A 64,120-nucleotide genomic window follows, 5' to 3' on the forward strand; every position below is an offset into this window, starting at 1 on the left:
CTGCCAAGCGTCAGGTTTACTCCCTCCTCTCTCTCTCTCTCTCTCTCTCTCTCTCTCTCTCTCTCTCTCTCTCTCTCTCTCTCTCTCTCTCTCTCCTTAGAGTGCTACGGCAACTCACTCCCTGACACAAAACTATGGCCTCCTGGCTAATAACACCCTGGGAGCATAGCGCTCCCTGAGGAACCACATGCTCCCTATACTGACACAAACCGGAGGGAGTGTCCCAGTCTGCCACATACCGTCATGTCAATCATTTATGTCGGTGGTTCACGCCTCGACTCGACGAAGGTTTACCCCAATACGAAACTTACACGTTAAGGAGGTACCACCCTCCTTGAGGCAAGATGCTTGAGTGCTCTCATAGATGTAGCAAATAAAGTGACGAACGGATCTCCTCCCTCATGTTGGCTCAGTCATTTGTCCCTCTGAAACATTATGATTTTAACGTTAATCTTATTGGTTCTGTAGGATTTATATCATTTATGGTGTATGAAAAGTACATCATTAACCTTTGGTTATCCACATGAATTTCTTGTTACCATAACTATGACGTTCTAAGTCTTTGAACAGCAACGTATCACTAACCTCTTACCTGGTACAGTTTCTCCTCCAGCAGTGAACCTTGCCATGATAGCTCGATACACACATCTCCTACGTAAACACTGCTTCAGACCAGAATCTACGTTTCACTCGGAATGTGTGCTCTTTCCTATCAGGAGTTCTGTGGTGAGTTCCTTTGTCGTGTAAAATTCGCCTGCCGCTCAACGGGGAGACGTCTTATGCCCATCTCGTTCGCTGGAGGGAATTGCCTCTGCCAGCAGTAAAACACAACCATGTTCACAAGGAATGGACACACTCTGTTACCTAATTTCATAATTCTTTTCCATAATCTACATTTTTCTGATATGAAAATGTGGTTACATTAATATTTCCAGATATATTGCATATTTCATTGTTATCAAAACTTAGCTATACCCATATATACTTACCCGCGAACAGAGACGTTGGATTTGGCTGCTAATAAACTCAGATGCAGATATTTCATTCTCTATGCATCATTCATCGTTGCTGCCATGTTCCACTCCTTTTCACACACACTTATACCTTGCATTACGTCGTTAGGGTTACCGGTCTCCACCATCTTCTATTCCACTTCATGGTGCTGGAGGACAAGACAACTTCATGTCCGATGCCCAGTATGGAGAACACATTATCAACGATTGATCATGCGACCTCTCATCTCTCCTATTCACCCTAGCCTACCTAACCGCGATCCAGTAGACGAACTACCGTTCCCCGGCCAGCTGACCCTAGCCTTCCCCACCATAACTCAGTACAGAACTTACCACTCACCTACCATTTCTGAGCCACCGTTTCGAGGATGACAGAACCTAACCCATGTTGTTTGAATATTTCCAATGGTTAGGTATGCACACTGATAACTACCTCGGGCTAATAACAATAATAATGACCAAAATAAAAAACTCATCGTGTAGATAGGGAAACAAGATTGTCTTCGGAAATGTGTATGAGGACAAGAGGATGATGATAGGTCAGAAAGGTGATAGCGTTGGTATAAGGAAGGTTGAGTTGATCAGATGGTTCGAGGACATCAATCTCATTTTCCTCGCATACCTGTGGCAGTCACCGACGACTCTACCATCCGCTGAGGTCTGTTGGAGAGGGGCAGCTACAACAGGACACCCACGGTCCCGACAAGCAAAACGCAGCCAACCGTCACCCACAAGCACACAGAGGGGTATGTGCATTCGCCAGCCCAAGGACCGACACCAGATGGACACGGCGGGCTGCTGATCTTAGCCTGTGCACATCCTGTAAAGGGTATGGGTCCAGGTTAGGGCTTTTACGGAAAGCACTCGCACTTTGACACCAACCATGCTCCACGCCAGTTGAGAGTGGCAAATGTTACTTGCACGGTTAAATCCCGTACGCCCCTAAGGACTTCCGGGGTGCCGTAATACCTGCACTTGTCTTCATGTGCAGCTGACACCAAAGACCTGTGTACCGATGACGAAGGTCTCTGACCCTCTGGAAGCCACAATACATGACTAACTCCCTACTACACAAGGCTGGCTTCCCGCCTCACACTACTACTACAGTAGCCACAGCACAAAACCGCTGCTCACACTGACAGATGCTCTGGCTCTGTCTCTAGCACATGTTGGCATCTCACTCTAGGACACACTAGTCCCACTAACTCCGTGGCACACAAGGGCGGCTTCCTGTCTGCCGGGAAAGGAAAGCTACTCACTCTCTGACAGAGGTCAGTAGCTTCGATTCGACCACACGTCGGGGGCTTATGCCCCCAATGTACGACAGTTTACCACGGCGGTCTGTTGTTCTCTGGCACACGACGAGAGGTTCTCCCTCCCACCCTTCCCCCTCAACAATGACAAATAAAAACGCCCGACTCGTCCCTTAACATCAAAGCCGTTCACTTTCAAACGACCATCTCACCAGCTGACATGCGTTTGCACCTCATATCCTGGCGCATTGGCACGTCCCTTCCTGATACACGGCAGCAGATCGCTCCAAGTCAGACGAAGACGCCTGACACGTCATTCCCTGACACACAACAGTGTCTTCCTCACTGCCAAGCGTCGGGTTTACTCCCCCCCCCCATCTCTCTCTCTCTCTCTCTCTCTCTCTCTCTCTCTCTCTCTCTCTCTCTCTCTATCTCTCTCTCTCTCTCTCTCTCTCTCTCCCTAGAGTTCTACGGTAACTCACTCCCTGACACAAAACTATGGCCTCCCGGCTAATAACACCCTGGGAGCATAGCGCTCCCTGAGGAACCAAATGCTCCCTATACTGACACAAACCGGAGGGAGGGTCCCAGTCTGCCACATACCGTCATGTCAGTCATTTATGTCGGTGGTTCATGCCTCGACTCGACGAAGGTTTACCCCAATACGAAACTTACACGTTAAGGAGGTACCACCCTCCGTGAGGCAAGACGCTTGAATGCTCTCATGACGGCTTCCTGAGACCATGTAATGTCACTTTTCATTAGATGTAGCAGGTAAAGTGGCGAACGGATCTCCTCCCTCATGTTGGCTCAGTCATTTGTCCCTCTGAAACATTATGATTTTAACGTTAATTATAGTGGTTCGGTAGGAATTATATCATTTATGGTGTATGAAAAGTACATCATTAACCTTTGGTTATCCACATGAATTTCTTGTTACCATAACTATGACGTTCTAGGTCTTTGAACAGCAACGTATCACTAACCTCTTACCTGGTATAGTTTCTCCTCCAGCAGTGAACCTTGCCATGAGAGTTCGATACACACATCTCCTCCGTGAACACTGCTTCAGACCAGAATCTAAGTTTCACTCGGAATGTGTGCTGTTTCCTCTCGGGAGTTCTGTGGTTAGTTCCTTTGTCGTGCAAAATTCGCCTGCCGCTCAACGGGGAGACGTCTTATGCCCATCACGTTCGCTGGAGGGAATTGCCTCTGCCAGCAGTAAAACACAACCATGTTCACAAGGAATGGACACACTCTGTTACCTAATTTCATAATTCTTTTACATAATCTACATATTTTCAATATGAAAATGTGGTTACATTAATATTTCCAGATATATTGCATATTTCATTATTATCAAAACTTAGCTATACCCATATATACTTACCCGCGAACAGAGACGTTGGATTTGGCTGCTAATAAACTCTGATGCAGATATTTCATTCTCTATGCATCATTCATCGTTGCTGCCATGTTCCACTCCTTTTCACACACACCGCTCTCCACCATCTTCTATTCCACTTCATGGTGCTGGAGGACAGGACAACTTCATGTGCGATGCCCAGTATGGAGAACACATTATCAACGAGTGATCATGCGACCTCTCATCTCTCCTATTCACCCTAGCCTACCTCACCGCGATCCAGTAGACGAGCTACCGTTCCCCGGCCAGCTGACCCTAGCCTTCCTCACCATAACTCAGTACAGAACTTACCACTCACCTGCCATTTCTGAGCCACCGCTTCGAGGCTGACCGAAACTACTCAATGTTGTTTCAATATTTCCAATCGTTAGGTATGCGCACTGATAACTACCTCGGGCTAATAATAATAATAATGACCAAAATAAAAAGCTCATCGTGTAGATAGGAGAACAAGATTGTCTTCGGAAATGTGTATGAGGACAAGAGGATGATGATAGGTCAGAAAGGTGATAGCACTGTTATAAGGAAGTTTGAGTTGATCAGATAGAACATGGTTCGAGGACATGAGTCTCATCTTCCTCGCATACCTGTGGCAGTCACCGACTCCTCCACCATCCGCTGAGGTCTGGTGGACAGGGGCAGCTACACCAGGACACCCACGGCCCCGACAAGCAAACCGCAGCCAACCGTCACCCACAAGCGCAGAGGGGTATGTGCACTCGCCAGCCCAAGGACCGACACCAGATGGACACGCCGGGCTGCTGATCTGAGCCTGTGCACATCCTGTAAAGGGTATGGGTCCAGGTTAGGGCTTTTACAGAGAGCACTCACACTTTGACACCAACCATGTTCAATGCCAGTTGAGAGTGGCAGATGTTACTTGCACGGTTAGATCCCGTACGCCCCTAAGGACTTCCGGGGTGCCGTAATAGCTGCACTTGTCTTCATGTGCAGCTGAAAGCGCGAAGCTGACACCAGAGACCTGTGTACCTATGACGAAGGTCTCTGACCCTCTGAAAGCCGCAATACATGACTAGATCCCTGATACACAACGCTGGCTTCCTGCCTCATACTACTACAGTAGCGACAGCACAAAACCGCTGCTCACGCTGACAGATTCTCTGGCTCTGTCTCTAGCACATATTGACACCTCACTCTAGGAGACACTAGTCCCACTAACTGCCTGGCACACAAGGGCGGCTTTCTGTCTTACTGGGGAGGAACGCTACTCACTCCCTGACAGGCGTCAGTAGCTTCGATTCGACCACACGTCGGGGGCTTATGCCCCGATGTACGACAGTTTACCACGGCGGACTGTTGTTCTCTGGCACACGACGAGAGGTTCTCCCCCCCCCCCCTCAACAATGACAAACAACAACGCCCGACTCGTCCCTTAACATCAAAGCCGTTCACTTTCAAACGACCATCTCACCAGCTGACATGCGTCTACACCTCATATCCTGGCGCATTGGCACGTCCCTTCCTGATACACGGCGGCAGATCGCTCCAAGACAGACGAAGACGCCTGACACGTCATTCTCTGACACACAACAGTGTCTTCCTCACTGCCAAGCGTCAGGTTTACTCCCTCCTCTCTCTCCCTCCTTAGAGTGCTACGGCAAATCACTCCCTGACGAAAAAACTATGGCATCCCGGCTAATAACACCCTGCGAGCATAGCGCTCCCTGAGGAACCAGATTCTCCCTATACTGACACAAACCGGAGGGAGGGTCCCAGTCTGCCACATACCGTCATGTCAGTCATTTATGTCGGTGGTTCACGCCTCGACTCGACGAAGGTTTACCCCAATACGAAACTTACACGTTAAGGAGGTACCACCCTCCTTGAGGCAAGACGCTTGAGTGCTCTCATGACGGCTTCCTGAGACCATGTAATGTCACTTTCCATTAGATGTAGCAAATAAAGTGACGAACGGATCTCCTCCCTCATGTTGGCTCAGTCATTTGTCCCTCTGAAGCATTATGATTTTAACGTTAATTATAGTGGTTCGGTAGGATTTATATCATTTATAGTGTATGAAAAGTACATCATTAACCTTTGGTTATCCACATGAATTCTTGTTACCATAACTATGACGTTCTAAGTCTTTGAACAGCAACGTATCACTAACTTCTTACCTGGTACAGTTCTCCTCCAGCAGTGAACCTTGCCATGAGAGTTCGATACACACATCTCCTCCGTGAACACTGCTTCAGACCAGATCTATCTAAGTTTCACTCGGAATGTGTGCTGTTTCCTCTCGGGAGTTCTGTGGTGAGTTCCTTTGTCGTGAAAAATTCGCCTGCCGCTATACGGGGAGACGTCTTATGCCCATCACGTTCGCTGGAGGGAATTGCCTCTGCCAGCAGTAAAACACAACCATGTTCACAAGGAATGGACACACTCTGTTACCTAATTTCATAATTCTTTTACATAATCTACATATTTTCAATATGAAAATGTGGTTACATTATTTCCAGATATATTTCATATTTCATTATTATCAAAACTTAACTATACCCATATATACTTACCCGCGAACAGAGATGTTGGATTTGGCTGCTAATAATCTCTGATGCAGATATTTCATTCTCTATGCATCATTCATTGTTGCTACCATGTTCCACTCCTCTTCACACACACTTGTAACTTCCATTAAGTGGTTAGGGTTACCGCTCTCCACCATCTTCTATTCCACTTCATGGTGCTGGAGGACAGGACAACTTCATGTGCGATGCCCAGTATGTAAAACACATTATCAACGAGTGATCATGCGACCTCTCATCTCTCCTATTCACCCTAGCCTACCTCACCGCGATCCAGTACACGAGCTACCGTTCCCCGGCCAGCTGACCCTAGCCTTCCTCACCATAACTCAGTACAGAACTTACCACTCACCTGCCATTTCTGAGCCACCCCTTCGAGGCTGACCGAACCTACCCCATGTTTGAATATTTCCAATCGTTAGGTATGTGCACTGATAACTACCTTGGGCTAATAATAATAATAATAATGACCAAAATGAAAAGCTCATCGTGTAGATAGGGAAACAAGATTGTCTTCGGTAATGTGTATGAGGACAAGAGGATGATAATAGGTCAGAAAGGTGATAGCACTGGTATAAAGAAGGTTGAGTTGATCAGATAGAACATGGTTTGAGGACATCAGTCTCATCTTCCTCGCATACCTGTGGCAGTGACCGACGCCTCTACCATCCGCTGAGGTCTGGTGGACGGGGGCAGCTACATCAGGACACCCACGGCCCCGACAAGCAAACCGCAGCCAACCGTCACCCACAAGCACACAGAGGGGTATGTGCACTCGCCAGCTCAAGGACCGACACCAGATGGACACGGCGGGCTGCTGATCTTAGCCTGTGCACATCCTGTAAAGGGTATGGGTCCAGGTTAGGGCTTTGACAGAGAGCACTCGCACTTTGACACCAACCATGCTCCACGCCAGTTGAGAGTGGCAGATGTTACTTGCACGGTTAGATCCCGTACGCCCCTAAGGACTTCCGGGGTGCCGTAATAGCTGCACTTGTCTTCATGTGCAGCTGAAAGCGCGAAGCTGACACCAGAGACCTGTGTACCGATGACGAAGGTCTCTGACCCTCTGGAAGCCACAATACATGATTAATTCCCTGATACACAACGCTGGCTTCCTGCCTCACACTACTACAGTAGCGACAGCACAAAACCGCTGCTCACGCTGACAGATTCTCTGGCTCTGTCTCTAGCACATGTTGGCACCTCACTCTAGGACACACTAGTCCCACTAACTCCCTGGCACACAAGGGCGTCTTCCTGTCTGACGGGGGAGGAACGCTATAGTAGCTTCGATTGGACCACACGTCGGGGGCTTATGCCCCGATGTGTTTACCACGGCGGTCTGTTGTTCTCTGGCACACCACGAAAGGCTCTCTCCCTCCCCCCTCAACAACGACATACAACAACGCCCGACTCGTCCCTTAACATCAAAGCTGTTCACTTTCAAACGACCATCTCACCAGCTGATATGCGTCTGCACCTCAAATCCTGGCGCATTGGCACGTCCCTTCCTGATACACGGCGGCAGGTCGCTCCAAGACAGACGAAGACGCCTGACACGTCATTCCCTGACACACAACAGTGTCTTCCTCACTGCCAAGCGTCGGGTTTACTGCCTCCTCGCTCTCTCTCTCTCCCTCTCCCTCCCTAGAGTGCTACGGCAACTCACTCCCTGACACAAAACTATGGCCTCCCGGCTAATAACACCCTGGGAGCTTAGCGCTCCCTGAGGAACCAGATTCTCACTATACTGACACAAACCGGAGGGAGGGTCCCAGTCTGCCACATACCGTCATGTCAGTCATTTTTGTCTGTGGTTTACGCCTTGACTCGACGAGGGTTTACCCCAATACGAAACTTACACGTTAAGGAGGTACCACCCTCCTTGAGGCAAGACACTTAAGTGCTCTCATGACGGCTTCCTGAGACCATGTATTTTCACTTTCCATTAGATGTAGCAAATAAAGTGACGAACGGATCTCCTCCCTCATGTTGGCTCAGTCATTTGTCCCTCTGAAAAATTATGATTTTAACGTTAATTATAGTGGTTCGGTAGGATTTATATCATTTATGGTGTATGAAAAGTACATCATTAACCTTTGGTTATCCACATGAATTTCTTGTTACCATAACTATGACGTTCTAGGTCTTTGAACAGCAACGCATCACTAACCTCTTACCTGGTATAGTTTTTCCTCCAGTAGTGAACCTTGCCTTGAGAGTTCGATACACACATCTCCTCCGTGAACACTGCTTCACACCAGAATCTATCTAAGTTTCACTCGGAATGTGTGCTGTTTCCTATCAGGAGTTCTGTGGTGAGTTCTATTGTCGGGCAAAATTCGCCTGCCGCTCAAAGGGGAGACGTCTTATGCCCATTACGTTCGCTGGAGGGAATTGCCTATGTCAGCAGTAAAACACAACCATGTTCACAAGGAATGGACACACTCTGTTACCTAATTTCATAATTCTTTTACATAATCTACATATTTATATGAAAATGTGGTTACATTAATATTTCCAGATATATTGCATATTTCATTATTATCAAAACTTAGCTGTACCCATATATACTTACCCGCGAACAGAGACGTTTGATTTGGCTGCTAATAAATTCTGATGCAGATATTTCATTATCTATGCATCATTCATCGTTGCTACCATGTTCCACTCCTTTCACACACACTTGTAACTTTCATTAAGTCGTTAGGGTTACCGCTCTCCAACATCTTCTATTCCACTTCATGGTGTTGGAGGACAGGACAACTTCATGTGCGATGCCCAGTATGGAGAACACATTATCAACGAGAGATCATGCGACCTCTCATCTCTCCTATTCACCCTAGCCTACCTCACCGCGATCCAGTAGACGAGCTACCGTTCCCCGGCCAGCTGACCCTAGCCTTCCTCACCATAACTCAGTACAGAACTTACCACTCACCTGCCATTTCTGAGCCACCGCGTCGAGGCTGACCGAATCTACCCCATGTTGTTTGAGTATTTCCAATCGTTAGGTATACGCACTGATAACTACCTCGGGCTAATAATAATAATAATAATAATAATAATAATAATAATAATAATAATAATGACCAAAATAAAAACCTCATCGCGTAGATAGGGAAACAAGATTGTCTTCGGAAATGTGTATGAGGACAAGAGGATGATGATAGGTCAGAAAGATGATAGCACTGGTATAAGGAAGGTTGAGTTGATCAGATAGAACATGGTTCGAGGACATCAGTCTCATCTTCCTCGCATACCTGTGGCAGTCACCGACGCCTCTACCATCCGCTGAGGTCTGTTGGACGGGGGCAGCTACACCCGGACACCCACGGCCCCGACAAGCAAACCGCAGCCATTCGTCACCAACAAGCACACAGAGGGGTATGTGCACTCGCCAGCTCAAGGACCGACACCAGATGGACACGCCGGGCTGCTCATCTGAGCCTGTGCACATCCTGTAAAGGGTATGGGTCCAGGTTAGGGCTTTTACGGAGAGCACTCGCACATTGACACCAACCATGCTCCACGCCAGTTGAGAGTGGCAGATGTTACATGCACGGTTAGATCCCGTACGCCCCTAAGGACTTCCGGGGTGTCGTAATAGCTGCACTTGTCTTCATGTGCAGCTGAAAGCGCGAAGCTGACACCAGAGACCAGTGTACCGATGACGTAGGTCTCTGACCCTCTGGAAGCCACAATACATGACTAACTCCCTCATACACAAGGCTGGCTCCCTGCCTCACACTACTACATTAGCGACAGCACAAAATCGCTGCTCACGCTGACAGATTCTCTGGCTCTGTCTCTAGCACATGTTGGCACCTCACTCTAGGGCACACTAGTCCCACTAACTCACTGGCACACAAGGGCAGCTTCCTGTCTGACGGGGGAGGAACGCTAGTCACTCCCTGACAGGCGTCAGTAGCTTCCTTTCGACCACACGTCGGGGGCTTATGCCCCGATGTACGACAGTTTACCACGGCGATCTGTTGTTCTCTGGCACACGACGAGAGGTTCTCCCCCCCCCCCCTCAACAATGACAAACAACAACGCTCGACTCGTCCCCTAACATCAAAGCCGTTCAATTTCAAACGACCATCTCACCACCTGACATGCGTCTGCATCTCATATCCTGGCGCATTGGCACGTCCCTTCCTGATACACAGAATCAGATCGCTCCAAGACAGACGAAGACGCCTGACACGTCATTCCCTGACACACAACAGTGTCTTCCTCACTGCCAAGCGTCGGGTTTACTCCCTCCTCTCTCTCTCTCTCTCCCTCTCCTCCCTAGAGTGCTACGGCATCTCACTCCCTGACACAAAACTATGGCCTCCCGGCTAATAACAACCCTGGGAGCATAGCGCTCCCTGAGGAACCACATGCTCCCTATACTGACACAAACCGGAGGGAGGGTCCCAGTCTGCCACATACCGTCATGTCAATCATTTATGTCGGTGGTTCACTCCTCGGCTCGACGAAGGTTTACCCCAATACGAAACTTACACGTTAAGGAGGTACCACCCTCCGTGAGGCAAGACCCTTGAGTGCTCTCATGACGGCTTCCTGAGACCATGTAATGTCACTTTCCATTAGATGTAGCAAATAAAGTGACGAACAGATCTCCTCCCTCATGTTGGCTCAGTTATTTGTCCCTCTGAAACATTATGATTTTAACGTTAATTATAGTGGTTCGGTAGGATTTATATCATTTATGGTGCATGAAAAGTACATCATTAACCTTTGGTTATCCACATGAATTTCTTGTTACCATAACTATGACGTTCTAAGTCTTTGAACAGCAACGCATCACTAACTTCTTACCTGGTACAGTTTCTCCTCCAGCAGTGAACCTTGCCATGAGAATTCGATACACACATCTCCGTGAACACTGCTTCAGACCAGAATCTATCTAAGTTTCACTCGGAATGTGTGCTCTTTCCTATCAGGAGTTCTGTGGTGAGTTCCTTTGTCGTGCAAAATTCGCCTGCCGCTCAACGGGGAGACGTCTTATGCCCATCACGTTCGCTGGAGGGAATTGCCTCTGTCAGCAGTAAAACACAACCATGTTCACAAAGAATGGACACACTCTGTTACCTAATTTCATAATTCTTTTACATAATCTACATATTCATAATATGAAAATGTGGTTACATTAATATTTCCAGATATATTGCATATTTCATTATTATCAAAACTTAGCTGTACCCATATATACTTAACCGCGAACAGAGACGTTTGATTTGGCTGCTAATAAATTCTGATGCAGATATTTCATTATCTATGCATCATTCATCGTTGCTACCATGTTCCACTCCTTTTCACACACACTTGTAACTTTCATTAAGTCGTTAGGGTTACCGCTCTCCACCATCTTCTATTCCACTTCATGGTGTTGGAGGACAGGACAACTTCATGGGCGATGCCCAGTATGGAGAACACATTATCAACGAGAGATCATGCGACCTCTCATCTCTCCTATTCACCCTAGCCTACCTCACCGCGATCCAGTAGACGAGCTACCGTTCCCCGGCCAGCTGACCCTAGCCTTCCTCACCATAACTCAGTACAGAACTTACCACTCACCTGCCATTTCTGAGCCACCGCGTCGAGGCTGACCGAATCTACCCCATGTTGTTTGAGTATTTCCAATCGTTAGGTATACGCACTGATAACTACCTCGGGCTAATAATAATAATAATAATAATAATAATAATAATAATAATAATAATAATAATGACCAAAATAAAAACCTCATCGTGTAGATAGGGAAACAAGATTGTCTTCGGAAATGTGTATGAGGACAAGAGGATGATGATAGGTCAGAAAGATGATAGCACTGGTATAAGGAAGGTTGAGTTGATCAGATAGAACATGGTTCGAGGACATCAGTCTCATCTTCCTCGCATACCTGTGGCAGTCACCGACGCCTCTACCATCCGCTGAGGTCTGTTGGACGGGGGCAGCTACACCCGGACACCCACGGCCCCGACAAGCAAACCGCAGCCAATCGTCACCCACAAGCACACAGAGGGGTATGTGCACTCGCCAGCCCAAGGACCGACACCAGATGGACACGCCGGGCTGCTCATCTGAGCCTGTGCACATCCTGTAAAGGGTATGGGTCCAGGTTAGGGCTTTCACGGAGAGCACTCGCACTTTGACACCAACCATGCTCCACGCCAGTTGAGAGTGGCAGATGTTACATGCACGGTTAGATCCCGTACGCCCCTAAGGACTTCCGGGGTGCCGTAATAGCTGCACTTGTCTTCATGTGCAGCTGAAAGCGCGAAGCTGACACCAGAGACCAGTGTACCGATGACGTAGGTCTCTGACCCTCTGGAAGCCACAATACATGACTAACTCCCTCATACACAAGGCTGGCTCCCTGCCTCACACTACTACATTAGCGACAGCACAAAATCGCTGCTCACGCTGACAGATTCTCTGGCTCTGTCTCTAGCACATGTTGGCACCTCACTCTAGGACACACTATTCCCACTAACTCACTGGCACACAAGGGCAGCTTCCTGTCTGACGGGGGAGGAACGCTAGTCACTCCCTGACAGGCGTCAGTAGCTTCCATTCGACCACACGTCGGGGGCTTATGCCCCGATGTACGACAGTTTACCACGGCGATCTGTTGTTCTCTGGCACACGACGAGAGGTTCTCCCCCCCCCCCCTCAACAATGACAAACAACAACGCTCGACTCGTCCCTTAACATCAAAGCCGTTCAATTTCAAACGACCATCTCACCAGCTGACATGCGTCTGCATCTCATATCCTGGCGCATTGGCACGTCTCTTCCTGATACACAGAATCAGATCGCTCCAAGACAGACGAAGACGCCTGACACGTCATTCCCTGACACACAACAGTGTCTTCCTCACTGCCAAGCGTCGGGTTTACTCCCTCCTCTCTCTCTCTCTCTCCCTCTCCTCCCTAGAGTGCTACGGCATCTCACTCCCTGACACAAAACTATGGCCTCCCGGCTAATAACAACCCTGGGAGCATAGCGCTCCCTGAGGAACCACATGCTCCCTATACTGACACAAACCGGAGGGAGGGTCCCAGTCTGCCACATACCGTCATGTCAATCATTTATGTCGGTGGTTCACTCCTCGGCTCGACGAAGGTTTACCCCAATACGAAACTTACACGTTAAGGAGGTACCACCCTCCGTGAGGCAAGACCCTTGAGTGCTCTCATGACGGCTTCCTGAGACCATGTAATGTCACTTTCCATTAGATGTAGCAAATACAGTGACGAACAGATCTCCTCCCTCATGTTGGCTCAGTCATTTGTCCCTCTGAAACATTATGATTTTAACGTTAATTATAGTGGTTCGGTAGGATTTATATCATTTATGGTGTATGAAAAGTACATCATTAACCTTTGGTTATCCACATGAATTTCTTGTTACCATAACTATGACGTTCTAAGTCTTTGAACAGCAACGTATCACTAACTTCTTACCTGGTACAGTTTCTCCTCCAGCAGTGAACCTTGCCATGAGAGTTCGATACACACATCTCCTCCGTGAACACTGCTTCAGACCAGAATCTATCTAAGTTTCACTCGGAATGTGTGCTGTTTCCTCTCGGGAGTTCTGTGGTGAGTTCCTTTGTCGTGCAAAATTCGCCTGCCGCTCAACGGGGAGACGTCTTATGCCCATCACGTTCGCTGGAGGGAATTGCCTCTGCCAGCAGTAAAACACAACCATGTTCACAAGGAATGGACACACTCTGTTACCTAATTTCATAATTCTTTTACATAATCTACATATTTCTAATATGAAAATGTGGTTACATTAATATTTCCAGATATATTGCATATTTCATTATTATCAAAACTTAGCTATACCCATATATACTTACCCGCGAACAGAGACGTTGGATTTGGCTGCTAATAAACTCTGATGCAGATATTTCATTCTCTATGCATCATTCATCGTTGCTGCCATGTTCCACTCCTTTTCACACACACTTATAACTTCCATTAAGTCGTTAGGGTTACCGCTCTCCACCATCTTCTATTCCACTTCATGGTGCTGGAGGACAGGACAACTTCATGTGCGATGCCCAGTATGGAGAACACATTATCAACGAGTGATCATGCGACCTCTCATCTCTCCTATTCACCCTAGCCTACCTCACCGCGATCCAGTAGACGAGCTACCGTTCCCCGGCCAGCTGACCCTAGCCTTCCTCACCATAACTCAGTACAGAACTTACCACTCACCTGCCATTTCTGAGCCACCGCTTCGAGGCTGACCGAACCTACCCCATGTTGTTTGAATATTTCCAATCGTTAGGTATGCACACTGTTAACTACCTTGGGCTAATAATAATAATAATGACCAAAATAAAAAGCTCATCGTGTAGATAGGGAAACAAGATTGTCTTCGGAAATGTGTATGAGGACAAGAGGATGATGATAGGTCAGAAAGGTGATAGCACTGGTATAAGGAAGGTTGAGTTGATCAGATAGAACACGGTTCGAGGACATCAATCTCATCTTCCTCGCATACCTGTGGCAGTCACCGACGCCTCTACCATCCGCTGAGGTCTGTTGGACGGGGGCAGCTACACCAGGACACCCACGGCCCCGACAAGCAAACCGCAGCCAACCGTCACCCACAAGCACACAGAGGGGTATGTGCACTCGCCAGCCCAAGGACCGACACCAGATGGACACGGCGGGCTGCTGATCTGAGCCTGTGCACATCCTGTAAAGGGTATGGGTCCAGGTTAGGGCTTTTACGGAGAGCACTCGCACTTTGACACCAACCATGCTCCACGCCAGTTGAGAGTGGCAGATGTTACTTGCACGGTTAGATCCCGTACGCCCCTAAGGACTTCCGAGGTGCCGTAATAGCTGCACTTGTCTTCATGTGCAGCTGAAAGCGCGAAGCTGACACCAGAGACCTGTGTACCGATGACGAAGGTCTCTGACCCTCTGGAAGCCACAATACATGACTAACTCCCTGATACACAACGCTGGCTTCCTGCCTCACACTACTACAGTAGCGACAGCACAAAACCGCTGCTCACGCTGACAGATTCTCTGGCTCTGTCTCTAGCACATGTTGGCACCTCACTCTAGGACACACTAGTCCCATTAACTCCCTGGCACACAAGGGCGGCTTCCTGTCTGACGGGGGAGGAACGCTACTCACTCCCTGACAGGCGTCAGTAGCTTCGATTCGACCACACGTCGGGGGCTTATGCCCCGATGTACGACAGTTTACCACGGCGGTCTGTTGTTCTCTGGCACACGACGAGAGGTTCTCCCCCCCCCCCCTCAACAATGACAAACAACAACGCCCGACTCGTCCCTTAACATCAAAGCCGTTCACTTTCAAACGACCATCTCACCAGCTGACATGCGTCTGCACCTCATATCCTGGCGCATTGGCACGTCCCTTCCTGATACACGGACAGATCGCTCCAAGACAGACGAAGACGCCTGACACGTCATTCCCTGACACACAACAGTGTCTTCCTCAACTGCCAAGCGTCGGGTTTACTCCCTCCTCTCTCTCTCTCTCTCTCTCTCTCAGAAACCCGGAGAGCAAAAAAACCTAAGGTGCAGAGAAGACAACCTTTAGGACGCGGGGGAAAACCTGGAGTCAGAAAAACAACCCTGGAAAGGTACAGCAGAATCAACCTGGAGGTCAGCAAAACAACTGGAGGTGAGAGAAGGGCAACCTGGAGGTTAGCAGAAGAAACTGAGGTACAGCAGATTGCAACCTGAAAGTGCAGCAGAAGACAACCTGAATGTGGAGCAGAGGAAAACCTGGAGGTACAGAAGAAGACAACCTGGAGTTCCAGCAGAAACAGCCCGGAGGTACAGCAAAAAACAACCTAGAGGTATAGCAAAATACAACCTGTAAGTGCAGCAGAAGACAGCCTGGAGGTGTAGCAGAGGACATTTTGGAAGTACAACAGATGGCAACCTGAAAGTACAGCAGAGGACAACCTGGAGGTACAGTACAAAAATTTGGAGGCACAGCGGAATACAACCTGGAGGTGCAGCAGAAAACAACCTCGAGGTACATCGGAGGACAACCTGGAGGTACAACAAAATACATCCTAGAACTACAGCAGATGACAACCTGGAGGTACAGATGAGAACAACTTGAAGGTTCATTAGACGAAAACCTGGAGGTAGAGCAGAATACAGCCTGGACGTGACGCAGAAGACAACCTGTAGGTACAGCGGAGGACAACCTTGAGGTACAGAAGAATAAAACGTGGAGATACAGCAGAATACAACATGTAGGTACAGCAAAAGACTGGCTGAAGGTAGAGCAGAGGGCAATCTGGAGGGATAGCAAAAGACAAATTGGAGGTGCAGGAGAAGACAACCTGGAGGTACAGCAGAAGACAACATGGAGGTACAACAAAATACAATCAGGAGGTGCCGAAGAAGACAACCTGGAGGTGCAGTAGAAGACAACCTGAAAAGTGCAGCAGAAGACAACCTGAAAAGTGCAGCAGAAGACAACCTGAAGGTGGAGCAGAGGACAACATGGACCTACAGAAGAGGACAACCTGGAGCTGCAGCAGAGGACAACCTGGAGGTACAGCAGAAGATGACCTGGAGGTACAGCAGAATACAACCTGAAAGTGCATTAGAAGACAACCTGGAGGTATAGCAGAGGACAACTTGGAAGTACAGCTGATGATAACCTGAAGGTACAGCAGAGGACAACTTGAAGGTCCAGTAAAAGAAAAAAAACACGTGGAGGCACATTAGAATACAGCCTGAAGGTGCAGAAGACAACCTTGAAGTACAGCGGAGGAAAACCTGGAGGTACAGCAAAATACAACGTGAAGATACAGCAGAATACAACCTGGAGGTGCAGCAGAAGACAGCCTGAAGGTGGAGCAGAGGACAACCTGGAGGTATAGCAGAAGACAACCTGGACGTGCAGCAGAAGACAACCTGAAGATGGAGCAGAAGACACCCTAACGATACACCAGAAGACAACCTGAAGGTACAGCAGAAGACAACCTGGAGGTAAAGCAGACAACCTGGAGGTACAGCACAAGGCAACGTGAATGTGCAGCAGAAGACAACCTGCAGGTGACAGCATAAGAATACCTGAAGGTACAGCAGAATACAACCTGAAAGTGCAGCAGAAGACAACCTGAAGGTGGAGCAGAGGACAACCAAGAGGTACAAAAGAAGACAACCTAAAGGTAAAGCAGATGACAACCTTCAGGTACAGCAGAAAACAACCTGAAGGTACAGCAGAATGCAACCTCTAAGTAGAGCAGAAGACAACTTGAAGGTACATCATAGGATAACTTGGAAGTACAGCAAATGACAATTAGGAGGTACAGCAGAGGACAACCTGGAGGTCCAGTAGAAAACCTGGAGGTACAGCAGAATACAACCTGGAGGTGCAGCAGAAGAAAACCTGCTAGTGCAGTAAAATACAAAGTGGAGGTATAGCAGAAGACAACCTGAAGGTGGAGCAAAGGACAACCTGGAGGTATAGCAGAAGACAACCTGGTGGAGCAGGAGAAAACAACCTGAAGACGGAGCAGAAGACAACCTAAAGGTATAGCAGAAGACAACCTGAAGGTATAGCAGAAGACAACCTGAAGTTACAGCAAACAACAACCTGGAGGTAAAGCAGAAGAGAACCTAAAGGTACAGCAGTAGGAAACCTGGAGGAGGAAGAAACAGCTTGGAGATGCAGCAGAAGACAACCTGAAGGAGGAGGAAACAGCTTGGAGGAGCAGCAGAAGACAACCTGGAGCAGAAAGAAACAGCTTGGACGTGCAAGAAAAGACAACCTGGAGGAGCTGCAAACAACCTACAGGTGCAGCAGAAGGCAACCTAAAGATATAGCACATGATAATCTGAAGGGACAGCAGAGGACAACCTGAAGGTACATCAGCAAAAAAACCTGGAGGAGGAGGACACAGCTTGGAGGTGTAGCAGAGGACAACCTGGAGGTGCAGCAAAAGACAACCTGGAGTTGCAGCAAAAGACCAACTGGAGGTATAGCAGAACAACCTGCAAATCCAGTGGAAGACAACCTGGCGGTGCAGCAGAAGGTAACCTGAAGATGGAGCAGAAGAAAACCTGGAAGTACAGCAAAAGACAAACTGGAGGTGCCGCAGAAGACAAACCGGAGGTGCAGCAAAAGAAAACATGGAGGTTCGGCAGAAGACAACCTGGAGGTACAGCAGAGGACAACCTGGAGTTCTAGTATAAGACAACCTGCAGGTACTGCAAAATACAATCTGGAGGTGCAGTAGAAGACAACCTGGAGGTGCAGCAGAAGCAAACCTGGAAGTGCAGCAGAAGACAACCTGAAGGTGCAGCAGAAGAAAACCTGAAGGTGGAGCACGGGACAACATGAAGGTACAGAAGAAGACAACCTGGAGGTAAAGCAGAAGACAACCTGGAGGTGCAACAGAAGAGAACCTGGAGGTATACCAGAATACAACCTGCAAGTGCAGCAGAACACAACCTGGAAATGCAGCAGAGGCAAACTTGGAGGTACAGCAGAAGACAACCTGGAGGTACAGCAGAGGTCAAATTTGAGGTACAGCAGATGACAACCTGGAGGTACAGTAGAAGACAACCTGGAGGTACAGCAGACGAAAAATGGAGGTGAAGGACAAAAAAAACCTAAAGGTGAAGCAAATAGCTTGAAAGTATAGCAGAAGACAATTTGGAGGTACAGCAGAAGACAACCTGGAGTGAAGCAAACAGCTTCAAGTGACAGCAGAAGACAACATGCAGTTACAGCAGAAGAGAACCTAGGAGTGAAGCAAACAGCTTAAAGGTGCAGCAGAAGACAACATGGAGGTACAGAAGAAGACAACCTGGAGGTAGAGCAGAAGAAAAGCTGGAGGTACAGCAGCAAAAACCTGGAGGATGAGGAAACAGCTTGGAGGTGCAGCAGAAGACAACCTGGAGGTGCAGCAAACAACCTACATGTGGTGCAGAGGGCAACCTAAAGGTATAGCAGAAGTCAATCTGAAGTTACAGCAGAGGAAAACCAGAAGGTACATCAGCAGAAAACCTGGAGGAGAAGGAAGAAATAGCTTGGAGGTGCAGCAAAAGCCAACCTGCAGATACAGCAGAAGACAACCTGAGGAGAAACAAGGAGCTTGAAGTTACAGCTGAAGACAACCTGGAGGTATAGCACAAGACAATTTGAAGGTATAGCACAAGACAACTTGGAGGTGCAGCAGAAGACAACCTGAAGATGGAGCAGAAGTCAACGTAAACATATGCAGAAGACAAAGTGGAGGTGCAGCAAAAGAAAACCTGGAGGTACAGCAGAATACAATACGTAAATGCAGGAGAAGACAACCTGAAGGTGGAGCAGAGGACAACTTGAAGGTACAGAAAAAGACAACCTGGAGGTAAAGCAGAAGACAACCTGGAGGTAGAGCAGAAGAAAACCTGGAGGTTCAGCAGAGGGCAACCTGGAGGTACAACAGAGGACAACCTGGAGGTCCAGTATAAGACAACCTGGAGGTCCAGTATCAGACAACCTGGAGGTACAGCAGAAGACAGCAAGGAAGTACAGCAAAATACAATCAGGAGGTGCAGAAGAAGACAACCTGGAGGTGCTGCAGAAGAAAACCTGGAGGTGCAGCAGAATACAACCTGTAAGTGCAGCAGAAGACAACCTGAAGGTGGAGCAAAGAATAACCTGGACTTACAGAAGAAGACAACCTGGAGCTGCAGCAGAAGACAACCTGGAGGTACAGCAGAAGATAACCTGGAGGTACAGCAGAATACAGCCTGGAAGTGCAGCAGAAGACAACCTCGAGGTATAGTAGAGGACAACTTGGAAGTACAGCTGATGATAACCTGAAGGTACAGCAAAGGACAACCTGAAGTTCCAGTAAAAGCAAGAAAAATGTGTAGGTACATCAGAATACAACCTGGAGGAGCAGCAGAAGACACACTTGAGGTACAGCGGAGGACAACCTGGAGGTACAGCAGAATACAACGTCGAGATACAGCAGAATACAACCTGGAGGTGCAGCAGAAGACAGCCTGAAGGTGGAGCAGAAGACAACCTTGAGGTATAGCAGAAGACATGCTGGAGGTGCAGGAGAAGACAACCTGAAGGAGGTGCAGCAGAAGACAACCTGAAGATGGAGCAGAAGGCAACCTAAAGATATAGCAAAAGACAACCTGAAGGTACAGCAGAAGACAACCTGGAGGTACAGCACAAGGCAACCTGAATGTGCAGCAGAAGACAACCTGGAGGTGCAGCAGAAGATAACCTGCAAACATAGCAGAATACAAGGTGGAGGTATAGCAGAAGATAACCTGAAGGTAGAGCAAAGGACAACATGGAGGTATAGCAGAAGACAACCTGGAGATGCAGGAGAAGACAACCTGAAGACGGAGCAGAAGACAACTTAAAGTTATACCAAAAGACAACCTGAAGGTACAGCAAACGACAACCTGGAGGTAAAGCAGAAGGCAACCAAGGTACAGCAGTAGAAAACCTGGAGGAGGAGGAAACAGCTTGGAGGTGCAGCAGAAGTCAACCTGAAGGAGGAGGAAACAGCTTGGAGGTGCAGCAGAAGACAACCTGGAGGAGAAGGAAACAGCTTGGGCGTGCAACAGAAGACAACTTGGAGGTACTGCAAACAACCTACAGGTGTGGCAGAAGGCAGCCTAAAGGTATAGCAGATGATAATCTGAAGGTAGAGCAGAGGACAACCTGAAGGTACACCAGCAGAATACCTGGAGGAGGAGAAAACAGCTTGGAGGTGCAGCAGAAGACAACCTGGAGGTCCAGTAGAAGACAACCTGGCGGTGCAGCAGAAGATAACCTGAAGATGGAGCAGAAGAAAATCTGGATGTATAACACAAGACAACCTAGAAGTACAGCAGAAGACAAACTGGAGGTGCAGCAGAAGAAAACATAGAGTTCAGCAGAGGACAACCTGGAGGACCAGTATAAAACAACCTGGAGGTGCAGTAGAAGACAACCCGGAGGTGTAGCAGAAGAAAACATGGAGGTTCAGAAGAAGACAACCAGAAGGTGCAGGAGAAGACAGCCTGGAGGTGCAGCAGAAGAAAACCTGGAGGTAAAGCAGAATACCTGTAAGTGCAGCAGAATACAATTTGAAGGTGGAGGAGAAGAATCCTAGGGGTACAGCAGAATACAACCTGTAAGTGCAGTGGAAGAAAACCTGAAGGTGGAGCAGGGGACAACTTGAAGGTACAGAAGAAGACAACCAGGAGGTAAAGCAGAAGACAACCTGGAGGTACAGCAGAAGACAACCTGGAGGTACAGCAGAATACAACCTGTAAGTGCAGCAGTACACAACTTGGAGGTACAGCAGAGGCCAAGTTGGAGGTACAGCAGAAGACAACCTGGAGGTACAGCAGAGGTCAAATTTGAGGTACAGCAGATGACAATCTGGAGGTACAGCAGACGAAAACTGAACGTGATGCAAAAGAATACCTCGAGGTGAAGCAAATAGCTTGAAAGTATAGCAGAAGATAATTTGGAGGTACAGCAGAAGACAACCTGGGGGTGAAGCAAACAGCTTGATGTTAGAGCAGAAGAAAACATGCAGTTACAGCAGAAGACAACCTAGGAGTGAAGCAAACAGCTTGAAGTTGCAGCAGAAGACAACCTTGAGGTATAACAGAAGACAACCTGGAGGTACAGCAATAGTAAATCTGGAGGAGGAGGAAACAGCTTGGAAGTGCGGCAGAAGACAACCTGGAGGTGCAGAAAAACACCTACAGGTGCGGCAGAAGGCAAGCTAAAGGTATAGCAGGAGACAATCTGAAGGTACAGCAGAGGACAACCTGAAGGTACTGCAGCAGAAAACCTAGAGGAGGAGGAAACAGCTTGGAGGTACAGTAAAAGACAACCTGGAGATACAGCAGAAGACGACCTGGGGGTGAAGCAAACAGCATGAAGTTACAGCAGAAGCAACCTGGAGGTATAGCAGAAACAACCTGAGGTATAGCAGAGACAACCTGGAGGTATAGCAACATGACAACTTGGAGGTGCAGCAGAAGACAACCTGAAGATGGAGCAGAAGACAACCTGAAGGTATAGCACAAGACAACCTGGAGGTGCAGCAGAAGAAACCTGGAGGTACAGCAGAATGCACTGTAAGTGAGCAGAGATAACGAAGTGGAGCAGAGACAACTTGAAGGTACAGAAGAAGAAAACCCGGACGTAAAGCAGAAGACAACTGGAGATACAGCAGAAGATAACCTGGAGGTACAGCAGAAGACAACCTGAAGGTGGAGCAGAGGAAAACTTGGAAGTAGAGCAGATGACAACCTGGAGGTACAGCAGAGGACACCTGGAGGTACAGTAGAAGAAACCCTGGAGGTACAGCAGAATACAACCAGGAGGTGCAGCAGAAGACAACCTGGAGGTACAGCTGAGGACAACCTTGAGGTACAGCAGAATACAACCAGGAGGTGCAGGTTAAGAAAACCTGAAAGTGCAGCAGAAGACAACCTGAAGAGGAGCAGAAAACAACCTACAGGTGCGGCAGAAGGCAACTTAAAGGTATAACAGACAACCTGGAGGTAAATCATAGGACAACCTGAAGGTACAGCAGCAGAATACCTGGAGGAGGAGGAAACAGGTTTGAGGTGCACCAAACAACAACCTGGAGGTACAGCAGAAGACAACCTGAAGGTGAAACAAACAGCTTGAAGTTACAGCAGAAGACAAGCTGGAAATATAGCAGAAGACTACCTGGAGGTGCAGCAGAAGACAACCTGAAGATGGAGAAGAAGACAACCATGGAGGTATAGCAGAACAACCTGGAGGGCCAGTAGAAGGCAACCTGGCGGTGTAGCAGAAGATAAACCTGAAAATGAAGCAGAAGGAAACCTGGAGGTGTAACAGAAGACAAGCTGGAGGTGCAGCAGAAGACAAACTGGAGATACAGCAGAAGAAACCTAAAGGTGCAGCAGAAGACAACCTGGAGGAACAGCAGAGAACAACCTGGAGATCAAGTATAAGACAACCTGGAGGTACAGCAGAAGTCAACCTGGAGGTACAGCAAAATACAATCTGGAGTTGAAGAAGAAGACAATCTGGAGGTGCAGCAGAATACATTGAGGTACAGCAGATTGCAACCTGAAAGTGCAGCAGAAGACAACCTGAATGTGGAGCAGAGAAAACCTGGAAGTAAGAAGAAGACAACCTGGAGTTCCAGCAGAAGACAGCCTGGAGGTACAGCAAAAAACAACCTGGAGGTATAGCAAAATACAACCTGTAAGTGTAGCAGAAGACAACCTGGAGGTGTAGCAGAGGACATTTTGGAAGTACACAGATGGCAACCTGAAAGTACAGCAGAGGACAACCTGGAGGTACAGTCAAAAATTTGGAGCACAGCGGAATACAACCTGGAGGTGCAGCAGAAAACAACCTCGAGGTACATCGGAGGACAACCTGGAGGTACAACAAAATACATCCTAGAACTACAGCAGATGACAACCTGGAGGTACAGATGAGAACAACTTGAAGGTTCATTAGACGAAAACCTGGAGGTAGAGCAGAATACAGCCTGGACGTGACGCAGAAGACAACCTGTAGGTACAGCGGAGGACAACCTTGAGGTACAGAAGAATAAAACGTGGAGATACAGCAGAATACAACATGTAGGTACAGCAAAGACTGCTGAAGGTAGAGCAGAGGGCAATCTGGAGGGATAGCAAAAGACAAATTGGAGGTGCAGGAGAAGACAACCTGGAGGTACAGCAGAAGACAACATGGAGGTACAACAAAATACAATCAGGAGGTGCCGAAGAAGACAACCTGGAGGTGCAGTAGAAGACAACCTGAAAAGTGCAGCAGAAGACAACCTGAAAAGTGCAGCAGAAGACAACCTGAAGGTGGAGCAGAGGACAACATGGACTACAGAAGAGACAACCTGGAAGGACTGAGCAGAGAGACAACCTGGAGGTACAGCAGAAGATGACCTGGAGGTACAGCAGAATACAACCTGAAAGTGCATCAGAAGACAACCTGGAGGTATAGCAGAGGACAACTTGGAAGTACAGCTGATGATAACCTGAAGGTACAGCAGAGGACAACTTGAAGGTCCAGTAAAAGAAAAAAAACACGTGGAGGCACATTAGAATACAGCTGAAGGTGCAGAAGACAACCTTGAAGTACAGCGGAGGAAAACCTGGAGGTACAGCAAAATACAACGTGAAGATACAGCAGAATACAACCTGGAGGTGCAGCAGAAGACAGCCTGAAGGTGGAGCAGAGGACAACCTGGAGGTATAGCAGAAGACAACCTGGACGTGCAGCAGAAGACAACCTGAAGATGGAGCAGAAGACACCCTAACGATACACCAGAAGACAACCTGAAGGTACAGCAGAAGACAACCTGGAGGTAAAGCAGACAACCTGGAGGTACAGCACAAGGCAACGTGAATGTGCAGCAGAAGACAACCTGCAGGTGACAGCATAAGAATACCTGAAGGTACAGCAGAATACAACCTGAAAGTGCAGCAGAAGACAACCTGAAGGTGGAGCAGAGGACAACCAAGAGGTACAAAAGAAGACAACCTAAAGGTAAAGCAGATGACAACCTTCAGGTACAGCAGAAAACAACCTGAAGGTACAGCAGAATGCAACCTCTAAGTAGAGCAGAAGACAACTTGAAGGTACATCATAGGATAACTTGGAAGTACAGCAAATGACAATTAGGAGGTACAGCAGAGGACAACCTGGAGGTCCAGTAGAAAACCTGGAGGTACAGCAGAATACAACCTGGAGGTGCAGCAGAAGAAAACCTGCTAGTGCAGTAAAATACAAAGTGGAGGTATAGCAGAAGACAACCTGAAGGTGGAGCAAAGGACAACCTGGAGGTATAGCAGAAGACAACTGGTGGAGCAGGAGAAAACAACCTGAAGACGGAGCAGAAGACAACCTAAAGGTATAGCAGAAGACAACCTGAAGGTATAGCAGAAGACAACCTGAAGTTACAGCAAACAACAACCTGGAGGTAAAGCAGAAGAGAACCTAAAGGTACAGCAGTAGGAAACCTGGAGGAGGAAGAAACAGCTTGGAGATGCAGCAGAAGACAACCTGAAGGAGGAGGAAACAGCTTGGAGGAGCAGCAGAAGACAACTGGAGCAGAAAGAAACAGCTTGGACGTGCAAGAAAGACAACCTGGAGGAGCTGCAAACAACCTACAGGTGCAGCAGAAGGCAACCTAAAGATATAGCACATGATAATCTGAAGGGACAGCAGAGGACAACCTGAAGGTACATCAGCAAAAAACCTGGAGGAGGAGGACACAGCTTGGAGGTGTAGCAGAGGACAACCTGGAGGTGCAGCAAAAGACAACCTGGAGTTGCAGCAAAAGACCAACTGGAGGTCAGATACAACCTGTAAGTGCAGCAGTACACAACTTGGAGGTACAGCAGAGGCCAAGTTGGAGGTACAGCAGAAGACAACCTGGAGGTACAGCAGAGGTCAAATTTGAGGTACAGCAGATGACAATCTGGAGGTACAGCAGACGAAAACTGAACGTGATGCAAAAGAATACCTCGAGGTGAAGCAAATAGCTTGAAAGTATAGCAGAAGATAATTTAGAGGTACAGCAGAAGACAACCTGGGGGTGAAGCAAACAGCTTGATGTTAGAGCAGAAGAAAACATGCAGTTACAGCAGAAGACAACCTAGGAGTGAAGCAAACAGCTTGAAGTTGCAGCAGAAGACAACCTTGAGGTATAACAGAAGACAACCTGGAGGTACAGCAATAGTAAATCTGGAGGAGGAGGAAACAGCTTGGAAGTGCGGCAGAAGACAACCTGGAGGTGCAGAAAAACACCTGCAGGTGCGGCAGAAGGCAAGGTAAAGGTATAGCAGGAGACAATCTGAAGGTACAGCAGAGGACAACCTGAAGGTACTGCAGCAGAAAACCTAGAGGAGGAGGAAACAGCTTGGAGGTACAGTAAAAGCCAACCTGGAGATACAGTAGAAGACGACCTGGGGGTGAAGCAAACAGCATGAAGTTACAGCAGAAGACAACCTGAAGGTATAGCAAAAGACAACCTGGAGGTATAGCACAAGACAACTTGGAGGTGCAGCAGAAGACAACCTGAAGATGGAGCAGAAGACAAAGTGGATTTGCAGCAGAAGAAAAACTGGAGGTATTGCAGGATACAACCTGTAAATGCAGCAGGAGACAACCTGAAGGTGGAGTAGAGGACAACCTGGACCTACAGAAGAAGACAACCTGGACGTAAAGCAGAAGATAACCTGGAGGTACAGCAGAAGATAACCTGGAGATACAGCAAAATACAACCTGTAAGTGTAGTAGAAGGGAACCTGGAGGTACAGCAAAAGACAACCTTGAGGTCTAGCACAACAACATGGAGGTCCATTAGAAGACAACCTGAAGATGGAGCAGGGTACAACCTGGAGGTATAGCAGAAGACATACTTGAGGTACAGCGGGGGACAACCTGGACATACAGCAGCATACAACGTGGAGATATAGCAGAATACAACCTAGAGGTGCAGCAGAAGACAGCCTGAAGGTGGAGCAGGGTACAACCTGGAGGTATAGCAGAAGACAACCTGGAGGTGCAGGAAAAGACAACCTGGACGTGCAGCAGAAGACAACCTGTAGATGGAGAAGAAGACAACCTAAAGGTATAGCAGAAGACAACCTGAAGGTACAGCAGAAGACAACCTGGAGGTAAGGAAGACAACCTGGAGGTACAGCACAAGGCAACATGAATGTGCAGCAGAAGACAACCTGGAGGTGCCAGCAGAAGAATACCTGGAGGTACAGCAGAATACAACCTGTTAGTGCAGCAGAAGACAACTTGAAGGTACAGCAGAGGACAACTTAGAAGTACAGCAAATGACAACTTGGAGGTACAGCAGAGTACAACCTGGAGGTCCAGTAGAAGACAACCTTGAGGTACAGTACAATACAACCTGGAGGTGCAGCAGAAGATAACCTGCAAGTACAGCATAATACAAAGTGGAGGTATAGGAGAAGATAACCTGAAAGTGGAGTAGAGGACAACCTGGAGGTATTGCAGAAGACATCCTAGAGGTGCAGGAGAAGACAACCTGAAGATGGAGCAGAAGTCAACCTAAAGGTATGGCAGAAGACAACCTGAAGGTACAGCAAACGACAACCTGGGCGTAAAGCAGAAAACAACCTGAAGGTACAGTAGCAAAAAACCTGGAGGAGGAGAAAACAGCTTGGAGGTGCAGCAGAAGACAACCAGGAGGAGGAGGAAACAGCTTGGAGGTGCAGCAGAAGACAACCTTGAGGAGAAGGAAACAGCTCGGACGTGCAATAGAAGACAACCTGGAGGTGCTGCAGAAGAAGGCCTAAAGGTGCAGCAAAAGACAACCTGGAGGTACAGCAGATGAGAACCTGGAAGTTCAGCAGAAGACAACCTGGAGGTACATCAGAGGACAACCTGGAGGTACAGCAGAAGACAACATGGAGGTACAGCAAAATACAACCAGGAGGTGCAGAAAAAGACAACCTGGAGGTGCAGCAGAAGAAAACCTGGAGGTGCAGCAGAATACAACCTGTAAGTGCAACAGAGGACAAACTGAAGGTGGAGGTACAGAAGAAGACAACCTGGAGGTGTAGCAGAAGAAAACCTGGAGATGCAGCAGAATACAACCTGTAAGTGCAACAGAAAACAAACTGAAGGTGGAGGTACAGAAGAAGACAACCTGGAGGTGTAGCAGAATACAACCTGGATGTGCAGCAGAAGATAACCTGCAAGTACAGCAGAATACAAAGTGGAGGTATAGCAGAAGACAACCTGAAGGTGGAGAAGAGGACAACCTGGAGGTATAGCAGAAGACAACCTGGAGGTGCAGGAGAAGACAACCTGAAGATGGAGAAGACAACCAAAAGGTATAGCAGAAGACAACCTGAAGGTACAGCAAACGACAACATGGAGGTAAAGCAAAAGACAACTTGAAGGTACAGCAGCTGAAAACCTGGAGGAGGAGGACACAGCTTGCAAGTGCAACAGAAGACAACCTGGAGGTGCAGCAAAAGACAACCTGAAGGTATAGTAAAACAACCTGGAAGTCCAGTCGAAGATAACCTGAAGATGGAGCAGAAGAAAAGCTAGAGGTTTAACAGGAGACAACCTAGAGTTGCAGCAGAAGACAAACTGGAGGTGCTGCAGAAGAAAGCCTGAAGGTGCAGCAGAAGACAACCTGGAGGTACAGCAGAGAACCTGGATGTTCAGCAGAAGACAACCTGGAGGTACAGCGGAGGACAACCTGGAGGTACAGCAGAAGACAACTTCGAGTTACAGCAAAATACAGTCAAGAGGTGCAGAAGACAACCTGGAGGTGCAGCAGAAGAAAACCGGGAGATGCAGCAGAATACAACCTGTAAGTGCAGCAGAAGACAACCCGAAGGTGGATCAGAGGACAACCCGGAGGTACAGAAGAAGACAACCTGGAGGTGCAGCAGAAGACAACCTGGAGGTACAGCAGAGGATAACCTGGAGGTACAGCAGAATACAACCTGGAGGTGCAGCCGAAGACAACCTAGAGGTATAGCAGAGGACAGCCTGAGGGTACGGCAGAGGACAACCTCAAGGTCCAGTAAAAAAAAAAAGAAAGAAAAAAAAGAAAGTGAAGGAAACATCAAAATACACCCTGGAGGTGAACCAGAAGACAACCTTAAGGTACACCGGAGGAGAACCTGGAGGTACAGCAGAATACAACGTGGAGATACAGCAAAATACAACCTGGAGGTGCAGCGGAATACAGCCTGAAGGTGGAGCAGAAGACAACCTGGGGACAACCTGGAGGTGTAGCAGAAGACAACCTGGAGGTGCAGGAGAAGACAACATGAAGGTGCAGCAGAAGACAACCTGAAGATGGGGCAGAAGGCAACCTAAAGATATAGCAAAAGACAACCTGAAGGTACAGCAGAAGACAACCTGGAGGTAAAGCAGACAACCTGGAGGTACAGCACAAGGCAACCTGAATGTGCAGCAGAAGACAACCTGCAGGTGACAGCAGAAGAATACCTGTAGGTACAGCAGAATACAACCTGTAAGTGCAGCAGAAGACAACCTGAAAGTGGAGCAGAGGACAACTTAGAGGTACAGAAGAAGATAACCTGGAGCTAAAGCAGAAGAAAACCTTGAGGTACAGCAGAAAACAACCTGGAGGTACAGCAGAATACAACCTGTAAGTGCAACACAAGACAACTTGAGGGTAAAGCAGAGGACAACTTGGAAGTACAGCAAATGACAACTTGGAGGTACAGCAGAGGACAACCTGGAGGTCAAGTAGAAGAAAACCTGGAGGTACAGCAGAACACAACCTGGAGGTACAGCAGAGGACAACCTGGAGGTCAAGTAGAAGAAAACCTGGAGGTACAGCAGAACACAACCTGGAGGTGCAGCAGATAACCTGCAAGTACAGCAGAATACAAAGTGGAGGTATAGCAGAAGACAACCTGAAGGTGAAGCAGAGGACAACCTGGAGGTATAGTAGAAGACAACTTGGAGGTACAGGAGAAGACAACCTGAAGATGGAGCAAAAGACAACCTAAAGGTATAGCAAAAGACAACCTGAAGGTATAGCAAATAACAACCTGGAGGTAAAACAGAAGATAACCTGAAGGTATAGCAGCAGAAAACCTGGAGGAGGAGGACACAGCTTGGAGGTGCAGCAGAAGACAACCTGGAGGAGCAGCAAAAAACAACCTGGAGATATAGCAGAACCTGGTAGTCCAGTAGAAGTCAACCTGGCGGTGCAGCAGAAGATAACCTGAAGATGGAGCAGAAGAAAACCTGAAGGTATAACAGAAGACACCCTGGAGGTGCAGAAGAAGACGAACTGGAGTTGCAGCAAAAGAAAACATAGGGGTTAAGCAGAAGACAGTAACTGTAGATACAGCAGAGGACAACCTGGAGGTGCAGTAGAAGACAACCTGGAGGTGTAGCAAAAGAAAATCTGGAGGTTCAGCAGAAGAAAACCTAAAGGTGCAGCAAAAGAAAAACTGGAGGTGCAGCAGAAGAAAACTTATAGGTACAACAGAATACAACCGGTAAATGCAGCAGAAAACAACCTGAAGGTGGAGCAGAGGACAACCTGTAGGTACAGAAGAAGACAATCTGGAGGTAAAGTAGAAGACAACCTGGAGGTACAGCAGAAGACAACCTGGAGGTACAGCAGAATACAACCTGTACGTGCAGCAGAAAACAACCTGGAGGTACATCAGAGGCCAAGTTGGAAGTACAGCAGATGACAACCTGGAGGTACAGTAGAAGACAGCCAGTAAGTGTAGCAGAGGGCAACCTAGAGGTACAGCAGAGGCCGAGTTCGAGGTACAGCAGAAGACAACCTGGAGGTACAGCAGAATATAACCAGTAAGTGTAGCAGAAGGCAACCTGGAGGTACAGCAGAGGCCAAGTTCGAGGTACAGCAGAAAACAACCTGGAGGTACAGCAGAAGACAACCTGGAGGTACAGCAGATGACAACCTGGAGCCACAGTAGAAGACAACCTGGAGGTACAGCAGACGAAAACATGGAGGTACAGCAGAAGAAAACCTCGAGGTGAAGCAAACAGCTTGAAGGTATAGCAGAAGACAATTTGGAGGTACAGCAAAAGACAACCTGGGGGTCAAGCAAACAGCTTCAACTTACAGCAGACGACAACATGGAGTTACAGCAGAAGACAACTTGGGAGTGAAACAAACAGCTTGAAGTTACAGCAGAAGGCAACATGGAGGTACAGCAGAAGGTGCAGGAAACAACCTACAGGTGCGGCAGAAGGCAACATCAGGGTATAGAAGAAGACAATCTCAAGGAACAGCAGAGGAATACCTGAAGGTGCAGCAGCAGAAAACCTGGAGGAGGAGGAGGAAACAGCTTGGAGATGCAGCAAAAGATAACCTAGAAGTACAGCAGAAGACAAGCTGGAGATATAGCAGAAGACTACCTGGAGGTGCAGCAGAAGACAACCTGAAGATGGAGCAGATGACAACCTGGAGGTATAGCAGAACAACCTGGAGCTCCAGTAGAAGGCAACCTGGTGGTGTAGAAGAGGATAACCTGAAAATGGAGCAGAAAAAATCCTGGAGGTGTAACAAAAGACAACCTGGAGGTGCAGCAGAAGACAAACTGGAGATACAGCAGAAGAAAACCTGAAGGTGCAACAGATAACAACCTGGAAGTATAGCAGAAGAGAACCTGGAGGTTCAGCAGAAGACAACCTGGAGGTTCAGCAGAAGATAACCTGGAGGAACAGCAGAGGACAACTTGGAGGTTCAGTATAAGACAACCTGGAGGTACAGCAGAAGACAACCTAGAGGTACAGCAAAATACAATCTGGAGGTGAAGAAGACAACCTGGAGGTGCAGCAGAAGATGGCCTGGAGGTAAAGCTGAATGCAGCCTGAAAATGCAGCAGAAGACAACCTGAAGGTGGAGCAGGGGAAAACCTGGAGGTACAGAAGACAACCTGGAGGTGCAGCAGAAGACAACCTGGAGGTACAGCAGAAAACAACCTGGAGGTATAGCAAAATGCAACTTGTAAGTGCAGCAGATGCCAACCTGGAGGTATAGCAGAGGACAACTTGAAAGTACAGCAGATGGTAACCTGTAGGTACAGCAGAGGTCAACCTGAGGGTACAGTAGAAAAAAACTTGGAGGCACAGCAGAATACAACCTGGAGGTGCAGCAGAAGACAACCTTGAGGTAAAGCGGAGGACAACCTGGAGGTACAGCAGAATACATCCTAGAAGTACAGCAAAAGACAACCTGGAGGTTCAGCTGAGGACAACCTGGAGGTTCATTAGAAGAAAACCTGGAGGCAGAGCAGAATACAGCCTAGAGGTGCAGCAAAAGACAACCTGTAGGTACAGCGAAGGACAACCTAGAGGTACAGAAGAATACAACGTGGAGATATAGCAGAATACAACATGGAGGTACAGCAGAAGACAGCCTGAAGGTAGAGTAGAGGGCAACCTGGAGGTATAGCAGAAAACAACCTGAAGGTGCAGAAGACAGCCTGGAGGTACAGCAGAAGACAACCTGATGATGGATCAAAAGACAACCTAAAGTTATAGCAGAAGGCAACCTGAAGGTACAGCAGAAGACAACGTACGGGGTAAAGCAGTAGACAGCCTGAAGGTACAACAGCAGAAGATCTGAAGGTACAACAGCAGAAGACCTGGTGGAGGAAGAAACAGCTTGGAGGTGCAGCAGAAGACAACCTGGAGGAGGAGAAAACAGCTTGGAAGTGCAGTAGAAGACAACATGGAGGGACAGCAGAACAACCTGGAGGTCCAGTAGAAGACAACCTGGCGGAGCAGCAGAAGCTAACCTGAAGATAGAGCAGAAGAAAACCTGGAGGTATAACAGAAGACAACCTGGAGGTGCAGCAAAAGAGAAACTGGAGGTGCAGCAGGAGAAAACCTGGAGGTACAGCAGAGGACAACGTGGAGGTCCAGTATAAGACAACCTGGAGGTACAGCAAAATACAATCTGGAGGTGCAGTAGAAGACAACCTGGAGGTGTAGTAGAAGGAAACCTGGAGGTTCAGCAGAAGACAACCTGAAGGTGCAGAAGACAACCATGAGGTACAGCAGAAGAAAACTTGGAGGTACAGCAGAATACAACCTGTAAGTGCAGCAGAAGATAACCTAAAGGTGGAGAAGAGGAAAAACTGGAGGTACAGAAGACGACAACCTGGAGGTACAGCAGAAGACGACCTGGAGGTACATTAGAGTACATCCTGTAAGTGCAGAAGAAAACAACCTGGAGGTACAGCACAGGCCAAGTTGGAGGTAATGCAGATGACAATCTGGAGGTACAGTAGAGGACAACCTGGAGGTCCAGTAGAAGAAAACCTGGAGGTGCAACAGAATACAACCTGGAGGTGCAGAAGAAGACAACCATGAGGTACAGCAGAGGACAACCTGAAGGTACAGCAGAATACAACCGGGAAGTACAGCAGATGACAACCTGAATGTGGAGCAGAGGACAACCTGGAGGTATAGCAGAAGACAACCAGGAGGTGCAGAAGAAGACAACCTGAAGGTGCAGCAGAAGACAACCTGAAGATGAAGAAGAACACAACCTAGAGGTGTAGTAGAAGACCTAAACCTAAAGGTACAGCAGAAAACAACCTGGAGGTACAGTAGAAGACAACCTGGAGGTAGAGGAGAAGACAACCTGGAGGTAAAGCAGATGACAACCTGGAGGTACAGTCGAAGACAACCTGGACGCAAAGCAGAAGACAGCCCGGAGGTACAGCAGAAGACAACCTGGAGGTACAGCAGAAGACAACCTGGAGGTACAGAAGATGAGAACCTGGAGGTATAGTAGAAGACAACCTGTAGGTACTGCAGACGAAAACCTGGAGGTGAAGCAAACAGCTTGAAAGTGCAGCAGAAGACAACTTGGAGATATAGCAGAAAACAACCTGGGGGTGGAGCAAACAGCTTGAAGTTACAGCAGAAGACAACCTGGGAGAGAAGCAAACAGCATAAAGTTACAGAAGACTACTTGCAGGTACAGCAGAAGACAACCTGGAGATACAGCAGAAGATAACCTGGAGGTACAGCAGAAGACAACCTGGAGGTTCGGCAGCAGAAAACCTGGATAATGAGGAAACAGCTTTGAGGTGCAGCAGAAGACAGCGTGGAGGTTCAACAGAAGGTGATCTGAAAGTGCAGCAGACAAACTGGAGGTTCAGCAGAAAACAACATGGAGGTACAGCAGAAGACAACCTGGAAACACAGCAGAAAACAACCTGGAGGTACAACAGAGGACAACCTGGAGGTACAGCAGAATACAACCTCTAAGCGCAGCAGAAGACAACATGGAGGTACAGCAGAGGCCAAGTTGGAGGTACAACAGATGAAAACCTGGAGGTACAGCACATGACAAACTGGAGGTACAGTAGAAGTTAACCTGGAGGTACAGTAGACGAAAACCTGTAGGTGAAGCAGAAGTAAACCTGGAGGTGAAGCAAACCGCTTGAAGGTATAGCAGAAGACAATTTGGTGGTACAGCAGAAGACAACCTGGGGATGAAGATAGCTTGAAGTTACGGCAGAAGACAACATGGAGTTACAGCAGGAGACAACGTGGGAGTGAAGCAAACAGCTTGAAGTTACAGCACAAGACAACATGGAGGTACAGCAGAAGACAACCTGGAGGTACAGCAGAAGACAACCTGGAGGTACAGCAGAAGAAAACCAGGAGGTACAGCAGCAGAAAATCTTGAGGAGGAGGAAACAGCTTGGAGGTGCAGCAAAAGACGACCTGGAGGAGGAGCAAACAACCTATAGGTGCAGCAAACAACCTATAGGTGCAGCAGAAGGCAACCTAAAGGTAAATTAGAAGACAATCTGAAGGTACAGCAGAAGACAATCTGATGGTACAAGGCAGAAAACCTGGAGCAGGAGGAGGAAACAGCTTGGAGGTGCAGCAAAAGACAACCTGGAGTTACAGCCTGGAGGTGAAACAAACAGCTTGAAGGTACAGCAGAAGACAACCTGGAGGTATAGCAGAAGGCAACCTGTAGGTGAAGCAGAAAACGATCTGAAGATGAAGCAGAAGACAACCTGGAGGTATAGCAAAACAACCTGGAGGTCCAGTAGAAGGCAACCTGGCGGTGCAGCAAAAGATAACCTGAAAATGGAGCGGAAGAAAACCTGGAGGTGTAACAGAAGTCAATATTAAGGTGTAGCGGAAGACAAATAGAGGTGCAGCAGAAGAAAACCTGAAGGTGCAGCAGAAGACAGCCTGGAGGTACAGAAGAAGACAACCTGGAGGTACAGCAGAAGAAAACCAGGAGGTACAGCAGCAGAAAACCTTGAGGAGGAGGAAACTGCTTGGAGGTACAGCAGAAGACAACATGGAGGTGGAGGAGAAGACAACCTGGAGGTACAGCAGAAGACAACCTGGAGGTACAGCAAAATGCAATCTAGAGGTGCAGAAGAAGACATCCTGGAGGTGCAGCAGAAGATAGCCTGGATGTACAGCAGAATACAACCTGTAAGTGCAGCAGGAGACAACCTGAAGGTGGAACAGAGGAGAGCCTGGAGGTACAGAAGAAGACAACCTGGAACTACAGCAGAAAACATCCAGGAGGTACAGAAGAAAACAAGTGTAGCAGAAGACAACCTGGAGGTATAGCAGAGGACAACTTGGAAGTACAGCAGATGATAACCTGAAGGTACAGCAGAGGACAACCTGGAGGTCCATTAGAAAAAAAAAAAAACCGGAGGTACATCAGAATACAACCTGAAAGTGCAGCAGAAGACAACCTCAAGGTACAGCGGAGGACAACCTGGAGGTACAGCAGAATACAATATGAAGATACAGCAGAATGCAACCTGGAGGTAGAGCAGAAGACTACCTGAAGGTGGAGAAAAGGACGACCTGGAGGTATAGCAGAAGACAACCTGGAGGTGCAGTAGAAGCCAACCTGAAGGTGCAGCAGAAGACAACTTGAAGGTGGAGTAGAAGACAACCTAAAGGTATAGCAGAAGACAACCTGAAGGTACAGCAGAGGACAACCTGGAGGCACAGCACAGGACAACCTGAAGGTGCGGCAGAAGACAACCTGGAGGTGCCAGCAGAAGAAATCCTGGAGGTGCCAGCAAAAGAGAACCTGAAAGGTACAGCAGAATACAACCTGTAAGTGCAGCAGAAGACAACCTGAAGGTGGAGCAGAGGACAACCTGGAGGTAAAGAAGAAGACAACCTGGAGGTGCAGTAGAAGACAACCTGGAGGTACAGCAGAAGATAACCTGGAGGTATAGCAGAAGACAACTTGGAAGCACAGCAGATGATAACCTGAAGGTACAGCAGAATTACAACCTGGAGGTCCAGTAAAAAAAAAAAAAAAAACTGGAGGTACATCATAATACAACCTGAAAGTGCAGCAGAAGACAACCTCAAGGTACAGCGGTGGACAACCTGGAGGTACAGCAGAATACAACATGGAGATACAGCAGAATACAACCTGGAGGTAGAGCAGAGGACAACCTGAAGATGGAAAAGGGGACAACCTGGACTTATAGCAGAAGACATCCGGGAGGTGCAGGAGAAGACAACCTGAAGGTGCAGCAGAAGACAACATGAAGATGGAGTAGAAGACAACCTAAAGGTATAGCAGAAGACAACCTGAAGGTACAGCAAAAGACAGCCTGGAGGTAAAGCAGACAACCTGGAGGTGCCAGCAGAAAACCTGGAGGTGCCAGCAGAAGAAAACCTGAAAAGTACAGCAGAATACAACCTGTAAGTGCAGCAGAAGACAACCTGGAGGTGCATCAGAATGTAACATGTAAGTGCAGCAGAAGACAACTTGGAGGTACTGCAGAGGACAAATTTAGAAGTACAGCAGATGACAACTTGGAGGTACAGCAGAAGATAACCTGGAGGTACAGCAGAATACAACGTGGGGGTACAGCAGAAGATAACCTGGAGGTGGAGCAGAGGACAACCTGAAGGTATAGAAGACAACCTGGAGGTGCAGCAGAAGACAACCTGGAGGTGGAGCAGAGGACAACCTGGAGGTGGAGCAGAGGACAACCTGGAGGTACAGAAGACAACATGAAGATGGAGAATAAGACAAAGTTATAGCAGAAGTCAACCTGAAGGTACAGCAGACGACAACCTGGAGGTAAAGCAGAAGACAACCTGAAGGTACAGCAGAAGAAAACCTGGAGGAGGAGGAGGAAACAGCTCAGGGGTGCAGCAGAAGACAACCTGGAGGAGGAGGAAACATCTTAGAGGTGCAGCAGAAGACATCCTGGAGGTGCAGCAGAAGACAACCTGGGGGTGCAGCAAGACAACCTGGAGGTATAGCGGAACAACCTGGAGGTCCAGTAGAAAACAACCTGGTGGTGCAGCAGAAGATAACATGAAGATGGAGCAGAGAAAAACCTGGATATATAACAAAAGACAACCTGGAGGTCCAGCAGAAGACAACAAACTGGAGGTGCAGCAGAAGATAACCTGGAGGTTCAGCAGAAGACAACCTGGAGGTACAGCAGAGGACAACGTGAAGGTCCAGTATAAGTCAACCTGGAGGTACAGCAAAATACAATCTGGAGGTGCAGCAGAAGACAACCTGGAGGTGCAGAAGAACACCTGGAGGTTCAGAAGAATACAACCTGATGGTGTAGGAGAAGACAGCCTGGAGGTGCAGTAGATGACAACCTAGGGGTACAGCAGAATACAAACTGTAAGTGCAGCAGAAGGCAACCTGAAGGTGGAGAAGAAGTAAACCTGGAGGTATAGCAGAATACAACCTGTAACTGCAGCAGAAGACAACCTGAAGGTGGAGTAGAGGACAACCTGGAGGTACAAAAGAAGACAACCTGAAGGTACAGCAGAGGACAACCTGGAGGTACAGAAGAAGACAACCTGGAGGTAAAGCAGAAGGCAACCTGCAAGTACAGCAGAAGTCAACCTGGAGTTACAGCAGAATACAACTTGTAAGTGCAGCAGAAGACAACCTGCAGGTGGAGCAGAAAACAACTTGGAAGTACAGCAGAATGCAACCTGTAAGTACAGAAGAAGACAACCTGAAGGTACAGCAGCAGAAAACCTGGAGGTACAGAAGAAGACAACCTGGAAGTAAAGCAGAAGACAACCTGGAAGTACAGTAGATGACAACCTGGAGGTACAGCAGAGGACAACCTGGAGGTCCAGTAGAAGAAAACCTGGAGGTGCAAGAGAATACAACCTGGAGGTAAAGCAGAAGGCAATCTGCAAGTACAGCAGAAGTCAACCTGGAGTTACAGCAGAATACAACCTGTAAGTGCAGCAGAAGACAACCTGCAGGTGGAGCAGAAGATAACCTGGAAGTGCGGCAGAATACAACCTGTAAGTACAGCAGAAGACAACCTGAAGGTACAGCAGCAGAAAACCTGGAGGTACAGAAGAAGACAACCTGGAAGTAAAGCAGAAGACAACCTGGAAGTACAGTAGATGACAACCTGGAGGTACAGCAGAGGACAACCTGGAGGTCCAGTAGAAGAAAACCTGGAGGTGCAACAGAATACAACCTGGAGGTGCAGCAGAAGACATCCTGCAGGTGCAGCACAGGACAACTTGGAGATACAGCAGCAGAAAACCTGGAGGATGAGCAAACAGCTTGGATGTGCAGCAGAAGACAACCTGGAGGTGCAGCAAACAACTTACAGGTGCGGCAGAAGGCAACCTAAAGGTACAGCAGAAGACAATCTGAAGGTACAGCAGAGGACAGCCTGAAAGTACAGCATCAGAAAACCTGGTGAAGGAGGAAATAGTTTCGAGGTGCAGCAAAAGACAACCTGGAGGTACAGCAGAAGACAACCTGGAGGTGAAGCAAACAGCTTGATGGTACAGCAAAAGACAACCTGGAGGTGTAACAGAAGACAAACTGGAGGTGCAGCAGAAGACAACCTGGAGGTGCAGCAGAAGACAAACTGCAGATGGAGGAGAAGGCAGCCTGGAGGTATAGCAGAACAACCTGGAGTTCCAGTAGAAGGCAACCTGGCGGTGTAGCAGAAGATAAGCCGAAAATGGAGCAGAAGAAAACCTGGATGTATAACAGAAGACAACTTGGAGGTGTAGCAGAACGCAAATTGGAGATGCACCAGAATACAACCTGAAGGTGCAGCAGAAGACAACCTGCAGGTACAGCACAGGACAACCTGGAGATACAGCAGCAGAAAACCTGGAGGATGAGCAAACAGCTTGGATGTGCAGCAGAAGACAATCTGGAGGTGCAGCAAACAACTTACAGGTGCGGCAGAAGGCAACCTAAAGGTATAGCAGAAGACAATCTGAAGGGACAGCAAGGGACAACCTGAAGGTACAGCAGAAGACAACCTGGAGGTATAGCGGAACAACCTGGAGGTCCAGTGGAAAACAACCTGGTGGGGCAGCAGAAGATAACCTGAAGATGGAGCAGAGGAAAACCTGGAGGTATAACAGAACACAACCTGGAGGTACAGCAGAAGACAACAAACTGGAGGTGCAGCAGAAGATAACCTGGAGGTTCAGCAGAAGACAACCTGGAGGTACAGCAGAGGACAATGTGGAGGTCCAGTATAAGACAACCTGGAGGTACCGCAAAATACAATCTGGAGGTGCAGCAGAAAACAACCTGGAGGTGCAGAAGAACACCTGGAGGTTCAGAAGAATACAACCTGATGGTGCAGGAGAAGACAGCCTGGAGGTGCAGTAGATGACAACCTAGGGGTACAGCAGAATACAAACTGTAAGTGCAGCAGAAGGCAACCTGAAGGTGGAGCAGAAGAAAACCTGGAGGTACAGCAGAATACAACCTGTAACTGCAGCAGAAGACAACCTGAAGGTGGAGTAGAGGACAACCTGAAGGTACAAAAGAAGACAACCTGAAGGTACAGCAGAGGACAACCTGGAGGTACAGAAGAAGACAACCTGGAGGTAAAGCAGAAGGCAACCTGCAAGTACAGCAGAAGTCAACCTGGAGTTACAGCAGAATACAACCTGTAAGTGCAGCAGAAGACAACCTGCAGGTGGAGCAGAAAACTACCTGGAAGTACAGCAGAATACAACCTGTAAGTACAGCAGAAGACAACCTGAAGGTACAGCAGCAGAAAACCTGGAGGTAAAGAAGAAGACAACCTGGAAGTAAAGCAGAAGACAACCTGGAAGTACAGTAGATGACAGCCTGGAGGTACAGCAGAGGACAACCTGGAGGTCCAGTAGAAGAAAACATGGAGGTGCAACAGAATACAACCTGGAGGTGTAGCAGAAGACAACCTGGAGGTACAGCAGAGGACAACCTGGAGGTCCAGTATAAGACAACCTGGAGGTACAGAAGTCAACCTGGAGTTGGAGGAAAAGACAACCTGAAGGTGCAGCAGATGACAATCTGAAGATGGAGCAGAAGACAACCTAAGGGTATAGCAGAAGACAACCTGAAGGTACAGCAGAAGACAACCTAGAGGTACAGCATAAGACAACTTGGAGGTAAAGTAGACAACCTGGAGTTACTGCACAAGACAACCTGAAGGTGCAGCAGAAGACAACGTGGAGGTTCAATAGAAGCCAATCTGAAAGTGCAGCAGACAAACTGGAGGTTCAGCAGAATATAACATGGAGGTACAGCAGAAGACAACCTGGAGGTACAGCAGAAGACAACCTGGAGGTACGGCAGATAACGTGGAGGTACAGCAGAAGACAACCTGAAGGTACAGCAGAAAACAACCTGGATATGCTGCAGAAGACAACCTGGAGGTACAGCAGAAAACAACCTAAAGGTACAACAGAAGAAAAGCTGGAGGTGCAGCAGAAGACGACCTGCAGTACAGTAGAAGACGACCTGTAGGTACAGTAGAAGACGACCTGTAGGTGCAGTAGAAGACGACCTGTAGGTACAGTAGAAGACGACCTGGAGGTACAGTAGAAGACGACCTGTAGGTACAGTAGAAGACGACCTGTAGGTGCAGTAGAAGACGACCTGTAGGTACAGTAGAAGACGACCTGTAGGTACAGTAGAAGACGACCTGTAGGTGCAGTAGAAGAACACAATCTGTAGGTACAGTAAAAGATCTGTAGATACAGAAGACGACCTGTAGGTTCAGTAAAAGACAACCTGTAAGTACAGTGTACATCAGAAGATGACGTGTAGGTACAGTAGAAGACGACCTGTAGGTACAGTAGAAGACGACCTGTGGGTGCAGACGACGACCTGTAGGTACAGTAGAAAACGACCTGTAGGTACAGTAGAAGACAACCTGTGGGCACAGTAGAAGACGACCTGTAGGTACTGCAGAAGACGAAGATTAGGTACAGCAGAAGATGACCAGTAGTTACAGCGAAACACAACCTACAGGTAAAGTTGAAGACATACTATAGGTTCAATAAGGGGCAACAGGTTACTATATAGTAAGGCATATCAAGTGGTCATAAAGAATGGCAGTATCGTTAAAAAAAGAATTATCATTATGTAAGATCCCATCTTATAACACGTTATAGGATACTATAAAGAGTCTTAATATAAACCTTATACCACGAAACAGATGAAAAACATTTAACGCAGCACAGGAGGAAACATTACTAAAGAGTGAATTGTAAGAAATATATGATCAAATCTTCCTAACATTTCTGTGCTGACGTCAAAACCATTTCGAAGCCGACGTCATCAGGCAGACCTATCCATGGAACAGTGGTCACAACATCAGGTGACGTCACCAACATATATGAATACAACGTGTAAAAAAGTTGAGGTGAAAACTTGGGCTGGAATCCAGAGGCGTGTTAACACTCTCAGGTCTGAGGCCGGCGACTCCTACCCTCCCACCCGCTCACGGTCTCGGGGTCTCCATGTATTTCACCCCACCAGCCAAACATGTTGACGTCTTTTCTGATAATATACGATCTATCTCAGATAAAATTATATATTTCTTCATCAAAATGATCATACAAAGCTCATTCAGTTTCTTTTGAATAGACGTATATGAAATATATTCTTAATGTTCATATGTACAAATGTACAGCTTCTACGTAATGTATAGATAACATAACTATTCACTCATATCGTCTGTAAATTTCACCAGAAGTAAAGCACAATAAGGATTTGACGATGAATCACGGCAACAGCTCCACCCACTTGCGTCCTGGGTATCGTTCAGCGATTCACCGCTGGTGTCAAACATGTCTTATGATTTCAACGAAAACTTGCTTACCTCGTTCAGGTCGTGCAGCGTCCTCAGTATGACTTGTCTATCCAAATGTATAGCAGTATAATACCCTGACCTCCATTTGGCTGCCTCTTGTGATGAACGCTTGTGTGTGTGTGTGATCTTCACGGCGTCGACAACTGAATGTTTACACTCTCTGAATGTCTGTACACCAGATGAAGACGCTTTAGGATCATTAGCCATTTTTCTTATATCCACTGGTAGGTCAACAGTTCTCACACCGTAACATTGTCCAAAAAACGGGTTGAAAACCACTGTACAAACACAGACACACTGGACACATCCTTAAGCCACCGGTGCTCCGGGTTAACTGACAAAAATGTGACGTCACATCTTTGAACTTGTAAAGGAGAACGTGTAGAGAACGGTTAGGGTAAACTAAATTTTATCGTAGGTGACACAAGTAAAATGTGCTTAATGGTAAAGCGATCTTATACTGATAATCATGTGCTTTGATTTTGATCATTGTATTAATATGTATACTATCTTTTATGGTGTTATTGTGACCATTAACACGACCTTTTGGAATCTTTCAAATTTCGGTGGAACTTATATCTTCTTTGCCGAGACTATCAAAACAAAATGTCACCAGAGGAGATGTCAGACGCAGAGCAGGTGATTATTGTGACGCTATTTGATCGCTGAGGTACAGCACTATATATTACTTTCGTGATAGACTGGTTCCACACTAGTCTGGAAGAGTAATATTTCCCAAACTGATCTTCCTCGATTGGACAGATATACCACCCATATGATCAAAGTTCCATCCTTTAGAGAAGCAGATAACAAGTATAAAAACCTGATACAAAATAATTCCAAAATTCAGCTTAACACATGACACCTCATACCACCGTTCACGTGTGGAGTCCCTGCGAGAGTTAAGCTACCTTGGGGCCCCAGGCACTATATCAAAACCATTAATTCCTCACACTTAAAGCATGAAATTATAACACTATACACAAATCTTATACAAGCTGATCACGATATTTTAATAGCTCGATCCCCTCCAGCATTTAGCGCCATAACAGTCACAAATATTCCAAGCAACTCATATGTTGGGCAAAAGCATATCCAGTTGTGAGGTGTCTAGATCATTTAGTGTATTTAAAGGGTCTTGTTATCACATGTGATTTGCCCTTTGTGCACTGAACATAATGAAGGAATTCATCAGGGCATTTTTAGAGCCTTCAGGTCCTCTGGATATACCTGTTGCAACCTTACAGCCATTTGATGTATTTCAGTGATATCGTTTCCTTCAACAATGCTCACGTCAGTAAGTACACCGACACTGGTAGTGACAGCTTAATACAAATCCTTTTCCCAGTCCAGTTCTACAGTCGATGGTGTAAAAGACACTGATGTAAAATTGGCTTCTTGCTGATTGTGGCTGAGTTGTGCTTAAATTTTCCTTAACACACCTTATCCTCCACTAACAACTCGCCTTCCGGTTCGTAGCTGCAACAGTGAGAACGAATCTCTCTTATGCAAGCAATGTCATACACTTTGGTACAGGTCATAAGTATACAATCCTTCGCTTGCAACAGCTTCCTGTCATCAGTGTCGTATTAAAGACTATAGGACCCTGAGGCAAGAATATTCTTGCTCACCTTCCACTCACCTTCTTTGGGTCCTTTTAAGGATATAATGAGACTATGTCTAATTTACACAGTATTTATTTCTAAATATAACTACACAAGCTTGGAACATTTCCAAATACCTGGTATGTTTAATTTGATCATGAAATCATAAAGGAATGATAATCAAAGGAAAGTCGGATCATCTCATTTTTAGAGCCGTCCAGGATATTAGGCCCTTGGACAATCTATAGAAAATCAAATTCTTTTACAGAGACGAGTACATCCTAACTTACTGATTTACCTGTTTATTAACCGAGAAATGAATGCTGATATTTATCTAAAGTACAATCACCACAGTGTATTATGACAATATTTCTCCCAACAGGAGAATGATGTGCTTTACATTAAACTTGAGTGAATTGAACAAAGTGGCCTTCACTTAGAGTGACAGTCGGAGTGGTCAAGGGGAGTGACTGTCTGTGTTATGGTTATTCATTCATACTTGTGTACTGACCAGCCTATCCTCACTTGTGTAGAGGATGACCCACTACTCTTAGTGTACTGACCAGCCCACCCTTACCTGTGCAGAGGATGACCCACTAATATGTGTACTAACCACCTCACCCGTGCAGAGGATGACCCATTACTCTTTGTGTACTGATCAGCCCACCTTAACCAGTGTATAGGGAAACAAACCCATGTCAGTGTACTAGCCAAGTTCCTCATCTCTGTGGTTTGGTCTGCCCACCTACCATTCATCACAGCTTCTTGACATTACAGTGGTACTCCAGTGCATTTCTGTGTCTGCTATTATGATATCCTACACACCAAACGTAATCAAATTTTCAAGCATATACATAGTTGACAAACATTGAAATATAGAACACTAGAATAATCAAGTATAACTACTGTAAGCCTGATTCTATAAGATTAGACTGCAACCTGTGCTCTAATTGATTCACATATATTTTCTCAAGATTATAGTCTGCAGGTGTTTGTTGTACTGACTGCTGAAAGTTGACACTCGTGCTGGAATGTAACAGTATGGAAATCCTGACATATAAAAAAGTACCAGGATGTTGTAACACACGTGTGGACCGACATATGAGTGTTTTGTGTTGATTATTGATTATTGCTAAGTCCAGGATATGTGACCTACCACCAGAGTCCTATATTTCCTGGTGGTCAGTGGAGGAACAATGTTTGACACGCCAAGCATTAAAGCAGTGGTGTGTAAGCAGTGAATAGTGCTTGGTATATGAGGGGTAATAGTGTCTTAGATATCAGAGAAATGCGAGTGTCTCAACGGGATAACTCGAGTTAGCTGGGGGTACTGGGAGTCACATAATAAAATGAAGTCAGAGTAGTATGCCTTCAATTTGCAGGGGGTCATGGGAGGGGCCATTACTCTACTACCTAAGCCCTCCCTCTCGCTGGTGGCAGAGGCAAGAGCACTGGTACCTGAGCAACCCCACCAGTGATGGACACCTGGCGATGAGAGAAACATGACCTAAATAGTTTTAACAGTGTAGGATCCTATCAGCACTGGTGCTGGTACAGTAGCGCCTGCCTTCTTACGGTAAGAGCAGTGATGCCTGAGCAACACTGCCAGTGTCTGGCTCTTAGCATCAACGCAACTATGCCTGAGCAGCTCCAGCAGTGCCTGGCTCTTAGCGGCGAGAGCAGCGGTGCCTGAGCATCTCCAGCAGTGCCTGGCTCTTAGCGGCGAGAGCAGCGGTGCCTGAGCAGCTCCAGCAGTGCCTGGCTCCTAGCGGCGAGAGCAGCGGTGCCTGAGCAGCTCCAGCAGTGTCTGGCTCCTAGCGGCGAGAGCAGCGGTGCCTGAGCAGCTCCAGCAGTGCCTGGCTCCTAGCGGCGAGAGCAGCGGTGCCTGAGCAGCTCCAGCAGTGCCTGACTCTTAGCGGCGAGAGCAGTGTTGCCTGAGCAGCTCCAGCAGTGCCTGGCTCCTAGCGGCGAGAGCAGCAGTGCCTGAGTAGCTCCAGCAGTGCCTGGTTCCTAGCGGCGAGAGCAGCGGTGCCTGGGCAGCTCCAGCAGTGCCCGGCTCTTAGCGGCGAGAACAGCGGTGTCTGGGCAGTTCCAGCAGGAACACGGCGACGCTGGCGGCCAAGGCGAGGATGAGGATGGTGTGTTCCTTTGTCGTGCAAAATTCGCCTGCCACTAAACGGGGAGACGTCTTATGCCCATCACGTTCGCTGAAGGGGGTTGCCTCTGTCGCTCATGTTCTCTGCCAACAATGAAACATAACCATGTTCACTAGGAATGGACACTCTCGATTGCCTAAATTGAAAATTTCAATTTCAATTATCAAATTTAGATAGTTATAAGCCTAATTTAATAGCTTTTGCATAATGTACATAGCTTTAATATGAAAATATGGTTAAAATAATGATTATTACATTTCCAGATATATTGCCTACTTCATTGTTATCAAAACTTAGCCATACCCGCGAATAGAGACGTTGGATTTGGCTGCTAATAAACTCTGAGGCAGATATCTCATTCTCTATGCATCCTCCATTATCATGTCCCACTCCTTTTCACACATACTTATAACTTACTAAAAGTCGTTAGGGTTACCGCTCTTCACCATCTTCTATTCCACTTCATGGTGTTGGAGGAGAGGACAACTTCATGTGCGATACCCAGTATGGAGAACACATTATCAAGAAGAGTCATCATGCGACCTCTGAGCACCAACCTCTCGTCTCTCCGATTCACCCTAGCCTACCTCACCGCGATCCATTAGGCAAGCTGCCGCTCCCTGGGCAGCCGACCCTAGCCTACCTTAACGCGATCCAGTAGACAAGCTGCCGCTCCCTGGCCAGCAGACCCTAGCCTACCTCACCGTGATCCAGTAGACATGCTGCCACTCCCTGGCCAGCCGACCCTAGCCTACGTTAACGCGATCCAGTAGACAAGCTGCCACTCTCTGGCCAGCCGACCCTAGCCTACCTCAACACAATCCAGTCGACAAGCTGCCGCTCCCTGGCCAGCCGACCATAGCCTACCTCACCGTGATCCAGTAGACGAGCTGCCACTCCCTGGCCAGCCGACCCTAACCTACCTCACCATAACTCAGTACAGTAGCAACAACTCTCATCGCCCATTTTTGGGCCACCTCACCGTGATCCAGTAGAGTAGCCACCGCTTCGCGGCTGACCGAACCTACCCTACCTCACCATGATCCAGCACAGAAGCCACCACTTATTCTAGTCTACCTCACCGTGACCCGGTGTAGCTCCCCGCCTATGAAAATCTTACCTAACATCCTAGAAGCATATGATTATAATGGAAATGTGCCATTATTTTTGTGGTCTGCTGGTGTGAGAACGCATGAAGTAGCCACGTATAAGGGATATTTGGCAGTGGGGCGAACTCTTACAGCAATTTCTAATTTCTTTCACTGGAAACATGAAGCTTCAAAAGGACCCGGTGGGCTGTTACTGTTTGTATGTTGGAAATCTAAAAGAATAAAACAAGTTTCTCAAATGAGCTAAACCGCCAATTTACCAAAACCATGTTAACCATAATAACGTAAATTCCAGGATGAAATAATCATAAGCTGTCATCTAAGTGAATAGTAATATACTTCGAAGTGTCAGTCTACAGAGTTCTTCGGTTTTCTACATTTTCTAGCTGTGGTAATTATATTAAGTACACCTAACTATAGTTCAACACTCACTCTACATTGGTTACAACCATTAATCTCCAAATGTTACTCATACCTGGCTAGAAATAAAACCTTTGTTTATGCAAACATCATTCAACTCCGAGCCGGGGGCACGAAGCCAGCTGGCAGCTACCGAGCCGGCGACCTGACACCTGTGGCCACATATCCTCACCTTTCCACCACCACAAGACTTGTGTCAGCAAATTGGGTTTTACCCCGAGTATCTCAGTGACCAGTACCTTACCTCTTCTCTAGTCTCCTGAAGTCTCCTCCACCACTACACTTCCCGGAACCCTCAACGCGATATTGTCACTCACCACAACAACCCAGGAAATGAACGTATGAACCAGAAACATAGTAATCTTCGGTTTCGGAATGACCGCGCTCCTCCGCCATCTCGAAGCAGAAGCGGGGCTTTATTGTATGGCAAGGCGTTGTCTCAATCCAATGTAATGACTTGCATGACCTTTTATCGTTTTGTAACATTCATTTTTGACTATACACTTACTAATATTCCATGTACTCGAGCTACATGCGTGTGTTACTAAAAGTTTATGTAGGAAAATTTCTTTTGCTCTATAATAAAGTATATATTTTGAATGTCAGTCCGTCCAAGTCAGAGTCAATGTAACAATTCGGATTCAGACGTCGTCCACGTTTATAATATATTCCGACTCTTCTGACGTCAGTCAATTTCTAAACAATGTTTTACTTATTTGTCTTTTTACGGTAAACCACGACTGAGACAAAATTTGTCCTCGACGATGGAAATATATATTTATCGCGATTATAGACAGTACATCTCCGAGGACGGCCATAGCCAGGACTACCAACCTATATCACCATTTACCACACTCACCATAGAAAATGGAATTTCGCCGATGGTTTCCAATGACCCCATATGTATTTATAGTACTTCCCTAACGTGTAATAATAAGTGGACACAGCATCAACAGAAGTGTGTCAACAGACTAGACTAAAACATGAGCAATATGCTCGTCCTGCTTTTAATGTGGTATTTCCCAAAACAACCTTTTTCGACGGGAATTTCCAAGACACGTATGCGAACTGTTGTGGTCGATTTATTTTTCATAGGATGTCCGAGGCAGCAGGGGCACCTGAATGTCCTAATCAAGGCATCTTGTTAACGAGTATATATATATATGTACGTACGTCTTGACGTACGACAGTGCGCTACGACGGCTTGTTCTCTGAGAAACGTAAGGTATTCCTTCCCTGTTAAACAAGAACGACTGTACCATCAGAGCCGCTTTTTCCAATGATGTCTCACCAGCTGACATACGTCAGCATCTCACAGCCTGGCGCGTGTTGGTCCGTTTCCTGCTGACGCAGGACGTCAGCGCACTCCAAGAATGACAATGAAGCCCGACACATGCCGGCGATTCACTCCCCGACAGCAGGGTGTCAGCCACCACCACCCCCTGCAGTGGCTCTCTCCTTGGGAGACTACGGCAACTCGCTCCCTAACACATAACCTACCGACTAATACCTTAAGCTCATATCACTCCCTAAAAGCTAAATATTATCGCCAGTCATGTACCAAAAACATATAATTCCCAAAGTGAAGCTTATTTTGATGACCTGTGGAGCTCGATAGAACTGCCAAATATCGTTTGGCATTGTTCAGCATAAACTCAGTAAGGCTTTACTTTGATTACCTGTGTTGCCCTCAACAGCAAAATGAAATTGTCTGGCAAAGCCAGAGTAAAGTCACCAACCTACAGCTTTTCTTTGATGACCCATGTAGCACGCACAAGTGTTAGCCAGAGGAAATTTCCTCAAGTAAAACTTTAATTCGACGACTCACATATGTGTCCCACAAAACCTATATAAAACCGTCTACCGTTAGCCTAAATAAAAGACTGAATGTAAAGCTTTACTTTGACGACCCATAAACCATGCAAGTGGAAAATAGTCGTCTGGCATTATCTATAACAAATGTCCTAAAGACGCTTTAGTTTGGCGTCGTTGGTTCATTCCTCGACAATCTACTTCGACTAATTCGTTTATACATACATTGCGGCTTCCTGCCTTACACACTACAAATGTGAAAAGAAAGCGTTACTCACTCTCGACAGACGTCGGTGGCTCAGTTTGTGATACACGTCGGTAGCTTACTTCAACATACGTTACTTCGACGAACTCAAAAACTTTGCTCACTCTCCAACAGTCATCGATGAGCTTCGTCTCTTACACACGTGTGTCGGTAGCTCACTTCATGGCAAACCAAATTCGATTCTCTCTCTCTGACACGCAACGGTATGGCTTCTTACCTGACACACTAAAAACACTGCTCACTCCCTGATAGACGTCGGTGGCATCGTCTCTGATACACATCGGTAGCTCACTCCCAGATACACTACATGGCCTAACTCAGTTACGATTACTTCCTGCCTGACACACACGCTTCAGAGGCAAAAACACGTCGGTGGTTTTGTCTGTAACATACGTGGGTAGTTCACACCATGACACAATACATGACTAACTCCCTGATGCAAAAGGCTGGCTTCCTACCTCACACTACTACAGTGGCGACAAAACAAAACCGCTGCTCACTTCCTAATAAACTCCCGTGGCAAAGAATGGCTGCTCACACTGACAGATTCTCTGGCTCTTTCTCTAGCACATGTTGGCACCTCACTCTAGGACACACTGTTCCCACTAACTCCCTGGCACACAAGGGCGGCTTCCTATCTGACGGTGGAGGAACGCTACTCACTCCCTGACAGAAGTCAGTGGCTTCGATTCGACCACACGTCGTGGGCTCATGCCCCGATGTACGATAGTTTACCACGGCGGTCTGTTGTTCTCTGGCACACGACGAGAGGTTCTCTCCCTCCCCCCCTCAACAATTACACATAACGAGTGAGTCATTCGCTAACACGCAACAGCCTTACTGCCACGCACCGGGTTTAATGTCTCTCTCTCTCTTCCTCCCTCCCTAGGGTGCTACGGCAACTCACTCTCCGACGCAAAATCATGGTCTCCCGGCTAACAATACCATGAGAGCATAGCGCTCCCTGAGGAACCAAATGCTCCCAATCGTGACATAAGTCACAGGGAGAGTCCCAGTCTGCCACATACCGTAATGTCAATCATTTATGTCGATGGTTCACGCCTCGCCTCGACGAAGGTTTACCTCCCTAATAAACTTACACGTGAAGGAGGTACCACCCTCCTTGACTCGACGAAGGTTTACCCCCCTATCAAACTTACACGTGAAGGAGGTACCACCCTCCTTGAGGCAAGACACTTGAGTGCTCTAATGACGGCTTCCTCCCTCCCTCTTGCGACGTCAGCAGGCGACTGAGGGTGACGTGGTCCTCGACGGTGGTCGGAGTGTCATCATATCCAACCCGTTGTTTGACTGGAATTCTGGAAATGAACGCTGTCTTAATTTTCCTTTCAGCTTGAACACATTAAGGCATATTTTTCTATTGATATTAAGTTAAATTACGACATATTATATGTAGCATCTACCAATGTTTGTGTGTGGGTCATGATAGATCTGAAATCATGGGTACATTATAGTTTAATCTATCATCATCCATCTTTAAATATATGCTTCAAATTGGTGGCAACTGCGAGGACAAAAGACTCTCGCTAGCAATGTTATTCTTACAATTCTTGATCTGTGAAACGTTAGGGTAAACAAGATGCAATTGTATGTCATCATTTACCAGTAAAAGGAGCTTCAAAAGCTGGTCTCTTATTGTTTGTATACTGCAAATACAAAAGGTAGGTCGTCATTATTCCCATGTTCAGCTAAACTGCTAATTAAGGCAAACAACCATATAACTGTAATAACCTATTTGGAGGGGTCAGACGTTCCAAAAGACTGTGAGCAATTAAAAGCTGTTGCCTGCCCGAATCGTAACATAAACCAAAGTTCCAGACGAATTACTTTAATCTACATCTTTCTTGCAGTAGGAACTACAGAGTTGTCCAAACTTCCACCATGTTCACCTATAGTTGACCAGTCATTCACCAGTGGTTACAGCCAATGGTCTCCCATGACTCATTAACCTGGCTATAAATAAAACCTCATTTTTATGAAGCAATCAACTCCAAGCGGAGACCACGAAGCCGGCAGACTACGTATGTTGTTTGTTGGCATTTACGGCCATCGACCTATGAGGAAGGTCATTAGGACCTGTAATCCTATCTAGTATGTGATTTGTCACACCTAAATACCCATCTTAATAAAAAAAAATAGAAAAAGATAGAGAAATTATAATCATATGATAGATGAATTGTAATTAGAAATAATGGGAAAAAAGATTCTGTGGGTATTGAGCCAACGTGGCGGGAAACACAGCCCAGTCGGCACAGCAGCCACAGTTGCAGTTTACCCAAGAGTGCGAAGAGATAGGACAGACGAAAGATAGTCCTCCACCACGTCATGCACATAGATGATGATAATTCATTTGGAGGACCGCCAGCTCAACCCCATGGCGCAGCTGCCCCGGAAAATAACCACCACGTCCCCTCAAGGCCGACCGTTTAATGTGTCGACATGTTCACCTACCATGCGAACAGCCAAGTGCATTTAAACTGCAGCAATATATCCAACCGTCGATGAAAGATCGATTTTGCATAGAACAACCTTATAAAAGATATTGATGAACAATAACTTTCAAAAAACCTTCAAAACTAAGCAAGGGTAGCGACAACACAAGGAGGAATAGCTACAACCTAGCTCTAAAAGATCGGCAACAGCTCCGTACAGGTCAGTAGCTGGTACGAGACTGTGGTCGGAACAGCTACGACTGCACATTGCCCTGCGCAATGTCACTGCGCATGTAGTTATGGCTACCACCGCTAGGGAGCATTGGTGGCTTGCCTGACTGTCCTTTCTAAGTATGTTTATCCTGATCCCAGCCCTGAGCATACGGACAAATAGCAAAATATTGCATTAATTTTTAAAAATCGCTTTCTTTATAAACACTGCACCGAGTGAAAAACACCTCTATAAAGACTAGAGTTAAAACACGAACGTACAAGGCTACCGGAAGCAGCACTTCACATATAATTAACACTAGTAAACATACATCAAATTTAGATATATGTAGATAATCCGAAGAAAGCAGTGAAGGGTAACTGAAGATAGAAAGGCTGAAAGTAGAGAGTTGATCATGGCATTCTAAACTAACCCAAAATGGCATCCTAGCTAGGAGCTGTGTAATCCTTCCTACGTATTGATACGCGGAATAAAAGCTCATGGAAGCCCCACTTGTCAAGGAAAAATGCACAGAAACATTGCCATAGTGGTAAGCAAAGTCTGACTTACCGAAAAGACGAGTAGACGCTACGACATCAGGCAACACAGACTTTAAATACAGAGCGTAAGAACACGTCCGTCTTGGGAGACGATACAAATAAGACTGCAAATGGCGGCCGAGCTCAGCGATAAACACATACAAAGAAGCGCAACTTAAAGACTTTGACATACTGACTTTTGTGATGCTGGCAGTAACGCCATCTGGAGGTCGATTAAGATCTATTAGAAAACGGGAAATATACACCTTAACTACCAAAGAAAACGGGAAACCTAAAGGTAATTGTAAGCTACTCAAATCTGCCATAATTTCTGCAAGGAATAAAGTCCTTTGTTCTACTTTTATGTGGTATAAATGTTATGTTTTGCTTTAGCAATGGGGAAAACTTAATATAAACTTGACGTTTTGTTAAATGACACAGAATTTTCTTCATGGCTCAAGAACATAATTTTCTTTTTTCGTTTTCCTTTCTTGAATTTGTACTAGTGATTTATTGTAATTTAGATTTCCCTAATACTCTTACATTTCACCTCATTCTTAAATATTGTGATAAAAGGAAACAATTGATCGTGTGATATTCATTTAGTGCAAAACAGTATTGATTAGTATATATCAGAACACATTTTGTTCTCACCTTATGATAGACTGTATGTACATGCATATTTTGAATTGCCGAAAACGTATGGAAAACATACTGTTTATATAATAAGAGATGTAGTAAAGTATTTAGTCATCTTTGTATATTTCCTATAAAATATTCTTTTGTATCTCTGAAAAATGTTCAAGATTCTGTATTTCTTTTCTGTTATTACCCTTATTCCACTGAGAATTTGTATGCTTCTCATTGTTGGGAGCACATAGATCTATCATTGTATCTACATTTTTTCTCAGCAAAATTTCATAAACATTGGCACACAGTATCACTCTTATAATCATTGTTTCAACATTATACCGAAATATTTGCTTCTAATTCTTTCGTATAACTTTTGTGTTTTTGGTACGGTAAGAGCAATGCTTATCTACAGATATCTGTGGTACATGTATACAACTATACATAGTGTCATTATCCTCTGTGGATGAAAGTAGAACTTATCTCTATACCATCAACTTCTACGATGGTCTAGTGACATTCATCATCCTAACCATTAAAATGTACCTCAGACATTTCAGTTGGAGAGGGTGTAATATCTATCAAGCTGAAGGTAGGAGAAGGCTGCAAGTGGTTAATGCAAACCACTGAACCAAGTGCTGCTGTAGTACGGTTTAGTATCTGAGCAGCAAGGTGTATACTTAACTGAACACTGCTGATATTATCGAAGTAGGTTACAATTATGCCACACGATTTCCCCATTATGATATTCACTTGGATACTCCTATCACTATGGATATGTCCTTCTCGTAAGCAGGACATGGATACACTCCATCATTCGACAGCAGTAAAATTGGTCGATACTCAAATCATTGATTTCTTTCTCTTTACTGACGACTCTTCGATCGTATCACACTGGTGCGTTGCTATGTGTTGGTGGAAGGTTCTGCCTTTAATACAGCTTAAAAACAATAAACATAAAATCAAACAAAACATCAAATATCTTACTGGAATCGTTATCACTCGATCATAAATTCATACAGCTTGAGAGACAAACAAAAATGTTGGTGGCGGCCATTTAATTCACAACTTGGCAAGAACAACCCTCCCTAACGTGAATAAATCACATACACATATTTTCCTCTACATATCGTATGTGCTGAAAAAGGACTGATGATTGGGAATACCTGGTTTAAAAAGCGAGATATACATAAGTATACTTATGTAAGTAGGAGGGATGGCTAGAGAGCGTTATTGGATTACGTGTTAATTGACAGGCGCGCGAAAGAGAGACTTTTGGATGTTAATGTGCTGAGAGGTGCAACTGGAGGAATGTCTGATCATTATCTTGTGGAGGCTAAGGTGAAGATTTGTATGGGTTTTCAGAAAAGAAGAGTGAATGTTGGGGTGAAGAGGGTGGTGAGAGTAAGTGAGCTTGGGAAGGAGACTTGTGTGAGGAAGTACCAGGAGAGACCGAGTACAGAATGGAAAAAGGTGAGAACAATGGAAGTAAGGGGAGTGGGGGAGGAATGGGATGTATTTAGGGAATCAGTGATGGATTGCGCAAAAGAGAAGAGAGAGGCATTTGGACGATTTTTGCAGGGAAAAAATGAAATTGAGTGGGAGACGTATAAAAGAAAGAGACAGGAGGTCAAGAGAAAGGTGCAAGAGGTGAAAAAAAGGGCAAATGAGAGTTGGGGTGAGAGAGTATCATTAAATTTTAGGGAGAATAAAAAGATGTTCTGGAAGGAGGTAAATAAAGTGCGTAAGACAAGGGAGCAAATGGGAACTTCAGTGAAGGGCGCAAATGGAGAGGTGATAACAAGTAGTGGTGATGTGAGAAGGAGATGGAGTGAGTATTTTGAAGGTTTGTTGAATGTGTTTGATGATAGAGTGGCAGATATAGGGTGTTTTGGTCTAGGTGGTGTGCAAAGTGAGAGGGTTAGGGAAAATGAGTTGGTAAACAGAGAAGAGGTAGTAAAAGCTTTGCGGAAGATGAAAGCCGGCAAGGCAGCAGGTTTGGATGGTATTGCAGTGGAATTTATTAAAAAAGGGGGTGACTGTATTGTTGACTGGTTGGTAAGGTTATTTAATGTATGTATGACTCATGGTGAGGTGCCTGAGGATTGGCGGAATGCGTGCATAGTGCCATTGTACAAAGGCAAAGGGGATAAGAGTGAGTGCTCAAATTAAAGAGGTATAAGTTTGTTGAGTATTCCTGGCAAATTATATGGGAAGGTATTGATTGAGAGGGTGAAGGCATGTACAGAGCATCAGATTGGGGAAGAGCAGTGTGGTTTCAGAAGTGGTAGAGGATGTGTGGATCAGGTGTTTGCTTTGAAGAATGTATGTGAGAAATACTTAGAAAAGCAAATGGATTTGTATGTAGCATTTATGGATCTGGAGAAGGCATATGATAGAGTTGATAGAGATGTTCTGTGGAAGGTATTAAGAATATATGGTGTGGGAGGCAAGTTGTTAGAAGCAGTGAAAAGTTTTTGTCGAGGATGTAAGGCATGTGTACGTGTAGGAAGAGAGGAAAGTGATTGGTTCTCAGTGAATGTAGGTTTGCGGCAGGGGTGTGTGATGTCTCCATGGTTGTTTAATTTGTTTATGGATGGGGTTGTTAGGGAGGTGAATGCAAGAGTTTTGGAAAGAGGGGCAAGTATGAAGTCTGTTGGGGATGAGAGAGCTTGGGAAGTGAGTCAGTTGTTGTTCGCTGATGATACAGCGCTGGTGGCTGATTCATGTGAGAAACTGCAGAAGCTGGTGACTGAGTTTGGTAAAGTGTGTGAAAGAAGAAAGTTAAGAGTAAATGTGAATAAGAGCAAGGTTATTAGGTACAGTAGGGTTGAGGGTCAATTCAATTGGGAGGTGAGTTTGAATGGAGAAAAACTGGAGGAAGTGAAGTGTTTTAGATATCTGGGAGTGGATCTGGCAGCGGATGGAACCATGGAAGCGGAAGTGGATCATAGGGTGGGGGAGGAGGCGAAAATTCTGGGAGCCTTGAAGAATGTGTGGAAGTCGAGAACATTATCTCGGAAAGCAAAAATGGGTATGTTTGAAGGAATAGTGGTTCCAACAATGTTGTATGGTTGCGAGGCGTGGACTATGGATAGAGTTGTGCGCAGGAGGATGGATGTGCTGGAAATGAGATGTTTGAGGACAATGTGTGGTGTGAGGTGGTTTGATCGAGTAAGTAACGTAAGGGTAAGAGAGATGTGTGGAAATAAAAAGAGCGTGGTTGAGAGAGCAGAAGAGGGTGTTTTGAAATGGTTTGGTCACATGGAGAGAATGAGTGAGGAAAGATTGACCAAGAGGATATATGTGTCGGAGGTGGAGGGAACGAGGAGAAGAGGGAGACCAAATTGGAGGTGGAAAGATGGAGTGAAAAAGATTTTGTGTGATCGGGGCCTGAACATGCAGGAGGGTGAAAGGAGGGCAAAGAATAGAGTGAATTGGAGCGATGTGGTATACCGGGGTTGACGTGCTGTCAGTGGATTGAATCAAGGCATGTGTATGGGGGTGGGTTGGGCCATTTCTTTCGTCTGTTTCCTTGCGCTACCTCGCAAACGCGGGAGACAGCGACAAAGCAAAAAAAAAAAAAAAAATCGTATAAGTACACATTGTCCTCTGCTTATTATTGACACTAATGTATACTAAACAATAATAAACTTATCAATTTCTAGAGACAAATAAAACCCAACTTTTAGGTACAATTCAATACCCTGTCCAGCCTGCAGAGTTCCCGAAGGGCGTGGACGTGGTTCACTAGTTGATGGCTACACTTCTCGTCTCCTGGTGGCCAGGTGTAAGCCATTTCTGCCCAAATATGTTCAATGACAATCAGGTCCACTCCTTTGCTGGCCTAGTCCAGGAGCTGTAGGGTGTCTTGTTCCTAGGGACCAGCGTTCAACAACACGAGCAGTGTGGACGGGGAACCTGTCGCTAATAGAAATGACATGCCCGGCAGGGAGAGGTAAACCCCTCGCCCGAAGAGACGGCAAGAAACGTTCCTCCAGCAGTTGCTGCGACAGTGGGTGCAGTAAAGCGACCTCCAATGTTGAAAACGTCACCAAGGCCATGTAATATCACTTTCCTCTAGATGCAGTAGGTAAAGTGACATGTACGGGCCTCCTCGCTCATGTTGGCTCGGTCATTTGTGCCTGTGAAACATTGTATAATTTTAACGTTTATTGTACTGGTTCGGCAGGATTTATATCATTTTTGTTGTATAAACAGTATATGATTAACATTTGGGTATCCGCATGAATTTTTTATTACCATAAATACGACGTTCTAAATTTTTGAACAGCAACAAATCATTAACTTCCTGCCTGGTACAGTTCCTCCTCCAGCAGTGAACCTTGCCATGAGAGTTGGAGACACACACATCACCTCCGTGAACACTGCTTCAGACCAGAATCTGAGTTTCGCTCGGGATGTGTGCTGTTCCCTCAGGCGTTCATTCCTCGCTGGAGTTCTGTGGTGTGTTCCTTTGTCGTGCAATATTCGCCTGTCGCTCAACGGGGAGACGTCTTATGCCCATCACGTTCGCTGGAGGGAGGTCACCTTTGCAGCTCCTGTTCTCTCTGCCAAACAATAAAACACAACCATGTTCACAGGGAATGGATACAATCGGTTGCCTAAATTGAACATTTCAATTTCAATTATCAAGTTTAGATAGTTATAAGCCTAATTTAACAACTTTTACATAATCTACATAATATCTTTAGTATGAAATTGTGGTTACAGTAATGATGAAAATATTTCCAGATATATTGCCTACTTCATTGTTATCAAGGTTTAGCTATACTCAAATATAGTCACCCGAAGTATTTGGCTGCTAATAAACTCTGATGCAGGGACCTCATTCTCTATGCAGCCTTCATTATTGCTGCCATTTCCCCCACTCCTTTTCACAGACACTCATAACTTCCATTAAGTTGTTAAGGTTACTGCTCTCCACCACCCGTATGGACAAAACATTATCAAGGAGAGTGATCATGCGACCTCTGAGCACCAGCCTCTCGTCACTCCGGTTCTCCTTAGCCTACCTCATCGCGCGATCCAGTAGACAAGCTGCCGCTCCCTGGCCAGCCGACCCTAACATATCTCAGTGCGATCCAGTAGACAAGCTGCCGCTCCCTGGCCAGCCGACCCTAGCCTACCTCAGTGATCCAGTAGACAAGCTGCCGCTCCCTGGCCAGCCGACCCTAGCGTACACACAACAAAAAACTATCCCGCAGAGGGGGTCTGAAGACGTCTGTAATGATCACACCTACCTGTTGTACCATGCCGGTAGGGTTGGTATACGTACCTGGAAGCCACAGGTTTCCTGAGTCCTATGCTAGTCCCATGTAAGTTACGTGCCACAAGAGCGGCATTATATCATTAACAATAAAATTACATCATACAAGGCAGTACGAACCCTTACTTTTGAATTGGTGTGTGTAATATAGCTGTGAGACACACAGCTATATGCGGCAACCCCCGTATGTGGTAGCTGCAGCATATCTCAATGTGATGCGAGGTAAACACAATAGCTTCATATTGTATAGGTGTAATTTGGGAAGAATATTTTTTACTATTGATATTGTATTATTCTATAGCACATCTGGGTTCGTGGCAGTCCATAAAGGTTATCTTACACCGCCATTTCGTGTCCATCCAGGAAATGTAATGAGACATGCGATATATTTTTGAAACAATGAAACAGCGCGGGTATAGTTCAATGCGAGCCAATGTCGAAAGGTTGTTTTTGTGGTATATCTAATTTTACCATGGAGACATCACAAGAGACACGTGAAGCTATTCTACAGCTTCATAATGAGGGCTACAGCGACTCTGAAATTAGGAAACGTCTTGGTATTCACCGGTCAACAAATTAAATTAAAGACAAATTAAAGCTTTAGTTTAAATCCCCTTTCGCGCCACCAAAGGCAATTACAGGGGCATAGAGGCACCAAAAGGGAAAGAAACATTTGCAAAGCTTACCTTAATGCCACTTTGGGGATTCCAAAGTGCAAGGGAATTGCGTGGAAGCGTCCAAAATCTTAGAGGAAAATTGAAGGATTAATCTAAATCCCCTTTGGCGTCTTCAAAGGCCTTTACAGGGGAGTAGTGGCATCTAAAGGGAAAGAGATAAATTAAAATTTTATATAAAAGACCGTTTAGGGGTGCCAAAGTCCAATACAGCTGCACGGTGGCATCCAAAAGTAGAAAGACAGATGAAAGGTTTGATTTAAATCCCCTTTGGAGCCGCCAAAGGCAATTACAGGGGCATAGAGGCATCAAAAGGGAAAGAAACATTTGCAAAGCTTACTTTGATGCCACTTTGAGGATGCCAAAGGTCAAGAGAATTGCGGTGAGGCATCCAAAAATTTAGAGAAAAATTGAAGGATTAATCTAAATCCCCTTTGACGTCTTCAAAGGCCTTTACAGGGGAATAGTGGTATCTAAAGGGAAAGACCCTAATAAAAAGTTTACTTAAAATACCCTTTGGGGGTGCCAAAGTCCAATACAGTTGCATGGTGGCATCCAAAAATAAAAACACAAATTAAAGGTTTATTTTAAATCCCCTTTGGCAACGCCAAAGGGAATTACAGGGGCATAGAGGCATCATAAGGGAAAGAAACATTTGGAAAGCTTACTTTAATGCCACTTTGTGGATGCCAAAGGGAAAGAGAATTGCATGGACGCATCGAAAAATTTAGAGGAAAATTGAAGGATTAATCTAAATCCCCTTTGGCGTCTTCAAAGGCCTTTACAGGGGAATAGTGGCATCTGAAGGGAAAGAGACAAATTAAAAGTTTACTTAACAGACCGTTTAGGGGTGCCAAAGTCTAATACCTTTACATGGTGGCATCCAAAAACAAAAAGACAAATTAATTATTTAGTTTAAATCCCCTTTGGCGCCGCCAAAGGCAATTACAGGGCATAGAGGCATCAAAAGGGAAAGAAACATTTGGAAAGCTTACTTTAATACCACTTTGGGGATGCCAAAGGGCAAGAGAATTGCGTGGAGACATCAAAAAATTTAGAGGAAAATTGAAGGATTAATCTAAATCCCCTTTGGCGTCTTCAAAGGCCTTTACGGGGGAAATAGTGGCATCTAAAGGGAAAGACCCTCATTAAAAGTTTACTTAAAATACCCTTTGGGGTGCCAAGTCCAATACAGTTGCATGGTGGCATCCAAAAATAAAAAGACAAATTAAAGGTTTATTTTAAATCCCCTTTGGCGCCGCCAAAGGCAATTACAGGGGCATAGAGGCATCAAAAGGGAAAGAAACATTTGGAAAGCTTACTTTAATGCCACTTTGGGGATGCCAAAGGGCAAGAGAATTGCATGGACGCATTGAAAAATTTAGAGGAAAATTGAAGGATTAATCTAACTCCCCTTTGGCGTCTTCAAAGGCCTTTACAGGGGAATAGTGGCATCTGAAGGGAAAGAGACAAATTAAAAGTTTACTTAAAAGACCGTTTAGGGGTGCCAAAGTCCAATACCTTTGCATGGTGGCATCCAAAAATAAAAATACAAATTAAAGCTTTAGTTTAAATCCCCTTTGGCGCCATCAAAGGCAATTACAGGGGCATAGAGGCATCAAAAGGGAAAGAAACATTTGGAAAGCTTACTTTAATGCCACTTTGGGGATGCCAAAGGGCAAAAGAATTGCGTGACGCATCGAAAAATTTAGAGGAAAATTGAAGGATTAATCTAACTCCCCTTTGGCGTCTTCAAAGGCCTTTACAGGGGAATAGTGGTATCTGAAGGGAAAGAGACCTAATTAAAAGTTTACTTAAAATACCGTTTAGGGGTGCAAAGTCCAATACCTTTGCATGGTGGCATCCAAAAATAAAAATACAAATTAAAGCTTTAGTTTAAATCCCCTTTGGCGCCACCAAAGGCAATTACAGGGGCATAGAGGCATCAAAAGGGAAAGAAACATTTGCAAAGCTTACTTTAATGCCACTTTGGGGATGCCAAAGGTCAAGAGAATTGCGGTGAGGCATCCAAAAATTTTGAGGAAAATTGATGGATTAATCTAAATCCCCTTTGGCGTCTTCAAAGGTCTTTACAGGGGAATAGTGGTATCTAAAGGGAAAGACCCTAATTAAAAGTTTACTTAAAATACCCTTTGGGGGTGTCAAAGTCCAATACAGTTGCATGGTGGCATCCAAAAATAAAGAGACAAATTAAAGGTTTATTTTAAATCCCCTTTGGCGCCGCCAAAGGCAATTACAGGGGCATAGAGGCATCATAAGGGAAAGAAACATTTGGAAAGCTTACTTTAATGCCACTTTGGGGATGCCAAAGGGCAAAAGAATTGCATGGACGCATCGAAAAATTTAGAGGAAAATTGAAGGATTAATCTAACTCCCCTTTGGCGTCTTCAAAGGCCTTTACAGGGGAATAGTGGCATCTGAAGGGAAAGAGACAAATTAAAAGTTTACTTAACAGACCGTTTAGGGGTGCCAAAGTCCAATACCTTTGCATGGTGGCATCCAAAAATAAAAATACAAATTAAAGATTTAATTTAAATCCCCTTTGGCGCCGCCAAAGGCAATTACAGGGGCATAGAGGCATCAAAAGGGAAAGAAACATTTCGAAAGCTTACTTTAGTACCACTTTGGGGATGCCAAAGGGCAAGAGAATTGCGTGGAGACATCCAAAAATTTAGAGGAAAATTGAAGGATTAATCTAAATCCCCTTTGGCGTCTTCAAAGGCCTTTACAGGGGAATAGTGGCATCTAAAGGGAAAGACCCTACTTAAATTTTACTTAAAATACCCTTTGGGGGTGCCAAAGTCCAATACAGTTGCATGGTCGCATCTAAAAATAAAAAGACAAATTAAATGTTTATTTTAAATCCCCTTTGGCGCCGCCAAAGGCAATTACAGGGGCATAGAGGCATCAAAAGGGAAAGAAACATTTGGAAAGCTTACTTTAATGCCACTTTGGGGATATCAAAGGGCAAGAGAATTGCATGGACGCATCGAGAAATTTAGAGGAAAATTGAAGGATTAATCTAACTCCCCTTTGGCGTCTTCAAAGGCCTTTACAGGGGAATAGTGGCATCTGAAGGGAAAGAGACAAATTAAAAGTTTACTTAAAAGACCGTTTAGGGGTGCCAAAGTCCAATACCTTTGCATGGTGGCATCCAAAAATAAAAAGATAAATGAAAGCTTTAGTTTTAATCCCCTTTGGCGCCATCAAAGGCAATTACAGGGGCATAGAGGCACCAAAAGGGAAAGAAACATTTGCAAAGCTTACCTTAATGCCACTTTGGGGATGCCAAAGTGCAAGGGAATTGCGTGGAGGCATCCAAAATCTTAGAGGAAAATTAAAGGATTAATCTAAATCCCCTTTGGCGTCTTCAAAGGCCTTTACAGGGAAGTAGTGGCATCTGAAGGGGAAGAGATAAATTAAAATTTTATATAAAAGACCGTTTAGTGGTGCCAAAGTCCAATACAGCTGCACGGTGGCATCCAAAAGTAAAAAGAAAAAATGAAAGGTTTAGTTTAAATCCCCTTTGGCGCCGCCAAAGGCAATTACAGGGGCAGAGAGGCATCAAAAGGGAAAGAAACATTTGAAAAGCTTACTTTAATGCCACTTTGGGGATGCCAAAGGTCAAGAGAATTGCGGTGAGGCATCCAAAAATTTAGAGGAAAATTGAAGGATTAATCTAAATCCCCTTTGGCGTCTTCAAAGGCCTTTACAGGGGAATAATGGTATCTAAAGGGAAAGACCCTAATTAAAAGTTTACTTAAAATACCCTTTGGGGGTGCCAAAGTCCAATACAGTTGCATGGTGGCATCCAAAAATAAAAACACAAATTAAAGGTTTATTTTAAATCCCCTTTGGCGCCGCCAAAGGCAATTACAGGGGCATAGAGGCATCATAAGGGAAAGAAACATTTGGAAAGCTTACTTTAATGCCACTTTGGGGATGCCAAAGTGCAAGAGAATTGCATGGACGCATCGAAAAATTTAGAGGAAAATTGAAGGATTAATCTAACTCCCCTTTGGCGTCTTCAAAGGCCTTTACAGGGGAATAGTGGCATCTGAAGGGAAAGAGACAAATTAAAAGTTTACTTAACAGACCGTTTAGGGGTGCCAAAGTCCAATACCTTTGCATGGTGGCATCCAAAAATAAAAATACAAATTAAAGATTTAATTTAAATCCCCTTTGGCGCCGCCAAAGGCAATTACAGGGGCATACAGGCATCAAAAGGGAAAGAAACATTTCGAAAGCTTACTTTAATACCACTTTGGGGATGCCAAAGGGCAAGAGAATTGCGTGGAGACATCCAAAAATTTAGAGGAAAATTGAAGGATTAATCTAAATCCCCTTTGGCGTCTTCAAAGGCCTTTACAGGGGAATAGTGGCATCTAAAGGGAAAGACCCTACTTAAATTTTACTTAAAATACCCTTTGGGGGTGCCAAAGTCCAATACAGTTGCATGGTCGCATCTAAAAATAAAAAGACAAATTAAATGTTTATTTTAAATCCCCTTTGGCGCCGCCAAAGGCAATTACAGGGGCATAGAGGCATCAAAAGGGAAAGAAACATTTGGAAAGCTTACTTTAATGCCACTTTGGGGATATCAAAGGGCAAGAGAATTGCATGGACGCATCGAAAAATTTAGAGGAAAATTGAAGGATTAATCTAACTCCCCTTTGGCGTCTTCAAAGGCCTTTACAGGGGAATAGTGGCATCTGAAGGGAAAGAGACAAATTAAAAGTTTACTTAAAAGACCGTTTAGGGGTGCCAAAGTACAATACCTTTGCATGGTGGCATCCAAAAATAAAAAGATAAATGAAAGCTTTAGTTTAAATCCCCTTTGGCGCCATCAAAGGCAATTACAGGGGCATAGAGGCACCAAAAGGGAAAGAAACATTTGAAAAGCTTACTTTAATGCCACTTTGGGGATGCCAAAGGGCAAGAGAATTGCGTGGAGGCATCCAAAAATTTAGAGGAAAATTGAAGGATTAATCTA

At 46.0% G+C, this 64,120-nt stretch overlaps 1 protein-coding gene across 1 annotated transcript; it reads right to left on the reverse strand.

Moving 5' to 3' along the window:
• Window positions 1-19,049: 19,049 nt before the first annotated feature.
• LOC139748191 (uncharacterized) lies at window positions 19,050-22,184 on the reverse strand. The gene is made up of 2 exons (XM_071660998.1): window positions 21,894-22,184; window positions 19,050-21,850 (listed from the first exon to the last, which is right to left on the reverse strand). The coding sequence occupies exon 2, from the start codon at window positions 20,530-20,532 to the stop codon at window positions 19,261-19,263; it is 1,272 nt and encodes a 423-aa protein (XP_071517099.1). The 5' UTR covers window positions 20,533-21,850; window positions 21,894-22,184; the 3' UTR covers window positions 19,050-19,260.
• Between the last annotated feature and the right edge of the window lie 41,936 nt (window positions 22,185-64,120).

This window comes from Panulirus ornatus, chromosome 73, assembly GCF_036320965.1.
Source record: "Panulirus ornatus isolate Po-2019 chromosome 73, ASM3632096v1, whole genome shotgun sequence".
In the NCBI taxonomy this organism is placed as follows: domain Eukaryota; kingdom Metazoa; phylum Arthropoda; class Malacostraca; order Decapoda; family Palinuridae; genus Panulirus; species Panulirus ornatus.

Excerpts from the sequence above, each read along its gene's own strand:
- LOC139748191 (XM_071660998.1), bottom strand. The coding sequence starts at position 20,532 with ATGTTTGCAGGTTATCTTCTGCTGCACCTCCAGGTTGTCTTCTGCTGC.